Here is a 72089-nt window from a genome sequence, read left to right as displayed (position 1 = left end):
GCAACACACACCACCCTGGACCCTGTCATACACACCACCCTGGACCCCGCCACACACACCACCCTGGACCCTGCCACACACACCACCCTCGACTCAGCCACACACTCCACCCTGGACCCTGTCATACACACCACCCTGGACCCCGCCACACACACCACCCTGGAATCTTCAACATACACCACCCTGGACCCTGCCACACACACTACCCTGGACCCCAACATACACACACCTCCCTGGTCCCCGCCACACACACACCACCCTGGACCCCGCCACACACACCACCTTGGACCCTGCCACACACACCACCCTGGACCCAGCCACACACATCACCCTGGACCCTGTCATACACACCACCCTGGACCCCGCCACACACACCATCCTTGACCCTGCCACACACACCACCATGGACCCTGTCACACACATCACCCAGGACCCTGCCACACACACACCACCCTGGACCCTGCCGTACACACTTCCCTGGACCCCAACACACACACACCACCCTGGACCCTGCCATACACAAACCAACCTGGACCTTGCCACACACCCGACCCTGGACCCCGACACACTATATAACCACCCAGGACCCTGCCACGTACACCACACTGGACTCTGCCACACACAACACCCAGGACCCTGCCACACACCCTGGATCCTGCCACACACACCACCCTGGACCCTGTCACACACACACACCACCCTGGACTCCGCCACACACACCACACTGGACCCCGCGACAACACACACCACCCTGGACCCTGCCACACACACACCACCCTGGACCCCTCCACACACACACCACTCTATACTACGCCACACACACCACCCTGGACCCCGCCACACACATCACCCTGGAACCCACCACACACACCACCCTGGACCCTGCCACACACACACCACCCTGGACCCTGCACCACACACCACCCTGGACCCTGCCACACACACACCACCCTGGACCCCGCCACACACACCACACTGGACCCCGCCACCACACACACCACCCAGGACCCTGCCACACACACCACATTGGACCCTGCTGCACACACCACCCAGGACCCTGCCACACACACACAACACCCTTGACCCCGCCACACACACACCACCCTAGACCCAGGTACACACACCACAATGGACCCCGCCACACACACCACCCTGGACCCTGCCACACACACCACCCTGGACCCTGCCACACACACACCACCCTGGACCCCGCCACACACACCACCCTGGACCCTGCCACACACACCACCCTGGACCCCGCCACACACACCACCCTGGACCCCGTTTCACACACCACCCTGGACCCTGCCACACACACCACCCTGGACCCGGCCACACACACACCACCCTGGACCCTGCCACACACACACCACCCTGGACCCCACCTCACACACCACCCTGGACTCCGTTTCACACACCACCCTGGACCATGCCACACACACCAATCTGGACCCTGCCACACACGCTACCCTGGACCCTGCCACACACACCACCCTGGACCCCGCCACACACACCACCCTGGACCCCGCCACACACACCAAACTGGACCCTGCCACACACACCATCCTGGACCATGTCACACACACCACCCTGGACCCCGCCACACACACCACCCTGGACCATGCCACACACACCACCCTGGACCCTGTCACACACACCACCCTGGACCCCGCCACACACATCACCCTGGATCCCCGCCACACATCCCACCTTGGACCCTGCCACACACACACCACCCTGGACCCTGCCACACACACTACTCTGAACCCCGCCACACACACCACCCTGGACCATGCCACACACACATCACCCTGGGTCCCAGCACACACACACCACCCTGGACCCTGCTACATACCCTGACCCTGGACACCGCCACACACACCACCTAGGACCCTGCCACACACACCACACTGGACTCTGCCACACACACCATCCAGGAACCGGCCACATACACCACGCTGGACCCTGCCACACACACACACCACCCTGGACCATGCCACACACACCACCCTGGACCCTGCCATACACACCACCCTGGACCCTGCCATACACACCACCCTGGACCCTGCCATAAACACCATCCTGGACCCCGCCACACACACCACCCTGGACCCTGCCACACACACCACCCTGGCCCGGCCACACACACACCACCTGGGACCCTGCCACACACACCACCTTGGTCACTGTCAAACACACTACCCTGGACCATGCCACACACACCAATCTGGACCCTGCCACACACACTACCCTGGACCCTGCCACACACACCACCCTGGACCCCGCCACACACACCACCCTGGACCCCGCCACACATACCACCCTGGACCCAGCCACACACACCATCCTGGACCATGTCACACACACCACCCTGGACCCCGCCACACACACCACCCTGGGCCATGCCACACACACCACCCTGGACCCTGTCACACACACCACCCTGGACCCCGCCACACACATCACCCTGGATCCCCGCCACACATCCCACCTTGGACCCTGCCACACACACACCACCCTGGACCCTGCCACACACACTACTCTGAACCCCGCCACACACACCACCCTGGACCATGCCACACACACATCACCCTGGGTCCCAGCACACACACACCACCCTGGACCCTGCTACATACCCTGACCCTGGACACCGCCACACACACCACCCAGGACCCTGCCACACACACCACACTGGACTCTGCCACACACACCATCCAGGACTCGGCCACATACACCACCCTGGACCCTGTCACACACACACACCACCCTGGACCATGCCACACACACGACCCTGGACCCTGCCACACACACACAACCCTGGACCCTGCCACACACACCACCCTGGACCCTGTCATAAACACCATCCTGGACCCCGCCACACACACCACCCTGGACCCTGCCACACACACCACCCTAGACCCAGCCACAAACACCGCCCTGGACCCTATCATACACACCACCCTGGACCCCGCCACACTCACCACCTTGGACCCTGCCACACACACCACCCTGGACCCCGCCAAACACACCACCCTGGACCCTCTCATACATACCATCCTGGACCCCGTCACACACATCACCCTGGACCCTGCCACACACACCACCCTGGACCCAGACACACACGCCACCCTGGACCCTGTCATACACACCTCCCTGGATCCCGCCACACACACCACTCTGGAAACTGCCACACACACAACCCTGGACCCTGCCACACACACCACCATGGACCCTGCCAGACACACTACCCTGGACCCCAACACACACACACCATCCTTGACACTAACACACACACACACCACTCTGGACCCCAACACACACACACCACCCTAGACCCAGCCACACACACACCTCCCAGGACCCTTCCGCACACACGACCATGGCCCCGCGACACACACCACCCTGGACTCTGCCACACACACCACCCTGGACCCCAACACACACACACACACCACCCTGGACCCTGCCACACACACACCACCCTGGACCCTGCAACACACACCACCCTGGACCCTGTCACACTCACCACCCTGGACCCCGCCACACACACCACCCTGGAACCCCGTCACACATACCACCTTCGACCCTACCACACACACACCACCCTGGACCCTGCCTCACACACCACCCTGGACCTTGCCAAACAGACGCCACCCTGGATCCCACCACACACACACCACCCTGGACACTGCCACACACCCAACCCTGGAACCCGACACACACACACCACCCAGGACCCTGCCACACACATCACACTGGACTCTGCCACACACACCACCCTGGACCCTGCAACACACACCACCGTGGACCCTGCCACACACACCACCCTGGACCCTGTCATACACACCACCCTGGACCCCGCCACACACACCACCCTGGACCCGGCCACACACACCACCCTCGACCCAGCCACACACTCCACCCTGGACCCTGTCATACACACCACCCTGGACACCGCCACAAACGCCACCCTGGAAACTTCAACATAAACCTCCCTGGACCCTTCCACACACACTACCCTTGACCCCAACACACACACACCTCCCTGGTCCCCGCCACACACACCACCCTGGACCCCGCCACACACACCACCTTGGACCCTGCCACACACACCACCCTGGACCCAGCCACACACATCACCCTGGACCCTGTCATACACACCACCCTGGACCCCGCCACACACACCATCCTTGACCCTGCCACACACACCACCATGGACCCTGTCACACACATCACCCTGGACCCTGCCACACACACACCACCCTGGACCCTGCCATACACACTTCCCAGGACCCAAACACACACACACCACCCTGGACCCTGCCATACACACCACCCTGGACCCTGCCATAAACACCATCCTGGACCCCGCCACACACACCACCCTGGACCCTGCCACACACACCACCCTGGCCAGGCCACACACACACCACCTGGGACCCTGCCACACACACCACCTTGGTCACTGTCAAACACACTACCCTGGACCATGCCACACACACCAATCTGGACCCTGCCACACACACTACCCTGGACCCTGCCACACACACCACCCTGGACCCCGCCACACACACCACCCTGGACCCCGCCACACATACCACCCTGGACCCAGCCACACACACCATCCTGGACCATGTCACACACACCACCCTGGACCCCGCCACACACACCACCCTGGGCCATGCCACACACACCACCCTGGACCCTGTCACACACACCACCCTGGACCCCGCCACACACATCACCCTGGATCCCCGCCACACATCCCACCTTGGACCCTGCCACACACACACCACCCTGGACCCTGCCACACACACTACTCTGAACCCCGCCACACACACCACCCTGGACCATGCCACACACACATCACCCTGGGTCCCAGCACACACACACCACCCTGGACTCTGCTACATACCCTGACCCTGGACACCGCCACACACACCACCCAGGACCCTGCCACACACACCACACTGGACTCTGCCACACACACCATCCAGGACTCGGCCACATACACCACCCTGGACCCTGTCACACACACACACCACCCTGGACCATGCCACACACACGACCCTGGACCCTGCCACACACACACCACCCTGGACCCTGCCACACACACCACCCTGGACCCTGTCATAAACACCATCCTGGACCCCGCCACACACACCACCCTGGACCCTGCCACACACACCACCCTAGACCCAGCCACAAACACCGCCCTGGACCCTATCATACACACCTCCCTGGACCCCGCCACACTCACCACCTTGGACCCTGCCACACACACCACCCTGGACCCCGCCAAACACACCACCCTGGACCCTCTCATACATACCATCCTGGACCCCGTCACACACATCACCCTGGACCCTGCCACACACACCACCCTGGACCCAGACACACACGCCACCCTGGACCCTGTCATACACACCTCCCTGGACCCCGCCACACACACCACTCTGGAAACTGCCACACACACAACCCTGGACCCTGCCACACACACCACCATGGACCCTGCCAGACACACTACCCTGGACCCCAACACACACACACCATCCTTGACACTAACACACACACACACCACTCTGGACCCCAACACACACACACCACCCTAGACCCAGCCACACACACACCTCCCAGGACCCTTCCGCACACACGACCATGGCCCCGCGACACACACCACCCTGGACTCTGCCACACACACCACCCTGGACCCCAACACACACACACACACCACCCTGGACCCTGCCACACACACACCACCCTGGACCCTGCAACACACACCACCCTGGACCCTGTCACACTCACCACCCTGGACCCCGCCACACACACCACCCTGGAACCCCGTCACACATACCACCTTCGACCCTACCACACACACACCACCCTGGACCCTGCCTCACACACCACCCTGGACCTTGCCAAACAGACACCACCCTGGATCCCACCACACACACACCACCCTGGACACTGCCACACACCCAACCCTGGAACCCGACACACACACACCACCCAGGACCCTGCCACACACATCACACTGGACTCTGCCACACACACCACCCTGGACCCTGCAACACACACCACCGTGGACCCTGCCACACACACCACCCTGGACCCTGTCATACACACCACCCTGGACCCCGCCACACACACCACCCTGGACCCGGCCACACACACCACCCTCGACCCAGCCACACACTCCACCCTGGACCCTGTCATACACACCACCCTGGACACCGCCACACACACCACCCTGGAAACTTCAACATAAACCTCCCTGGACCCTTCCACACACACTACCCTTGACCCCAACACACACACACCTCCCTGGTCCCCGCCACACACACCACCCTGGACCCCGCCACACACACCACCTTGGACCCTGCCACACACACCACCCTGGACCCAGCCACACACATCACCCTGGACCCTGTCATACACACCACCCTGGACCCCGCCACACACACCATCCTTGACCCTGCCACACACACCACCATGGACCCTGTCACACACATCACCCAGGACCCTGCCACACACACACCACCCTGGACCCTGCCATACACACTTCCCTGGACCCAAACACACACACACCACCCTGGACCCTGCCATACACACACCAACCTGGACCTTGCCACACACCCGACCCTGGACCCCGACACACTATATAACCACCCAGGACCCTGCCACGTACACCACACTGGACTCTGCCACACACACCACCCAGGACCCTGCCACACACCCTGGATCCTGCTACACACACCACCCTGGACCCTGTCACACACACACCACCCTGGACTCCGCCACACACACCACACTGGACCCCGCGACAACACACACCACCCTGGACCCTGCCACACACACCACATTGGACCATGCTGCACACACCACCCAGGACCCTGCCACACACACACAACACCCTTGACCCCGCCACACACACACCACCCTAGACCCCGCTACACACACCACCCTGGACCCCGCCACACACACCACCCTGGACCCTGCCACACACACCACCCTGGACCCTGCCACACACACACCACCCTGGACCCCGCCACACACACCACCCTGGACCCTGCTACACACACCACCCTGGACCCCGCCACACACACCACCCTGGACCCCGTTTCACACACCACCCTGGACCCTGCCACACACACCACCCTGGACCCGGCCACACACACACACCACCCTGGACCCTGCCACACACACACCACCCTGGACCCCACCTCACACACCACCCTGGAATCCGTTTCACACACCACCCTGGACCCTGCCACACACACCACCCTGGGCCCGGCCACACACACACCACCTTGGACCCTGCCACACACACCACCTTGGTCACTGTCAAACACACCACCCTGGACCATGCCACACACACCAATCTGGACCCTGCCACACACACTACCCTGGACCCTGCCACACACACCACCCTGGACCCTGTCACACACACCATCCTGGACCATGTCACACTCACCACCCTGGACCCCGCCACACACACCACCCTGGACCCTGCCACACACACCATCCTGGACCATGTCACACACACCACCCTGGACCCCGCCACACACACCACCCTGGACCATGCCACACACACCACCCTGGACCCTGTCACACACACCACCCTGGACCCCGCCACACACATCACCCTGGATCCCCGCCACACATCCCACCTTGGACCCTGCCACACACACACCACCCTGGACCCTGCCACACACACTACTCTGAACCCCGCCACACACACCACCCTGGACCATGCCACACACACATCACCCTGGGTCCCAGCACACACACACCACCCTGGACCCTGCTACAAACCCTGACCCTGGACACCGCCACACACACCACCCAGGACCCTGCCACACACACCACACTGGACTCTGCCACACACACCATCCAGGACCCGGCCACATACACCACCCTGGACCCTGCCACACACACACACCACCCTGGACCATGCCACACACACCACCCTGGACCCTGCCACACACACCACCCTGGACCCTGCCACACACACCACCCTGGACCCTGTCATAAACACCATCCTGGACCCCGCCACACACACCACCCAGGACCCTGCCACACACACCACCCTAGACCCAGCCACACACACCGCCCTGGACCCTGTCATACACACCACCCTGGACCCCGCCACACACACCACCTTGGACCCTGCCACACACACCACCCCTGGACCCAGCCACACACATCACCCTGGACCCTGTCACACACATTACCCTGGACCCCAACACACACACACCACCCTGGACCCCGCCACACACACACAACACCCTGGACCCCGCCACACACACCAACGTGGACCCTGCCACACACACCACCATGGACCCTGCCACACACACCTCCCTGGACCCTGCCACACACACCACTCTGAACCCCACCACACACACCACCATGGACCCTGCCAGACACACTACCCTGGACCCCAACACACACACACCACCCTAGACCCTAACACACACACAGCTCCCAGGACCCTTCCACACACACCACCATGGCCCCGCGACACACACTACCCTGGACTCTGCCACACACACCACCCTGGACCCCAACACACACACACCACCCTGGACCCTGTCACACACACTTCCCTGAACCCCGCCACACACATCACCCTGGAACCCCGCCACACATCCCACCTTGGACCCTGCCACACACACACCACCCTGGACCCTGCCACACACACTACTCTGGACCCCGCCACACACACCACCCTGGACCATGCGACACACACATCACCCTGGATCCCAGCACACACACACCACCCTGGACCCTGCTACATACCCGACCCTGGACACCGCCACACACACCACCCAGGACCCTGCCACACACTCCACACTGGACTCTGCCACTCACACCACCCAGGACCCGGCTACATACACCACCCTGGACCGTCCCACACAGACACCACCCTGGGCCATGCCACACACACCACCCTGGACCCTGTCATACACACCATCCTGGACCCCGCCACACACACCACCCAGGACCCTGCCACACACACCACCCTGGACGCAGCCACACACACCGCCCTGGACCCTGTCATACACACTACCCTGGATCCCGCTACACACACCACCCTGGAAACTGCCACAAACACCACCCTGGACCCTGCCACACACATTACCCTGGACCCCAACACACACACACCACCCTGGACCCCGCCACACACACACAACACCCTGGACCCCGGCACACACACCACCTTGGACCCTGCCACACACAACACCCTGGACCCACCCACACACATCACCCTGGACCCTGCCACACACATTACCCTGGACCACAACACACACACACCATCCTGGACCCCGCCACACACACACAACACCCTGGACCCCGCCACACACACCACCCTGGACCCTGCCACACACACCACCATGGACCCTGTCACACACACCAACCAGGACCCTGCCACACACACCTCCCTGGACCCTGCCAGACACACTTCCTTGGACCCCAACACACACACACCACCCTAGACCCTAACACACACACACACCACTCTCGACCCCAACACACACACACCACCCAGGACCCTTCCACACACACCACCATGGCCCCGCGACACACACAACCCTGGACTCTGCCACACACACCTCCCTGGACCCCAACACACACACACCACCCTGGACCCTGCCACACACACACCACACTGGACCCTGCAACACACACAACCCTGGACCCTGTCACATTCACCACCCTGGACCCCGGTACACACACCACCCTGGAACCCTGCCACACATACCACCTTGGACCCTGCCACACACACACCTCCCTAGGCGCTGCCTCACACACCACCCTGGACCTCGCCACACACACCACCCTGGACCCCGCCACACACACCACCCTGGACCCCGTCACACACACCACCCTGGACCATGCCACACACACCACCCTGGACCCCGCTACACACACTACCCTGGACCCTGCCACACACACTACATTGGACGCTGCTGCACACACCACCCAGGACCCTGCCACACACACACAACACCCTTTTTCCCCGCTACACACACCACCCTAGACCCCGCTACACATACCACCCTGGACCCCGCCACACACACCACCCTGGACCCTGCCACACACACCACCCTGGACCCTTCCACACACACACCACCCTGGACCCCGCCACACACACCACCCTGGACCCCACCACACACACCACCCTGGACCCGGCCACACACACACCACCCTGGACCCTGCCACACACACACCACCCTGGACCCTGCAACACACACCACCTTGGTCACTGTCAAACACACCACCCTGGACCATGCCACACACACCACTCTGGACCCTGCCACACACACCACCTTGGACCCTGCCGCACACACCACCCTAGACCCTGCCACACACAACCCTTGACCCTGCCACAAACACACCACCATGGACCCCGCGACACACCACCCTGGACCCGCCACACACACCACCCAGGACCCCGCCACACACACCTCCCTGGACCCTGCCACACACACCACCCTGGACCCCGCCACACACACTACCCTGGACCCTGCCACACACACCAACCTGGACCCCGCCACACACACCACCCTGGACCCCGCCACACACACCACCCTGGACCCTGCCACACACACCACCCTGGACCCCGCCACACCCACCACCCTGGACCCCGCCACATACACTACCCTGGACCCTGCCACACACACCTCTCTGGACCCCGCCACACACACCACCCTGGACCCCGCCACACACACCACCCTGGACCCTGCCACACACACCACCCTGGACCCCGCCACACACACCACCCTGGACCCCGCCACACACACCACCCTGGACCCTGCCACACACACACCACCCTGGACCCCGCCACACACACTACCTTGGACCCTGCCACACACACTACCCTGGACCCTGCCACACACACCACCCTGGACCCCGCCACACACACCACCCTGGACCCCGCCACACTTACCACCCTTGACCCTGCCACACACACCACCCTGGACCCCGCCACACACACTAACCTGGACCCTGCCACACACACCACCCTGGACCCAGGCACAATCACCACCCTGGACCCCGCCACACACATCCCCCTGGAACCCCGCCACACATCCCACCTTGGACCCTGCCACACACACCTCCCTGGACCCTGCCACACACACCACTCTGAACCCCACCACACACACCACCATGGACCCTGCCAGACACACTACCCTGGACCCCAACACACACACACCACCCTAGACCCTAACACACACACACCTCCCAGGACCCTTCCACACACACCACCATGGCCCCGCGACACACACCACCCTGGACTCTCCCACACACACCACCCTGGACCCCAACACACACACACCACCCTGGACCCTGTCACACACACTTCCCTGGACCCCGCCACACACATCACCCTGGAACCCCGCCACACATCCCACCTTGGACCCTGCCACACACATACCACCCTGGACCCTGCCACACACACTACTCTGGACCCCGCCACACACACCACCCTGGACCATGCGACACACACATCACCCTGGATCCCAGCACACACACACCACCCTGGACCCTGCTACATACCCGACCCTGGACACCGCCACACACACCACCCAGGACCCTGCCACACACTCCACACTGGACTCTGCCACTCACACCACCCAGGACCCGGCTACATACACCACCCTGGACCGTCCCACACACACACCACCCTGGGCCATGCCACACACACCACCCTGGTCCCTGTCATACACACCATCCTGGACCCCGCCACACACACCACCCTGGACCCTGCCACACACACCACCTTGGACGCAGCCACACACACCGCCCTGGACCCTGTCATACACACTACCCTGGATCCCGCTACACACACCACCCTGGAAACTGCCACAAACACCACCCTGGACCCTGCCACACACATTACCCTGGACCCCAACACACACACACCACCCTGGACCCCGCCACACACACACAACACCCTGGACCCCGGCACACACACCACCTTGGACCCTGCCACACACAACACCCTGGACCCACCCACACACATCACCCTGGACCCTGCCACACACATTACCCTGGACCCCAACACTCACACACCATCCTGGATCCCGCCACACACACACAACACCCTGGACCCCGCCACACACACCACCCTGGACCCTGCCACACACACCACCATGGACCCTGTCACACACACCACCCAGGACCCTGCCACACACACCTCCCTGGACCCTGCCAGACACACTTCCCTGGACCCCAACACACACACACCACCCTAGACCCTAACACACACACACACCACTCTCGACCCCAACACACACACACCACCCAGGACCCTTCCACACACACCACCATGGCCCCGCGACACACACAACCCTGGACTCTGCCACACACACCTCCCTGGACCCCAACACACACACACCACCCTGGACCCTGCCACACACACACCACACTGGACCCTGCAACACACACAACCCTGGACCCTGTCACATTCACCACCCTGGACCCCGGTACACACACCACCCTGGAACCCCGCCACACATACCACCTTGGACCCTGCCACACACACACCTCCCTAGGCGCTGCCTCACACATCACCCTGGACCTCGCCACACACACCACCCTGGACCCCGCCACACACACCACCCTGGACCCCGCCACACACACCACCCTGGACCCCGCCACACACACCACCCTGGACCATGCCACACACACCACCCTGGACCCCGCTACACACACTACCCTGGACCCTGCCACACACACTACATTGGACGCTGCTGCACACACCACCCAGGACCCTGCCACACACACACAACACCCTTTTTCCCAGCTACACACACCACCCTAGACCCCGCTACACATACCACCCTGGACCCCGCCACACACACCACCCTGGACCCTGCCACACACACCACCCTGGACCCTTCCACACACACACCACCCTGGACCCCGCCACACACACCACCCTGGACCCCACCACACACACCACCCTGGACCCGGCCACACACACACCACCCTGGACCCTGCCACACACACACCACCCTGGACCCTGCAACACACACCACCTTGGTCACTGTCAAACACACCACCCTGGACCATGCCACACACACCACTCTGGACCCTGCCACACACACCACCTTGGACCCTGCCGCACACACCACCCTAGACCCTGCCACACACAACCCTTGACCCTGCCACAAACACACCACCATGGACCCCGCGACACACCACCCTGGACCCGCCACACACACCACCCAGGACCCCGCCACACACACCTCCCTGAACCCTGCCACACACGCCACCCTGGACCCCGCCACACACACTACCCTGGACCCTGCCACACACACCAACCTGGACCCCGCCACACACACCACCCTGGACCCCGCCACACACACCACCCTGGACCCTGCCACACACACCACCCTGGACCCCGCCACACACACCACCCTGGACCCCGCCACATACACTACCCTGGACCCTGCCACACACACCTCTCTGGACCCCGCCACACACACCACCCTGGACCCCGCCACACACACCACCCTGGACCCTGCCACACACACCACTCTGGACCCCGCCACACACACCACCCTGGACCCCGCCACACACACCACCCTGGACCCTGCCACACACACCACCCTGGACCCCGCCACACACACCACCTTGGACCCTGCCACACACACTACCCTGGACCCTGCCACACACACCACCCTGGACCCCGCCACACACACCACCCTGGACCCCGCCACACTTACCACCCTTGACCCTGCCACACACACCACCCTGGACCCCGCCACACACACTAACCTGGACCCTGCCACACACACCACCCTGGACCCAGGCACAATCACCACCCTGGACCCCGCCACACACATCCCCCTGGAACCCCGCCACACATCCCACCTTGGACCCTGCCACACACACACCACCCTGGACCCTGCCACACACACTACTCTGAACCCCGCCACATACACCACCCTGGACCATGCCACACTCCCATCTCCCTGGATCCTAGCACACACACACCACCTTGGACCCTCCTACATACCCGACCCTGGACACCGCCACACACACCACCCAGGACCCTGCCACATATACCACACTGGACATTGCCACACACACCACCCAGGACCCGGCCACATACACCACCCTGGGCCCTGCCACACACACCACCCAGGACCCCGCCACACACACCACCCTGGACCCCAACACACACACACCACCCTGGACCCCGCCACACACACACAACACCCTGGACCCCGCCACATACACCACCCTGGACCCTGCCACACACACTACCCTGGACCCTGCCACACGCACCACCCTGGACCCCGCCACACACACACCACCCTGGACCCCGTTTCACACACCACCCTGGACCCTGCCACACACACCACCCTGGACCCGTCCACACACACACCACCCTGGACCCTGCCACACACACACCACCCTGGACCCTGCCACACACACCACCTTGGTCACTGTCAAACACAACACCCTGGACCATGCCACACACACCACTCTGGACCCTGCCAATTACACCACCTTGGACCCTGCCGCACACACCACCCTAGACCCTGCAACACACAACCCTGGACCCTGCCACAAACACACCACCATGGACCCCGTGACACACCACCCTGGACCCGCCACACACACCACCCTGGACCCCACCACACACACACCACCCTGGCCCCCGCCACACACACCACCCTGGACCCCGCCACACACACCACCCTGGACCCTGCCACACACACCACCCTGGACCCCGCCACACACACTACCCAGGACCCTGTCACACACACCACCCTGGACCCTGCCACACACACCACCCTGGACCCCGCCACACACACTACCCTGGACCATGCCACACACACCACCAGGGGTGGTGTGTGTGGTGGCGGGATCCAGGGTGGTGTGTGTATGGCGGGATCCAGGGTGGTGTGTGTGGTGGCGGGGTCAGAGGTGGTGTGTGTGGCGGGGTCCAGGGTGGTGTGTGTGGCGGGGTCCAGGGTGATGTGTGTGTGGCGGGGTCCAGGGTGGTGTGTGTGGCGGGATCCAGGGTGGTGTGTGTGTGGCGGGATCCAGGGAGGTGTGTGTGGCGGGGTCTAGGGTTGTGTGTGCATAAGGGTCAAAGGTGGTGTGTGTGGCGGGGTCCAGGGTGGTGTGTGTGTGGCAGGGTCAAGGGTGGTGTGTGCAGCAGGGTCCAAGGTGGTGTGTGTGGCAGGGTCCAGGGAGATGTGTTTGTGGCAGGGTCCAGTGTGGTGTGTGTGTGCCAGGGTCCAGGGTGGTGTGTATGGCGGCGTCCAGGGTGGTGTGTGTGGCGGGGTCCTGGGTGGTGTGTGTGTGGGGGGGTTCAGGGTGGTGTGTGTGGCAGGGTCAAGGATGGTGTGTGCAGCAGGGTCCAAGGTGGTGTGTGTGGCAGGGTCCAAGGTGGTGTGTGTGTGGCAGGGTCCAGGGTGGTGTGTGTGTGGCACGGTCCAGTATGGTGTGTGTGTGCCAGGGTCCAGGGTGGTGTGTGTATAGCGGGGTTAAGGGTGGTGTATGTGGCGGGGTCCAGGGTGGTGTGTGTGGCGGGGTCCAGGGTGGTGTTTGTGGCAGGGTCCAGGGTGGTGTGTGTGGCGGGTTCCAGGGTGGTGTGTGTGTGGCAGGGTCCAGGGTGGTGTGTGTGTGGTGGGGTCCAGGGTGGTGTGTGTGTGGTGGGGTCCAGGGTGGTGTGTGTTGCGGGTCCAGGGTGGTGTGTCGCGGGGTCCATGGTGGTGTGTTTGTGGCAGGGTCCAGGGTGGTGTGTGGCATGGTCCAGGGTGGTGTGTTTGACAGTGACCAAGGTGGTGTGTGTGGCGGGGTCCAGGGTGGTGTGTGTGGCAGGGGTCCAGGGTGGTGTGTGTGGTAGGGTTCAGGGTGGTGTGTGTGGCGGGGTCCAGGGTGGTGTGTGTGGCAGGGTCCAGGGTGGTGTGTGTGGCGGGTTCCAGGGTGGTGTGTGTGGCGGGGTCCAGGGTGGTGTGTGTGGCAGGGGTCCAGGGTGGTGTGTGTGGTAGGGTTCAGGGTGGTGTGTGTGGCGGGGTCCAGGGTGGTGTGTGTGGCAGGGTCCAGGGTGGTGTGTGTGGCGGGTTCCAGGGTGGTGTGTGTGGCGGGGTCAAGGGTGTTGTGTGTAGTAGTGTAAAAGGAGACACATGGGGAATTGATTTTCAGAAACGGTTGGGCACTTCCATGCCGACTCGACCCCGTCGGGCCGGATCGTGAAAAAACTTATTTAGGTGGTTAGGTTAGGGCACAGTCAGCGCGCACCTGGCTGGCTGGCGGCGGTGTGGTGGTCCATTCCCCCCAGGGGTACCCAGGGCCCACCACCCAGGGTGTACCTGAGGAACTGGTGCCCTATCCTAACCTGTTTTCTTGTACGATTTGTTGCTTGCTTTTAAGACGACTCTAAGGCCTCAAGAAGGGGGTCTCTACTTATAGGAGGTACCGAGGATGAATGTTCAATAGATGAAAACCAAAAAATACACTGGTGAAAGGCATATAAACGTTTTTTGGAGTATTTTAATGGCACTAGTATATGTGTGCATGTGTTTTTTTTATGTAAATACAATATATCTGTTTTTTTTAATTCCTGCTGAGAAGTTTATCTGAAATATAGGGTTTGTCCTTACATTTGGTAAGGTTTAAATAATCAGGTAAAAAATAAAATGAGAAAGACTCGAGTTATATTTTTTCATCAGTTACCCCAGATATATGTCCCCATTTTCTCTAGATTCCGTTTCTCAGAAAACATCTTCACAGGCGGGCCAGTCCCGTTTTCGTCGAGGGGGAAACTAAGATAATTGACAGAAAAAAAATATATGCAAGTTCCATTTTTATTTCCAAACACTGGTTAGTTTAATTATTAAGATCAGGAGTTTGCTTATTATTAAGATCTGGAAACAACAACGTATTATTATTTCATGTTTTTTTTTCATCCAAACATATGGAAACAAGTATTTATGTTTTAATTTCAGAGGAAAGAACATTATCAAATATTTGTTTTGTTTTTCATAGGAAAGAGCAAACATCAGAAAAGACATAATTCATTCATTCATTCATTCATTCATTCAGTTTTATAGATATCCCCCCCACCGGTAAATTAAAAACATTATTTATTTTCATCGTTAGTTCTTTTTTATTTAACAAATAAAAACTACAACAAATACATAACATTACAATACACATAACTGCAATAATATATGACACTGCAATACATTCAATTTAATTAAGTTTTCGCATGACGCCCGAGGACAATAAAGCTGCTTCGTGCATGGTCGGCATGCCCAAGTCCATGGTTGGAGTGGGCTCTACATAGTCTGGCTCATAGAATTTTTTCTGTCCACACTCGAAGAGGTCCGAGACCTCATCATCGAATCCCTCCACTGGCTCGAACTGCGTTGTGAACATGTCAATCGTAACCAGGCCCAACTCTTCCATGGCTAACGACTGATTTTCACTAAACAGTTCCACCGCGGCGTTTAAGATCTGCGAAGACAATATGTCCTCCGCGTTCAGCTCTTGTGTCTTAGGTGCCATAGGGGATATGCGGCACACCGTCGCTAATTTCTGGGGGGTCTGTCGGACATCCTCGTCTTCACTCTCGCTAATGTGGGTAACTGCCTCCCGCTGGCGGGTCGCTGGGGGAGGCGGGTTGGGGCGTCTTGTTGGAGGTACATATCCCGAGGTAGATGGCTGGGGGGAAGCCTCGCGGTTGCTCGACTTCTTATCATATGGGGTCGTCGTCGTCGTCGTCCTCTTGCGTCGGCCTCGCGTAGATAGCCTAGCCCGACAGGGCCCTGGTGCGGGCCCCTGTGCAGGCCGTTCCCAGGTTATTTTACATTCTTCCGCAGGGCGACTTGTTGGCTTTGCAATGTCCTTCATCAAAGGCCCTGTCGAAGCTTTCGTTTTTAGAGCTATCTCTCCACTCTTCGCCGCCTTCTTAGCTTTGGGCTCTGTTGTTGTTGTTGTTGCTTTTGCTTTTACAGCCATCTCTCCACTCTTCGCCGTCTTCTTAGCTTTGGGCTCTGTTGTTGTTGTTGTTGTTGTTGCTTTCGTTTTTAGAGCCATCTCTCCACTCTTCACCGCCTTCTTAGCTTTGGGCTCTGTTGTTGTTGTTGTTGTTGTTGCTGCCGTTGTAGTTGTTGTTGTTGTTGCCGTTATTGGGAATGGTCCTGGCCCCTCCGGGGTCGGCACCGCAGTCATTGCTACCACCCGTGAATCCATAGAGCCAACAACAAGGCGGGCCGCGGGGCGGGACTCTGGCGCCGGCCGCGTCTCAGGCAGGGGCATGGGCACCGTCTGCTTGGGGTGCATAGTGGCCACAACGACATCTGGCACTGGCCCCGGCATCTCCGTAGTCTCAGGCGAGGTCGTAGGCGAAATTGATGAAGTTTTGGGGGCTTGATGTAACGGGGGGTGGGGGAAATAGCTCTATTTTGTCCATTATTCCACCCCCCCAGTTAACTAACGAGGCCGGGGAAACAGCTCTCTCTAGTCCGTTATCCCGTCCTCAGTTAGCTAACTATTCTAGAGCACTCCCAGAGTTCCTAAGGCAACTTCTCTCGTTCAACTCCTTGTAACCTAGGTATTTGACTACCTAGGTGCTAAGACTACAAGGCGCCGTAACTGGATCAGCTACCCGAAACTCTAGAGAGAACTCTAGAATACATTTCACTTTGCCACAAACGTATAAGAGAAAACGAGAGGAAAGAAATGAATAGTGAAGTAATTAGTGAGGGTTTGGGGTGAGAGAGGTAGAGGGGTGGGAGGGGCGAGGAGGGTCATTAGTTGAAAGTGAGAGTTTAGAGAGGGGTGGAGGGAGAGGTGTAGATAGGTAGAAGTAGAAGAGTAGATAGTAGTAGAAGAGTAGATAGTAGAAGACGAAATGCTGCCACCATCCATTCATGATCATTACATACAAGACAAGGAATGGAACTTGTCTGTATCACAAAATTCTCAAATGATGTTATCAAGGTCATTATTAGTATGTCCCATCTTTTATGTACTCATTAAATCATGAAACCACAGAGGCTTTCTCATCTCAACTCAACACTCTAGGGGACACAAAGGCAATGTAAATAATAAATTCAATTATATTTCACATTCTAAGTATTATAATTTAAGCAATGTTCAAGATCTATATATGTAAAGTGAGTCATCCTCCAAGAATCTGATAACACTACAACTGACTGCCCCTGATCATCACACAACACTTGTAAAACTCGACCAAGTCACCTTAATGTTCAACTCACCAAGTGCCTGCCTATAGCTGGATAGAGAGGGGGGGGAGTCTGCAGCTGTCAGGCAGCTTCACCCCGTCCGACCGACAGCCTGTCTCGGCTGTTGCCTCCTGCTCTGCTGCCTGGTCTTCTGTCTTGTAAATGCTCTCGAATCGATCTCCGAGTATATATTGGGAAACCTAGTAGCTAACTCCGCCCACAAGTAGATAGCCTCCGGCTCTCTACCAAGCCACTCCTTAAACGTCGGCATGTTTGAAGGCTACCAGGCTCCAATTATAAGATTAGTAGAAGTAAGGTGAAATTCGCATGATCTGACCTCAGGTCACTTGGGGTCATTAACTCTTAGAGGTGTGACTTTCCGGTGGAAAAATTGGCGCCTTCTCAAATTCTTGTCTCTGACTCATATTCTATATATATTTTAAATAAACTAAACCAAACACTTTATAGTGTTACATCTCCCCTTCTCCCCGAAATAAAGTTTTTGCAACACTGCTAAAGCAAGCTAGCTGTGTGCAACAACTTTATTAACGAAGAAAAAAAAATTACATCCTAGCTAAACAAATATACATCATCCTACTCTAAAAATGAAATATGTAGACAGACGTCCATTGTCTCATGCTGGGCGACGTCACTGCTTGGTCTTGTAGATAATCCTGTACCACATTTCTTCAACACAACTGCCTCCGTCGCTTCTCCGTCGTTAACGCACAACAACCCTTGGTCAACCAGGAAGCCGTTACTACTTGAACTGTGCACAGGACCGTGGAATTCGGTTGTCCCAGCTGATCTGTAATTGGCCCTACGTCAGTCACCATGAGAGACGTATATTGGGGTTCTTCACAGCTATGGGGACTACAAGGTTCGAGACCTTCATATAGTTGCCAACAGTAGAAATCCCATCCTACTCTTCTCCCTCCCTGTTGCTCCAGCACGCCTCCTTCAGAGAGCTACTTCTGACAGACACATCAGGTCCGCATGACACAGGAAGAATCACTCAACAGAGCAACATGCTTGCAGGAGGGGCGGCCAGTTAAGGTAAACGATCCTGTCTTGCAATTACGCTCCATGCAATGATACTGACACCAGCAAGGGACACTAGGCATCGTGTCTCACTCAGCTTGTCTTATCTTCTCCTCTTCTTTCTTCTCTCTTCTTTCTTCTCTCTTCTTTCTTCTTTCTTCTCTCTTCCTCCTCCCATGGGACTTTGACAAGCGACCTGCGGAACATTGGGGTCCGTCCGTCCTGGGGTCCATCCTGGGTAGACCGATGTTGGTGGGATAGACTGGAGTCGTTGTTGTTCCTCTTCCATCTTTACTATGTCGTCTGGGGTCGTCTGCAGAACGACCTGGGGTCCACTGGGGGTCCGTCCGTCTTGGGGTCCACTGGGGTCCGTCCGTCTTGGGGTCCGTCCGTCCTGGGGTCCACTGGGTAGACCAATGTTGACCGACCAAGAGGGCTGCATCTTGGGGTCCCCGGGGTGGTGGTGGTGGTGGTGGCCCTGACATCCAGGTAGGGGGCTGGTCGTGGTGGTGGTGAGGAACGCCCCTGAGTATGGTACACAGCAGCCGTCTCTCTTCTATATATGCGTCGCGCCTCTCCTCTGGCTTCCACCTGTGAATGAACAGAAAGGCGACAATACCGTGCTCCCAAAATGTTGTGTGACCCTGTAGTTTGTAAAGGGTCTCCACAGACAAATCATAACGCTCTCCTCCTGGCAACGACTACACTTAAATTTTAAAAATCCAATTAACTCTGAATGATATTGACTTGGTGGAACATAAAACAGTAACAGAGTAAAGTTTAGAGAAGAGAGAATAAGGTCATCACTACTTTTAACTTGTCACAAAAAAAAATCAACACTAATAGACAAAATACTAGCCTAACTTAACTGTACCGTTCTTAATCTTAAGTACTTAATTATCCGTTACTCCCACCCTTAACCTACAGCCACCTACGTGACCCAGAGTGTTTCCCTAGCTTCTCCGCCGGTCAATAACTCCAAAACTTTTGCCACCCCCTGTGACCAGACTATCTAACGTCGAGCGTCCCCAACGTGAAGTCTACTGACATACTAAGCCTCCCCCTAGCATGCTGTACAATACCAGTACACCTCGGGTTATTGCGTTCAAATGGAGTAAAACAGTCGATCGCAATAATCTGAGCAGAACCACCACTTAAAACTACTTAAGAACTACACCTGCCACTCCCCAACTGACCTGGAGACCAGCGGTGGCTGGGTGTCCCCGTGGGACATGCAAGGTCACCTGTCACACTCAGGTGAGCTCCACTACCAACACCGCTTAGTTCCCAACTCACCAAATCTTATCACTAACATAAATCACTACACTCGCAAGTTCTGGTGAACATTCCCTGAATACCACAAAACTCACAAAATCACTAAAACACATCGCCAGAGAATCACTATCTCCTAAACTGAAAAAAAAAACTCGCTAAAACGCGAATATTAAACAGCTGTCAAGATCTCCCTGATAGCGCCTGAGCGGCAAAAGGACACGTGGGACTGAACAATGTTAAATGAACACTACCATAAACATTGTTCAACACCGCTGCCAACATTGTAACGGGGGGGTGGGGGAAATAGCTCTAACTTGTCCATTATTCCACCCCCCAGTTAACTAACGAGGCCGGGGGAAACAGCTCTCTCTAGTCCATTATCCCGTCCTCAGTTAGCTAACTATTCTAGAGCACTCCCAGAGTTCCTAAGGCAACCTCTCTCGTTCAACACCTTGTAACCTAGGTATTTAACTACCTAGGTGCTAAGACTACAAGGCGCCGTAACTGGATCAGCTACCCGAAACTCTAGAGAGAACTCTAGAATACATTTCACTTTGCCACAAACGTATAAGAGAAAACGAGAGGAAAGAAATGAATAGTGAAGTAATTAGTGAGGGTTTGGGGTGAGAGAGGTAGAGGGGTGGGAGGGGCGAGGAGGGTCATTAGTTGAAAGTGAGAGTTTAGAGAGGGGTGGAGGGAGAGGTGTAGATAGGTAGAAGTAGAAGAGTAGATAGTAGTAGAAGAGTAGATAGTAGAAGACGAAATGCTGCCACCATCCATTCATGATCATTACATACAAGACAAGGAATGGAACTTGTCTGTATCACAAAATTCTCAAATGATGTTATCAAGGTCATTATTAGTATGTCCCATCTTTCATGTACTCATTAAATCATGAAACCACAGAGGCTTTCTCATCTCACCTCAACACTCTAGGGGACACAAAGGCAATGTAAATAATAAATTCAATTATATTTCACATACTAAGTATTATAATTTAAGCAATGTTCAAGATCTATATATGTAAAGTGAGTCATCCTCCAAGAATCTGAGAACACTACAACTGACTGCCCCTGATCATCACACAACACTTGTAAAACACGACCAAGTCACCTTAATGTTCAACTCACCAAGTGCCTGCCTATAGCTGGATAGAGAGGGGGGGGAGTCTGCAACTGTCAGGCAGCTTCACCCCCGTCCGACCGACAGCCTGTCTCGGCTGTTGCCTCCTGCTCTGCTGCCTGGTCTTCTGTCTTGTTAATGCTCTCGAATCGATCTCCGAGTATATATTGGGAAACCTAGTAGCTAACTCCGCCCACAAGTAGATAGCCTCCGGCTCTCTACCAAGCCACTCCTTAAACGTCGGCATGTTTGAAGGCTACCAGGCTCCAATTATAAGATTAGTACAAGTAAGGTGAAATTCGTATGATCTGACCTCAGGTCACTTGGGATCATTAACTCTTAGAGGTGTGACTTTCCGGTGGACAAACTGGCGCCTTCTCAAATTCTTGTCTCTGACTCATATTCTATATATATTTTAAATAAACTAAACCAAACACTTTACAGTGTTACATTGACACATCGGCCGAACATTGGCAACACCACTACTCTTCAATATATCCGCTACATCATGGGGCGTCACCCCAGCTGGCAGGATGAGAGCAGTCCCAAAGTTGAAATTGATCCCGCCAGTAAAAAAAAAAAAAAAAAACATTAATAAAATTTTATATTCACCAACAAGAAACATAAACACACACACACACACACACACACACACACTGCCTGGTCTTCTGTCTTGTTAATGCTCTCGAATCGATCTCCGAGTATATATTGGGAAACCTAGTAGCTAACTCCGCCCTAAAGAGGTAAAACACGCCCTAACTAAAGAGGTTTATGACGAAAGATGAGCAAACAGCCCACAAAAATAGATGGCAACAACGACACCGAAATAGTCTCTCAGGCAGTCTCACCTCCCAGGTCACATCCCAGGTCACCTCCCAGGGCACCTCCCAGGTCACCTCCCAGGTCGCATCCTCCCCAACTCAGCCCTCCTATACATCCCCCCTGCCTCAGCCTCCCACAACCCCCCTGTCCCTTCCACATTTGCACCTCCACAACGATTCCCCTGCCCCTGCTACATCACACTTGTCAGCGACCCCAGTGGGTCAAGCCATGCCCTCCCCAAACCCACCTTCCCATCCCCCCTCCCCAAATACCCCTTCCCACTCCCCTGCCCCTTCTACCCCATTGACTTCAATTCCATCTACTCCATCCCAGCTTCCACTGCACCCCTCTTCCACTCACCCCCAAACCCCACCCAACCCTCACCCCTCCTATGCACCTCCAGCCCACATTTAACCCCCTCACCTTGTGACCCCCTAACACCTTCCCCCATCTCCCTCTTCCCCTCTTCTACCCCAAAACCCCCACCTACCCCCGATTCCCCCCTAACTAATATACCCTCTCTTCCACTCCCAGCACCCATGCTCCATTCTCATCTCAGCTCTCCGCCCTCAGTATCCCTCTTCCCCCCAACCTCTCAACCTCTATCTGACTCTCAGTCTCACTCTATTTCTCAACCCCCCAATGCTATTCAGACCCCTAAATTTCAGACCCATTATGCCCTTCCTACCCCCCTAGATGCCCAGACCCCATTCGCCTACCAGGCACTCCCAGGCACCCCCCTAGCACTCCCCCACTCACCCCCACAGCCCCCACTTGCCCCCCAGACACCCCCCAGTTCCCCCCAGACCCCTGGTGAAAGGGGGAACTCTGACACCCGAGTTTCCAAGAAGAGTCTCAAGGTTTGGTACACCAATGCTGATGGGGTAGCCAATAAAGCAGAAGAGATAAAAGAAAGAGTTAGTGAGGCAGACCCAGACATAGTGGCAATAGTGGAAACTAAAATAAATGGCATGATCTCGGATGCAATCTTTCCAGAGGGGTACCAGGTGATAAGAAAAGAAAGGACACAGAGACAGGGAGGAGGAGTGGCACTACTAATAAAGCGAAAATGGAAGTTTGATGAGCTGGAAAATCCGGGTACGAATGAAAGCACAAGCTTCATACATGGAACTCTGACAGTGGATGGGAAGAAGATTGTAATCTTGATACTCTACAATCCCCCACCAAACAGTAGAAGGCCCAGGCAGGAGTACGAGGACAGCAACAAGACATGTATGGATGAACTGCAGAGGGCAGCAACTTTAGCGCATAGAATGAGAGCGAAGCTGCTGGTCATGGGGGACCTAAATCACGGAGAGATAAATTGGGAAACGAGGAATCCGCATGGCGGGGAGGAGACCTGGGGAGCGAAGCTGGTAGACGTTATTGACAGAAATTTCCTAACACAGCATGTGAAAGAAGATACTAGGGAAAGAGGAGGGGATACGCCCAGCCTATTAGATCTCATTATCACTCAGAATGTAGAAGACATCGAGCAGTTGGAACATGAAATACCACTAGGAGCTAGTGACCATTGTGTCCTAGTCTTTGACTACATGATGGAGCTTAAAATTGTGACCAAAGGACAAGAGGTCCGGGAAAGGAGACTTGATTACAGAAAAGGGGACTACAGAAGGATAAGGGACTACCTGGGAGAAGTGCAGTGGGAGGAAGAACTTAGAGGAAAAACAGTGCAAGGTATGATGAACCAAGTCATATTGAAATGCAAGGAGGCTGAAGATAGATTTATTCCAACAATAAAGGAAAAAAGCAGGAGGGAATATAATAACCCATGGTTTAATAGTCAGTGTCAGGAAGCAAAGGTGAGAAGCAGGAGGGAGTGGAGGAAGTACAGAAGACAAAGGACAGAGGACAACAGGATTAGATGTAACAGAGCTAGGAATGATTACATTAACATAAGACGAGTGTCGGAAAGAAATTATGAGAACGATATTGCAGTCAAAGCGAAAAAGCAACCAAAATTACTACATAGCCATATAAGAAGGAAGATGTCGGTAAATGACCAAGTGACAAGACTGAGGAAAACAGAAGGGGCATATACAGAAAGCGACAAGGAAATCTGCGAGGTACTGAATGCAAAATTCCATGGAGTGTTCACAACCGAGCCTGAGCAGCTCCCATTGTTAGAAGAGACTACCCAAGATGAAAGACTATCGGATATAGAGGTGACAGCAGAGGATGTAATGAAACAGTTGACAACACTGGATGCAAATAAAGCTGTTGGACCAGACAAAGTATCACCGTGGATACTCAAAGAGGCAGCGCAGGCTCTCAGCGTGCCTCTGGCAATGATCTTTAAGGAGTCACTTATGTCGGGAGAATTGCCCAGTTGCTGGAAGGAGGCAAATGTCGTACCGATTTTCAAAAAGGGTGATAGGGAGGAGGCACTTAACTACAGACCCGTATCACTGACAAGCATCCCCTGCAAAATACTTGAAAGAATAATTAGGCTAAGACTTGTTGAGCACCTGGAGAGCATTGGGTTTGTAAACAAGCACCAACATGGGTTCTGGACAGGGAAATCATGCCTAACAAACCTTTTAGAATTCTATGATAAAGTAACAAGGATAAGGCAGGACAGAGAAGGCTGGGCAGACTGCATATTTCTTGACTGCCAAAAGGCCTTTGATACGGTACCGCACATGAGACTGCTATACAAACTTGAGAGGCAGGCAGGAGTAAGCGGAAAGGCCCTAGTATGGGTGAAGAACTACCTAACAGGAAGGAGCCAGAGGGTAATGGTAAGGGGCGAAAAGTCGGACTGGCGAACAGTAACAAGTGGAGTACCTCAAGGATCGGTGCTGGGACCAATCCTCTTTCTAATTTACGTAAATGATATGTTTACAGGAGTGGAATCATACATGTCAATGTTTGCAGATGACGCAAAATTAATGAGAAGAGTTGTGACAGACGAGGATTGTAGGATCCTCCAAGAGGACTTAAACAGGCTGCAGAGATGGTCAGGGAAATGGCTACTGGAGTTTAACACCAGTAAATGTAAAGTTATGGAAATGGGATCAGGTGACAAGAGACCAAAGGGACAGTACACAATGAAGGGGAACAGCCTACCTGTAACGATTCGAGAAAGAGACCTGGGAGTGGATGTGACACCTAATCTAACTCCTGAGGCACATATAAATAGGATAACGACAGCAGCGTACTCTACACTGGCGAAAATTAGAACTTCATTCAGAAACCTAAATGAGGAAGCTTTTAGGGCGCTTTACACTGCCTACGTGAGACCCGTCTTAGAGTATGCCGCGCCATCATGGAGCCCCCACCTGAAGAAACACATAAAGAAACTGGAGAAGGTTCAGAGGTTTGCGACGAGGCTTGTCCCAGAGCTACGAGGGATGGGATATGAAGAGCGGCTGAAGGAACTGAACCTTACGACACTAGAGAAAAGAAGGGAGAGAGGAGATATGATAGGGACATATAAAATACTCAGGGGAATTGACAAAGTGGAAATAGATGAAATGTTCACACGTAATAATAACAGAACGAGGGGACATGGGTGGAAACTGGAAACTCAGATGAGTCACAGAGATGTTAGGAAGTTTTCTTTTAGCGTGAGAGTAGTAGAAAAATGGAATGCACTTGGGGAACAGGTTGTGGAAGCAAATACTATTCATACTTTTAAAACTAGGTATGATAGGGAAATGGGACAGGAGTCATTGCTGTAAACAACCGATAGCTAGAAAGGCGGGATCCAAGAGTCAATGCTCGATCCTGCAAGCACATATAGGTGAGTACATATAGGTGAGTACACACACACACACACACGTTTTCACCTATATCAGAGTTATGTTAAAAAAAAAAAAAATAAATAAAATAAAAAAAAAAAAAACTCACCAAGGGCAAATTCCATTTTAAAAAAACTTCGCTTGTGGGCTTCTAATGATGACCAGGACCAAGGGCGTTCGTCGGTGGGCAAGTTAAGTCAATGGGCCTCAATGGGCCTTAGGACTGGGCTTATATATATACCCCTAAAAACCTCTACCCCCCCCCCCTCCCTCATCCACCCCCCCTCCCTCATCCAACCCCTCCCCCCCCCTCCCCTCAGGCAAGCTAGGTCCCCTGCTCACACAGGTTATTGCACGCATCCTGGGAATCATCTCCCAGGCAGAATGTTGTTTGACAGAGCGGCATATTCAGGTTATCATACGTAAATTTCACAACCAAAGCGTCATTTTTGCTGTGTTGTTCATATTTAAAATCCTGCGCAAATTTCCGAAGCGCTTTTCCCACCCCTAGATGGGATAAATAGTAGGTGAAGTATAACGCATAGTTCCCGCAGAAATAAGTTTCCAACTGCTGTATTCTGTCATTGAATATGTGCAAATCATATTTTTCAAAGCTATTCAATATAACCTTAAAATATTTTGAATACGTTTCAATTCTCGGGTTTCCAAAACTATCCAGAATGACAATTTCTGTCTTAGTCATTGCTTTGGCTATACAAAATGTAACCCAATGACCCATTGTATCTACAGATTCTGCATCTAGTGTATTAATTATAAATACCACAGGATGGTTATAGATCTTTTTCAAAATTTTTCTTGCATCATTGGCGAGATAACATCCCAGATATTGCACCTCCCGACCCAACTCCCCGTTCAGCGCTTCGTTAATTTCAAGACAATTCATAGCTTTACGCTCTCGTATCACAAACTGTTCTACGTTCCGCATTAATTTTCAGGATGCCAGTGGTGCCACCATAAAGCAACATGACTTTATTTCCCACCACAGGTATTTTAAATTCTAGAATAATTCTCAGGTTGCCAGACACTTCCAGGGGCATTGCGTCCTTTATAGTTTCGGGCTGTAAATTGAAAGCCAGTATAGTGCCACCGTTAACAAATGCGTCATAGGATAGCGTGTGGGCATTATCGAAACCTAAAGCTTGTAGCGTCGTATAATATAATTTTGCGCAGTTGTGTGGAAAAGCACAAGCAATATTAAATAAAGTAGTGCTATTCAGAGTTATAAATACACTCGTGAGTTGACAATTCTCAAAATATAATGGGTTCTGGGCATAGCCTCCTGACATTGCCTCCATATCTACGATAATCATGTATAAACGCTTAGGAACTACAGTTCCCCAGGGCTGATCCATTGTAATTGTCCGCTGTCCTGTGCCCAGTATATAAGTCTTTAATAGGGTTTTGTTAAACGTATATGTTATCGGGGTGTTATTTTGTTTCAATGCCTTATTAATGGCCGTTAAGCCGGCCGGGTATGGCATTATGCGAACTATCCACAACCTCGCCATCTTAATATGGTATTTAAAGTTAGCATTATCCCTTTCGCTATGAATAATCCATTTATCCGGGTTCAGTTCGAGGCGAATGCGCACATCCACATTATCCAGAACGTATTCGCTAATTGTAGTAACATCCGCCAATAATTTAAAGCATGTGTGCACACCCGTAGTTTTCATCTCAGTCATTTGCTGCTCCCTTTCCTCAGTCATTGCAGCAAAATATTCGTCAGAAAATCTGCTGGGGTCATTACCTTTAAAGAAATGCGCTAGTTTCCGATATCTCTCAGCTTCGCACCCCGAAATAGTAGTCAGCAGCTTTATATAACTCCAGTATGAGAATAGAGAGTTAGTTTCGACCACAGTCTCATTGAAATACACTACTATAGATTTGAATAAAGTCTGTGATAGACCATTACTAATTGTTACATTTTCTGTATCCCCTATCGCACTAGCTCCATCTTCGCCCATTACTGCTAGCGATAGTTCCAAAGCCAATGACGGCATATCTAGAAAGTGGCCATTCACGCCTTTAATGTTAAATTCAAGATACGTATCTCTAAATTTATTGCCCCCAGTATTTACTGGCAAAACATCAATAGTTTGACGTGAGGCTATAGTAGCCTCTACCATCCTAGCGGAGAACGGCTTGGGAAAGGCGTCAGTTATTGCAGCGGCATAATTCCCCAGTGGTACTTGTAGCCCCTCCATGCTATCTTGTCAATAGTTGTTTCGAGAGTGATTCAATTTTTAAGCAAACACATCATTATATTTCCCTCCGTCGATTTTCCTGAACAAATTTCTTGTTTTGCTTTTTTTTTTTGTCTTAATTCTTCTGTTCCTTTTTTTTCTTAACGACCCTCCCGCCCGCAATTTGCTTCCCAACATGTTTTAATGTTTCTAGGCCTCTATGTTTGAGCGACTGTTTCAATGTGCGTTCGCCGCTGTTTATGTCTTGCATGACATCCTGGCCCATACTCAATGCAGCAGGGGCCAAGGTTATCATCAAGAATGGTGCCGCTCGCTTCGCTAGTCCAGTTATGAAACTAAAAATCCCACCCCCTCGCACATGACGCCTAGTACTGTTAAAAATGCGGACGTCCCCTAAACCGCCACCTCTCCCGGAAACAGGGGGCGTTAGGAGTATTAATAACTCCTCCACCGACGGCGGGGTAAAATCGACGCCCATTTTGCAACTAGATGCGAGGTAATGAAGATTATAGGCTTCAACGCTCAATTATATAACCCCCAAAGTCGGCCTTATATGCAAAACTGCAATCGTGCAGCCTCGCGCATCGAAATAAACAGGATTGCCTTCTTGATCGGTCATTGTAATGCTCACACTGTCGACAATTGAAGTGTTCAGAGGTTTATATAACTTCTTATTGCCACCGTCACTCCCATTTAAAGAGACAACGTCCAGTATATTGACCAACTGATCACCATAACTCGTAGGCATAATTTTGTCACAATAAATACACAAATTATCCATCATTCCTCTCGGCTGTGGTGGGTAGACACATAAATCAGTTTCCTTGCCTGTCTCATATTTTATACCCCTGATTAAATATATGACATAATCCTCACCTGTCTCGGCGCCTATTACCTTCCCGATCGCACGCCCGAACGATAGCGAAATTCGGCAAACCATATTATATACCTCTTCACCTGGTCTTTGGAACTGCGACATTATGGCGTCGCTGTATACGGCACTAAATTTATTGCGATTATAGCTTGAATCGTATTTTATATACGTTGTTCCGTATTTTGGATACAACTTTTTATAAGCTTTATCTATAAAGCTCAATTCCTTGCTTGACAATATATTGGCTATTTCATTGTTAATTGCATTATTAATTTCCTTTATGCTTCCTGCCAAAATGTTGTTTTTCAGTAAAAACTTCGAATAGGTGTGTTTAAAGCCCGTCATTTGTACATTGGTGCATATTAAACCAACCCTCACATAACTCTCTAGATCGTCTTTCATAATCACGTAATGAGATGTGGGGAGCAATAATTTCTGTAAACACATTTCATAGGCGCGCTTGGGATTCAAATTTAATTCCTTATACAAGCGATTTTAAAAAGAGCTGGGAATGTTATCAGGATACAGATCTGCATTGGCAAGGTTGGTCGCTTATATGATGTGAGTGTCCATTCTGGCGACAGTACCAGGTCACGGGCGGGCAATGAATAAATGCTCAAATCGCCGTAATTTGTTTTTTAATATGCCAACCACGAGGGGGCGACCCGATCCCCGCGACCACCGACCTTGACCCGCTTAGGAGGGAGGTCAGAGGCCGAACCAGACACGCCCCGTCTCCTGTTAATTCCCTCATCATTAACCTGTCTGCGAGCCGCGGTGTTTCTAAATAGATCCATAGGGATTGAAGCCACATTAAAAAATAATTTTGCTAGAGGTAGTTTAGTAGGGGCAAATAAAGCATTGTGGACCGTCATCCCATATATAATATCATTAATTAAATGCAAACCAGCCACAGGACTCATTATATTGCCATTAACGTCCCATTTAACAAGGCCACTCTCGTCGAAATATTTTAAAAGTGCCCTTGCATATTCGTGATGTATCGCTTTTAATCTCAGATTTATCAGATGTGCTACAGTAGGATTAGATCTTTCGGGCTGGGCGTTCTCAGTCGTCTGTTGCGGGGGCGTTGGCATCGGTATCTCTGGCACTGTCGGCAAAGGGGACGGCACTCGCTCGTCTATTATTTTCCGCGGAACTAAATAATACTCTCTCATTTGGTAAATAAACGCGACAACAGATTAACGGCAATGGGAAGGAGAATAGATAGGATATTACCACCCCGTTTGCTAGTTAATATTTTTTTTTAATTGCCGTGGAAGGATTTTTGCAAGCTACCACACGAATTAATGAACTATATTTTTTCAGTTTTTTTAAAACTTTGTTAGGCACGGGCAATTTATTTCTTAAAAGATTTTTAAATATTTCCGATAGGCAATTTATGTGTGGCTTTTTGAATTTTTCAATTAATTTCTTTCTGCTAGAGTACTTAAGACCGGCTAATAGTCTTATCAGATCCCAGTATTTCTGAACTAAAGGCTCCTTCATAGTTTCAGTACGTCATCGGCGTCGACCCATTGGTCGAATGATTGATCATAACCCTCGTATCTGACTTTATATTGCAACCGACCGTCGACTTCTCTCTTGCTCGAAACCTTTTCAATATTGAAGGCGGCGGGCAAATGGGTGAGGGTTAGTTCTTGTCTATAAAACCCCCCGTCAATATTGCCACCGTTCAAATCTTTCAAATAGTATAAAGGGACCCTCTGGCTATTGTCCACTCGCGCGATTGTGAAGATTTCTCGCGTATTCTGCTACTGTTTCGCCAACCTTCAGCTGTGGAATGATGCCCCGCGATGTTTTGCCTGGGTTTTTATACATTAAGTTAAATAGATTGACAATCTCTCTCTTGGTTTTGTTAAGCATGCACCTCTCTGGGGGTTCTGCCCCCCAACCTTCAGTGAGGCGAGACATTATATGTTTTTACAACGTCAGGCAGCACCCCTATATATTTCAATGTGTTGTGCGAAGTCATATACTTGTAAAGCTTAGTTTTCAAAGTACGTATGAATCTTTCGGCTATGGATGCTTTTGTTTCCTGAGAAAATACACAATACAGCACAATATTCTTAGAGGCCAACATCTTTTTCACACGCGCGTTGTAAAATTCACCCCCGCAATCTGAATTAATTTTCCGCACCCCGCGCGAGTGAGGTGTCTCTAGTATAGATTTTAGTGCCCTACACACAATGTTCGCGTCTTTACTAGTTAGCGGCACTACTTGAGCAAACCTGGAGTATATGTCCACACAAACAAGCAGATATTTGATGCCATTATTCATCCCTGCCAACTTCCCCATTTCTGCTAGATCAACAGACACATAAACCCGTGGTTTAGGACTCAAAACTCGTCGACGCGCGAATTTTTTAGGTTGTAAATAATGCAGCGTATATGCGTCTGAGGATTTTAAGTAATCTTTCACATCGGCCAATGTTATGTCAGAATTAAGTAATTTAGCTGCTTTATATAATCTCTGCACGCCTCCAAATCCCCCAGTGGAAGTAGGATCATTATAAACTCGATCGAGTATTTGCTGTTTCTTGCTCACCATTGATAAACTATTTCAAATGGTTTCTCTTCGACAATATTCCCGTGCAAAGTTATGCTGGCGGGTGTGCTTGACCCCAGATCTACAAATAAATAACCATAGGGTTTGGCTATGACCTTTTTATATATTTCTAGAAATTTCTTTGAATCCTGTTTCCCAAATATTTGACATCCCAAAGTCTCAATTTGAGAAAGATCTCTTGATTTGACTAATAAGAAATGCGAGGCATTTAGGCTTATGTTCCTAGAATATTTTCCAGGGAAAAATATATTTTGCGTGATCAATATGGAAGAGATGTCATGATGACGCCCCCTGGTGAAAATATCAGAAACAATTTTTGAATTTGCGCTTTCAGTAAAGAGATCGTCGATTATTATCAGCATTGGGGAATTATCCATTTGCTCATCCAAAGGATCAATAATGCTCGAATGAGCAACAATTTTTCTATTTATTTGTGGATTGTTCATCAACTCAGAATATCCCTCACCACATATAATTATTCGAGCGAATGTTTCATGGTACTTGTGCACGAGTTTGTTGCATAAAAATGATTTCCCTGCATTTGAATAACCCGCTATTATCATCCGACATGGTTCCCTGAAGATGTTAAGATGGGCTTGAGATATTATCTCATCAGGTCTTTCCATGTTTGGGGCAGAGTCTCTACTGTTTAATATGCGCACTGTGGAATGTTATATATATATATATATATATATATATATATATATATATATATATATATATATATATATATATATATATATATATATATATATATATATATATATATATATATATATATATATATATATATATATATATATATATATATATATATATATCTATATATATATATATATATATATATCTATATATATATATATATATATATATATATATATATATATATATATATATATATATATATATATATATAGATATATCTATATATATATAGATATATAGATATATCTATATATATATAGATATATATATATATATATATATATATATATATATATATATATATATATATCTGTCTGTATATATATATATATATATATATATATATATATATATATATATATATATATATATATATATATATATATATATATATATATATATATATATAATATATATATATATATAATATATATATATATATATATATATATATATATAAACATATATAAACATATATATATATATATATATATATATATATATATATATATATATATATATATATATATATATATATATATATATATATATATATATATATATATATTATTAAATATGACCGAAAAAGTAAGATTAATAATTCTAACACGAATTTTCTCAATCTTTCGTACATTACGCTTCACTGTTGGAGGTAAATCAAAAATCACTTCTCCAAAATTCATTTTTATTTCTAGTCTGACGCGACACGGGCGCGTTTCGTAAAACTTATTACATTTTCAAAGACTTCACAAATACACAACTGATTAGAACTTACGTCTCTCTGATATTATATCTACATTTGAGTGAGGTGGGAAGGGTGATGTGGCATTAACACAAGACAGAACAGGAGGGGATATTAATAGGGTATTAAAAGTATCAACACAAGACAGAACAGAAACAATGGGTATTGAATAGAAGTGTTTGTAGAAAGCCTATTGGTCCATATTTCTTGATGCTTCTATATTGGAGCGGAGTCTTGAGGTGGGTAGAATATAGTTGTGCAATAATTGGCTGTTGATTGCTGGTGTTGACTTCTTGATGTGTAGTGCCTCGCAAACGTCAAGCCGCCTGCTATCGCTGAATCTATCGATGATTTCTGTGTTGTTTACTAGGATTTCTCTGGCGATGGTTTGGTTATGGGAAGAGATTATATGTTCCTTAATGGAGCCCTGTTGCTTATGCATCGTTAAACGCCTAGAAAGAGATGTTGTTGTCTTGCCTATATACTGGGTTTTTTGGAGCTTACAGTCCCCAAGTGGGCATTTGAAGGCATAGACGACGTTAGTCTCTTTTAAAGCGTTCTGTTTTGTGTCTGGAGAGTTTCTCATGAGTAGGCTGGCCGTTTTTCTGGTTTTATAGTAAATCGTCAGTTGTATCCTCTGATTTTTGTCTGTAGGGATAACGTTTCTATTAACAATATCTTTCAGGACCCTTTCCTCCGTTTTATGAGCTGTGGAAAAGAAGTTCCTGTAAAATAGTCTAATAGGGGGTATAGGTGTTGTGTTAGTTGTCTCTTCAGAGGTTGCATGGCTTTTCACTTTCCTTCTTATGATGTCTTCGATGAAACCATTGGAGAAGCCGTTATTGACTAGGACCTGCCTTACCCTACAGAGTTCTTCGTCGACTTGCTTCCATTCTGAGCTGTGGCTGAGAGCACGGTCGACGTATGCGTTAACAACACTCCTCTTGTACCTGTCGGGGCAGTCGCTGTTGGCATTTAGGCACATTCCTATGTTTGTTTCCTTAGTGTAGACTGCAGTGTGGAAACCTCCGCCCTTTTCCATGACTGTTACATCTAGAAAAGGCAGCTTCCCATCCTTTTCCGTCTCGTAAGTGAAACGCAGCACGGAACTCTGCTCAAATGCCTCCTTCAGCTCCTGCAGATGTCTGACATCAGGTACCTGTGTAAAAATGTCGTCAACATACCTGCAGTATATGGCCGGTTTCAAGTTCATGTCGACTAAGACTTTTTGCTCGATGGTACCCATGTAGAAGTTTGCAAACAGGACACCTAGGGGAGAACCCATGGCGACCCCATCTACTTGCTTATACATGTGCCCATCCGGGCTCAAGAAGGGTGCCTCTTTAGTACAAGCTTGGAGTAGTTTCCTCAGAATACTTTCTGGCATGTCAAGAGGAGTACAGGCTGGATCACGATACACTCTGTCGGCTATCATTCCGATTGTCTCGTCCACAGGTACGTTGGTAAACAGCGATTCTACGTCCAACGAGGCTCTTATCCCTGTGGCCCGTGTGCCCCGCAGTAAGTCCACAAATTCCTTTGGAGACTTCAGGCTGAAGGCGCAAGGAACATAAGGAGTCAGCAGGCCGTTGAGTCGCTTCGCCAGTCTGTACGTGGGTGTGGGTATCTGGCTAATGATTGGCCGAAGTGGGTTTCCAGGCTTGTGCGTCTTGACATTTCCATACGCATATCCAGGTTTATATTCCCCAATGATCTTTGGCAGGTGGAGTCCGGATTTCTTGGCGTTCACAGTTTCGATCAGTTTGTTGACCTTTGCTTTTAATTCGGCTGTAGTGTCCTTCGTTACCCTTTGGAACTTAGTTTGGTCAGAGAGTATGATGTTCATTTTCGCCAGATATTCGTCTTTTTTAAGAATGACATATATTGGCGACTTGTCACCTCTCCTGACAACTATCTCCTTGTTCTCACGAAGGCTTTTAGCTGCCGCTTTAAGCTCGGGGGACAGGCTCCCCCGAGCTTTAAGCTCGAAGGAGCTTTAAGCTCGGGGGATGCATAAGCAACAGGGCTCCATTAAGGAACATATAATCTCTTCCCATAACCAAACCATCGCCAGAGAAATCCTAGTAAACAACACAGAAATCATCGATAGATACAGCGATAGCAGGCGGCTTGACGTTTGCGAGGCACTACACATCAAGAAGTCAACACCAGCAATCAACAGCCAATTATTGCACAACTATATTCTACCCACCTCAAGACTCCGCTCCAATATAGAAGCATCAAGAAATATGGACCAATAGGCTTTCTACAAACACTTCTATTCAATACCCATTGTTTCTGTTCTGTCTTGTGTTGATACTTTTAATACCCTATTAATATCCCCTCCTGTTCTGTCTTGTGTTAATGCCACATCACCCTTCCCACCTCACTCAAATGTAGATATAATATCAGAGAGACGTAAGTTCTAATCAGTTGTGTATTTGTGAAGTCTTTGAAAATGTAATAAGTTTTACGAAACGCGCCCGTGTCGCGTCAGACTAGAAATAAAAATGAATTTTGGAGAAGTGATTTTTGATTTACCTCCAACAGTGAAGCGTAATGTACGAAAGATTGAGAAAATTCGTGTTAGAATTATTAATCTTACTTTTTCGGTCATATTTAATAATATATGTCTACAGGAAAGACTGCTACCAAAATATACTAATATTAAAGTGCACGACCCAGCAGCAAGGAATCAAGCCTTCACGATAAAATATCGCCAGGATCTGATTCGTGATCAGATATACAAGGCAGAGAATGAAATCAAAGACAACAAAACGCAACTACTTCATGCTACAAACGAGTGGAGAAATAGCAACATCAACCATAGTATCCGTACCCGCATTGAACAACACCTCGACATCCTCACAGACCAACATCACCTCAGCACTGAAACAAGGATTATCAAGAAACTAACAACATTATATGGAGGATCTATGGCAATTCCACGACCAAGAGATGGCTTCCTGAACCTTGCAGGAATTAACCTCACTGAGGACCAAGTCACTCTCCTAAATCTGGGCATAAACTGTCATGTTATGTCCAGACCGAGTGAAATGGCCCGGAAAGTAGAGTTGGAAATTCTGTTGGACGACATATTCGACCTCGAGACACAAAAGAAGGTCACTACCAAAGATACCTTACAAGCAGAACTTATTGCAGAAGGAGGAAAGAATCGAGGCAACTACAGAAGCACCATACTGTCCCCCGAGCTTAAAGCGGCAGCTAAAAGCCTTCGTGAGAACAAGGAGATAGTTGTCAGGAGAGGTGACAAGTCGCCAATATATGTCATTCTTAAAAAAGACGAATATCTGGCGAAAATGAACATCATACTCTCTGACCAAACTAAGTTCCAAAGGGTAACGAAGGACACTACAGCCGAATTAAAAGCAAAGGTCAACAAACTGATCGAAACTGTGAACGCCAAGAAATCCGGACTCCACCTGCCAAAGATCATTGGGGAATATAAACCTGGATATGCGTATGGAAATGTCAAGACGCACAAGCCTGGAAACCCACTTCGGCCAATCATTAGCCAGATACCCACACCCACGTACAGACTGGCGAAGCGACTCAACGGCCTGCTGACTCCTTATGTTCCTTGCGCCTTCAGCCTGAAGTCTCCAAAGGAATTTGTGGACTTACTGCGGGGCACACGGGCCACAGGGATAAGAGCCTCGTTGGACGTAGAATCGCTGTTTACCAACGTACCTGTGGACGAGACAATCGGAATGATAGCCGACAGAGTGTATCGTGATCCAGCCTGTACTCCTCTTGACATGCCAGAAAGTATTCTGAGGAAACTACTCCAAGCTTGTACTAAAGAGGCACCCTTCTTGAGCCCGGATGGGCACATGTATAAGCAAGTAGATGGGGTCGCCATGGGTTCTCCCCTAGGTGTCCTGTTTGCAAACTTCTACATGGGTACCATTGAGCAAAAAGTCTTAGTCGACATGAACTTGAAACCGGCCATATACTGCAGGTATGTTGACGACATTTTTACACAGGTACCTGATGTCAGACATCTGCAGGAGCTGAAGGAGGCATTTGAGCAGAGTTCCGTGCTGCGTTTCACTTACGAGACGGAAAAGGATGGGAAGCTGCCTTTTCTAGATGTAACAGTCATGGAAAAGGGCGGAGGTTTCCACACTGCAGTCTACACTAAGGAAACAAACATAGGAATGTGCCTAAATGCCAACAGCGACCGCCCCGACAGGTACAAGAGGAGTGTTGTTAACGCATACGTCGACCGTGCTCTCAGCCACAGCTCAGAATGGAAGCAAGTCGACGAAGAACTCTGTAGGGTAAGGCAGGTCCTAGTCAATAACGGCTTCTCCAATGGTTTCATCGAAGACATCATAAGAAGGAAAGTGAAAAGCCATGCAACCTCTGAAGAGACAACTAACACAACACCTATACCCCCTATTAGACTATTTTACAGGAACTTCTTTTCCACAGCTCATAAAACGGAGGAAAGGGTCCTGAAAGATATTGTTAATAGAAACGTTATCCCTACAGACAAAAATCAGAGGATACAACTGACGATTTACTATAAAACCAGAAAAACGGCCAGCCTACTCATGAGAAACTCTCCAGACACAAAACAGAACGCTTTAAAAGAGACTAACGTCGTCTATGCCTTCAAATGCCCACTTGGGGACTGTAAGCTCCAAAAAACCCAGTATATAGGCAAGACAACAACATCTCTTTCTAGGCGTTTAACGATGCATAAGCAACAGGGCTCCATTAAGGAACATATAACCTCTTCCCATAACCAAACCATCGCCAGAGAAATCCTAGTAAACAACACAGAAATCATCGATAGATACAGCGATAGCAGGCGGCTTGACGTTTGTGAGGCACTACACATCAAGAAGTCAACACCAGCAATCAACAGCCAATTATTGCACAACTATATTCTACCCACCTCAAGACTCCGCTCCAATATAGAAGCATCAAGAAATATGGACCAATAGGCTTTCTACAAACACTTCTATTCAATACCCATTGTTTCTGTTCTGTCTTGTGTTGATACTTTTAATACCCTATTAATATCCCCTCCTGTTCTGTCTTGTGTTAATGCCACATCACCCTTCCCACCTCACTCAAATGTAGATATAATATCAGAGAGACGTAAGTTCTAATCAGTTGTGTATTTGTGAAGTCTTTGAAAATGTAATAAGTTTTACGAAACGCGCCCGTGTCGCGTCAGACTAGAAATAAAAATGAATTTTGGAGAAGTGATTTTTGATTTACCTCCAACAGTGAAGCGTAATGTACGAAAGATTGAGAAAATTCGTGTTAGAATTATTAATCTTACTTTTTCGGTCATATTTAATAATATATGTCTACAGGAAAGACTGCTACCAAAATATACTAATATATATATATATATATATATATATATATATATATATATATATATATATATATATATATATATATATATATCATTCGCGGGGCATCATTCCACTGCTGAAGGTTGGCGAAACAGTAGCAGAATACGCGAGAAATCTTCACAATCGCGCGAGTTATATATATATATATGTTATATATATATATATATATATATATAAATATTTATATATATATATATATATATATAAATATTTATATATATATATATATATATATAAATATTTATATATATATATATATATATATATATATATATAATATATATATATATATATATATATATATATATATATACATATATATATATATATATATATATATATATATATATATATATATATATATATATATATATATATATATATATATATATATATATATATATATATATATATATATATATATATATATATATATATATATATATATATATATATATATATATATATATATATATATATATATATATATATATATATATATATATATATATATATATATATATATATATATATATATATATATATATATATATATATATATATATATATATATATATATATATATATATATATATATATATATATATATATATATATATATATATATATATATATATATATATATATATATATATATATATATATATATATATATATATATATATATATATATATATATATATATATATATATATATATATATATATATATATATATATATATATATATATATATAATATATATATATATATATATATATATATATATATATATATATATATATATATATATATATATATATATATATATATATATATATATATATATATATATATATATATATATATATATATATATATATATATATATATATATATATATATATATATATATATATATATATATATATATATATATATATATATATATATATATATATATATATATATATATATATATATATATATATATATATATATATATATATATATATATATATATATATATATATATATATATATATATATATATATATATATATATATATATATATATATATATCATTCGCGGGGCATCATTCCACTGCTGAAGGTTGGCGAAACAGTAGCAGAATACGCGAGAAATCTTCACAATCGCGCGAGTGGACAATAGCCAGAGGGTCCCTTTATGCTATTTGAAAGATTTGAACGGTGGCAATATTGACGGGGGGTTTTATAGACAAGAACTAACCCTCACCCATTTGTCCGCCGCCTTCAATATTGAAAAGGTTTTGAGCAAGAGAGAAGTCGACGGTCGGTTGCAATATAAAATCAGATACGAGGGTTATGATCAATCATTCGACCAATGGGTCGACGCCGATGACGTACTGAAACTATGAAGGAGCCTTTAGTTCAGAAATACTGGGATCTGATAAGACTATTAGCCGGTCTTAAGTACTCTAGCAGAAAGAAATTAATTGAAAAATTCAAAAAGCCACACATAAATTGCCAATCGGAAATATTTAAAAATCTTTTAAGAAATAAATTGCCCGTGCCTAACAAGGTTTTAAAAAAACTGAAAAAATAGAGTTCATTAATTCGTGTGGTAGCTTGCAAAAAACCTTCCACGGCAATTAAAAAAAAAATATTAACTAGCAAACGGGGTGGTAATATCCTATCTATTCTCCTTCCCATTGCCGTTAATCTGTTGTCGCGTTTATTTACCAAATGAGAGAGTATTATTTAGTTCCGCGGAAAATAATGGACGAGCGAGTGCCGTCCCCTTTGCCGACAGTGCCAGAGATACCGATGCCAACGCCCCAGCAACAGACGACTGAGAACGCCCAGCCCAAAAGATCTAATCCTACTGTAGCACATCTGATAAATCTGAGATTAAAAGCGCTACATCACGAATATGCAAGGGCCCTTTTAAAATATTTCGACGAGAGTGGGCTTGTTAAATGGGACGTTAATGGCAATATAATGAGTCCTGTGGCTGGTTTGCATATAATTAATGATATTATATATGGGATGACGGTCCACAATGCTTTATTTGCCCCTACTAAACTACCTCTAGCAAAATTATTTTTTAATGTGGCTTCAATCCCTATGGATCTATTTAGAAACACCGCGGCTCGCAGACAGGTTAACGATGAGGGAATTAACAGGAGACGGGGCGTGTCTGGTTCGGCCTCTGACCTCCCTCCTAAGCGGGTCAAGGTCGGTGGTCGCGGGGATCGGGTCGCCCCCTCGTGGTTGGCATATTAAAAAACAAATTACGGCGATTTGAGCATTTATTCATTGCCCGCCCGTGACCTGGTACTGTCGCCAGAATGGACACTCACATCATATACGCGACCAACGTTGCCAATGCAGATCTGTATCCTGATAACAATCCCAGCTCTTTTTCAAATCACTTGTATTAGGAATTAAATTTGAATCCCAAGCGCGCGTATGAAATGTGTTTACAGAAATTATTGCTCCCCACATCTCATTACATGATTATGAAAGACGATCTAGAGAGTTATGTGAGGGTTGGTTTAACATGCACCAATGTACAAATGACGGGCTTTAAACACACCTATTCGAAGTTTTTACTGAAAAACAACATTTTGGCAGGAATCATAAAGGAAATTAATAATGCAATTAACAATGAAATAGCCAATATATTGTCAAGCAAGGAATTGAGCTTTATAGATAAAGCTTATAAAAAGCTCTATCCAAAATACGGAACAACGTATATAAAATACGATTCAAGCTATAATCGCAATAAATTTAGTGCCGTATACAACGACGCCATAATGTCGCAGTTCCAAAGACCAGGTGAAGAGGTATATAATATGGTTTGCCGAATTTCGCTATCGTTCGGGCGTGCGATCGGAAAGGTAATAGGCGCCGAGACAGGTGAGGATTATGTCATATATTTAATCAGGGGTATAAAATATGAGACAGGCAAAGAAACTGATTTATGTGTCTACCCACCACAGCCGAGAGGAATGATGGATAATTTGTGTATTTATTGTGACAAAATTATGCCTACGAGTTATGGTGATCAGTTGGTCATTATACTGGACGTTGTCTCTTTAAATGGGAGTGACGGTGGCAATAAGAAGTTATATAAACCTCTGAACACTTCAATTGTCGACAGTGTGAGCATTACAATGACCGATCAAGAAGGCAATCCTGTTTATTTCGATGCGCGAGGCTGCACGATTGCAGTTTTGCATATAAGGCCGACTTTGGGGGTTATATAATTGAGCGTTGAAGCCTATAATCTTCATTACCTCGCATCTAGTTGCAAAATAGGCGTCGATTTTACCCCGCCGTCGGTGGAGGAGTTATTAAAACTCCTAACGCCCCCTGTTTCCGGGAGAGGGGGCGGTTTAGGGGACGTCTGCATTTTTAACAGTACTAGGCATCATGTGCGAGGGGGTGGGATTTTTAGTTTCATAACTGGACTAGCGAAGCGAGCGGCACCATTCTTGATGAGAACCTTGGCCCCTGCTGCATTGAGTATGGGCCAGGATGTCATGCAAGACATAAACAGCGGCGAACGCACATTGAAACAGTCGCTCAAACATAGAGGCCTAGAAACATAAAAACATGTTGGGAAGCAAATTGCGGGCGGGCGGGTCGTTAAGAAAAAAAAAGGAACAGAAGAATTAAGACAAAAAAACAAAAAAAAAAACAAAGCAAAACCAGAAATTTGTTCAGGAAAATCGACGGAGGGAAATATAATGATGTGTTTGCTTAAAAATTGAATCACTCTCGAAACAACTATTGACAAGATAGCATGGAGGGGCTACAAGTACCACTGGGGAATTATGCCGCTGCAATAACTGACGCCTTTCCCAAGCCGTTCTCCGCTAGGATGGTAGAGGCTACTATAGCCTCGCGTCAAACTATTGATGTTTTGCCAGTAAATACTGGGGGCAATAAATTTAGAGATACGTATCTTGAATTTAACATTAAAGGCGTGAATGGCCACTTTCTAGATATGCCGTCATTGGCTTTGGAACTATCGCTAGCAGTAATGGGCGAAGATGGAGCTAGTGCGATAGGGGATAAAGAAAATGTAACAATTAGTAATGGTCTATCACAGACTTTATTCAAATCTATAGTAGTGTATTTCAATGAGACTGTGGTCGAAACTAACTCTCTATTCTCATACTGGAGTTATATAAAGCTGCTGACTACTATTTCGGTGTGCGAAGCTGAGAGATATCGGAAACTAGCGCATTTCTTTAAAGGTAATGACCCCAGCAGATTTTCCGACGAATATTTTGCTGCAATGACTGAGGAAAGGGAGCAGCAAATGACTGAGATGAAAACTACGGGTGTGCACACATGCTTTAAATTATTGGCGGATGTTACTACAATTAGCGAATACGTTCTGGATAATGTGGATGTGCGCATTCGCCTCGAACTGAACCCGGATAAATGGATTATTCATAGCGAAAGGGATAATGCAAACTTTAAATACCATATTAAGATGGCGAGGTTGTGGATAGATCGCATAATGCCATACCCGGCCGGCTTAACGGCCATTAATAAGGCATTGAAACAAAATAACACCCCGATAACATATACGTTTAACAAAACCCTATTAAAGACTTATATACTGGGCACAGGACAGCGGACAATTACAATGGATCAGCCCTGGGGAACTGTAGTTCCTGAGCGTTTATACATGATTATCGTAGATATGGAGGCAATGTCAGGAGGCTATGCCCAGAACCCATTATATTTTGAGAATTGTCAACTCACGAGTGTATTTATAACTCTGAATAGCACAACTTTATTAATTATTGCTTGCGCTTTTCCACACAACTGCGCAAAATTATATTATACGATGCTACAAGCTTTAGGTTTCGATAATGCCCACACGCTATCCTATGACGAATTTGTTAACGGTGGCACTATACTGGCTCTCAATTTACAGCCCGAAACTATAAAGGACGCAATGCCCCTGGAAGTGTCTGGCAACCTGAGAATTATTCTAGAATTTAAAATACCTGTGGTGGGAAATAAAGTCATGTTGCTTTATGGTGGCACCACTGGCATCCTGAAAATTAATGCGGAACGTAGAACAGTTTGTGATACGAGAGCGTAAAGCTATGAATTGTCTTGAAATTAACGAAGCGCTGAACGGGGAGTTGGGTCGGGAGGTGCAATATCTGGGATGTTATCTCGCCAATGATGCAAGAAAAATTTTGAAAAAGATCTATAACCATCCTTATAAAATATATATATATAAAAGGGGCCTCGTAGCCTGGTGGATAGCGCGCAGGACTCGTAATTCTGTGGTGCGGGTTCGATTCCCGCACGAGGCAGAAACAAATGGGCAAAGTTTCTTTCACCCTGAATGCCCCTGTTACCTAGCAGTAAATAGGTACCTTGGAGTTAGTCAGCTGTCACGGGCTGCTTCCTGGGGGTGGAGGCCTGGTCGAGGACCGGGCCGCGGGGACACTAAAGCCCCGAAATCATCTCAAGATAACCTCAAGATCCTGTGGTATTTATAATTAATACACTAGATGCAGAATCTGCAGATACAATGGGTCATTGGGTTACATTTTGTATAGCCAAAGCAATGACTAAGACAGAAATTGTCATTCTGGATAGTTTTGGAAACCCGAGAATTGAAACGTATTCGAAATATTTTAAGGTTATATTGAATAGCTTTGAAAAATATGATTTGCACATATTCAATGACAGAATACAGCAGTTGGAAACTTATTTCTGTGGGAACTATGCGTTATACTTCACCTACTATTTATCCCATCTAGGGGTGGGAAAAGCGCTTCGAAAATTTGCGCAGGATTTTAAATATGAACAACACAGCAAAAATGACGCTTTGGTTGTGAAATTTACGTATGATAACCTGAATATGCAGCTCTGTCAAACAACATTTTGCCTGGGAGATGATTCCCAGGAGGCGTGCAATAACCTGTGTGAGCAGGGGACCTAGCTTGCCTGAGGGGAGGGGGGGGGGGTTGGATGAGGGAGGGGGGGTGGATGAGGGAGGGGGGGGGTAGAGGTTTTTAGGGGTATATATATAAGCCCAGTCCTAAGGCCCATTGAGGCCCATTAACTTAACTTGCCCACCGACGAACGCCCTTGGTCCTGGTCATCATTAGAAGCCCACAAGCGAAGTTTTTTTAAAATGGAATTTCCCGTGGTGAGTTTTATTTTTTTTTTATTTTTTTTTTTTATATTTTTTTAACATAACTCTGATATAGGTGAGAACGTGTGTGTGTGTGTGTGTGTGTGTGTGTGTGTGTGTGTGTGTGTGTGTGTGTATGTTTCTTGTTGGTGAATATAAAATTTTATTAATTTTTTTTTTTTTTTTGACTGGCGGGATCAATTTCAACTTTGGGACTGCTCTCATCCTGCCAGCTGGGGTGACGCCCCATGATGTAGCGGATATATTGAAGAGTAGTGGTGTTGCCAATGTTCGGCCGATGTGTCAATGTAACACTGTAAAGTGTTTGGTTTAGTTTATTTAAAATATATATAGAATATGAGTCAGAGACAAGAATTTGAGAAGGCGCCAGTTTGTCCACCGGAAAGTCACACCTCTAAGAGTTAATGATCCCAAGTGACCTAAGGTCAGATCATACGAATTTCACCTTACTTGTACTAATCTTATAATTGGAGCCTGGTAGCCTTCAAACATGCCGACGTTTAAGGAGTGGCTTGGTAGAGAGCCGGAGGCTATCTACTTGTGGGCGGAGTTAGCTACTAGGTTTCCCAATATATACTCGGAGATCGATTCGAGAGCATTAACAAGACAGAAGACCAGGCAGCAGAGCAGGAGGCAACAGCCGAGACAGGCTGTCGGTCGGACGGGGGTGAAGCTGCCTGACAGCTGCAGACTCCCCCCCCCCTCTCTATCCAGCTATAGGCAGGCACTTGGTGAGTTGAACATTAAGGTGACTTGGTCGTGTTTTACAAGTGTTGTGTGATGATCAGGGGCAGTCAGTTGTAGTGTTCTCAGATTCTTGGAGGATGACTCACTTTACATATATAGATCTTGAACATTGCTTAAATTATAATACTTAGTATGTGAAATATAATTGAATATATTATTTACATTGCCTTTGTGTCCCCTAGAGTGTTGAGGTGAGATGAGAAAGCCTCTGTGGTTTCATGATTTAATGAGTACATGAAAGATGGGACATACTAATAATGACCTTGATAACATCATTTGAGAATTTTGTGATACAGACAAGTTCCATTCCTTGTCTTGTATGTAATGATCATGAATGGATGGTGGCAGCGTTTCGTCTTCTACTATCTACTCTTCTACTACTATCTACTCTTCTACTTCTACCTATCTACACCTCTCCCTCCACCCCTCTCTAAACTCTCACTTTCAACTAATGACCCTCCTCGCCCCTCCCACCCCTCTACCTCTCTCACCCCAAACCCTCACTAATTACTTCACTATTCATTTCTTTCCTCTCGTTTTCTCTTATACGTTTGTGGCAAAGTGAAATGTATTCTAGAGTTCTCTCTAGAGTTTCGGGTAGCTGATCCAGTTACGGCGCTTTTAGTCTTAGCACCTAGGTAGTTAAATACCTAGGTTACAAGGTGTTGAACGAGAGAGGTTGCCTTAGGAACTCTGGGAGTGCTCTAGAATAGTTAGCTAACTGAGGACGGGATAACGGACTAGAGAGAGCTGTTTCCCCCGGCCTCGTTAGTTAACTGGGGGGTGGAATAATGGACAAGATAGAGCTATTTCCCCCACCCCCCATTACAATGTTGGCAGCTGTGTTGAACAATGTTTATGGTAGTGTTCATTTAACATTGTTCAGTCCCACGTGTCCTTTTGCCGCTCAGGCGCTATCAGGGAGATCTTGACAGGTGTTTAATATTCGCGTTTTAGCAAGTTTTTTTTTCAGTTTAGGAGATAGTGATTCTCTGGCGATGTGTTTTAGTGATTTTGTGAGTTTTGTGGTGTTCAGGGAATGTTCACCAGAACTTGCGAGTGTAGTGATTTATGTTAGTGATAAGATTTGGTGAGTTGGGAACTAAGCGGTGTTGGTAGTGGAGCTCACCTGAGTGTGACAGGTGACCTCGCATGTCCCACGGGGACACCCAGCCACCGCTGGTCTCCAGGTCAGTTGGGGAGTGGCAGGTGTAGTTCTTAAGTAGTTTTAAGTGGTGGTTCTGCTCAGATTATTGCGATCGACTGTTTTACTCCATTTGAACACAATAACCCGAGGTGTACTGGTATTGTACAGCATGCTAGGGGGAGGCTTAGTATGTCAGTAGACTTCACGTTGGGGACGCTCGACGTTAGATAGTCTGGTCACAGGGGGTGGCAAAAGTTTTGGAGTTGTTGACCGGCGGAGAAGCTAGGGAAACACTCTGGGTCACGTAGGTGGCTGTAGGTTAAGGGTGGGAGTAACGGATAATTAAGTACTTAAGATTAGGAACGGTACAGATAAGTTAGGCTAGTATTTTGTCAATTAGTGTTGATTTCTTTTTGTGACAAGTTAAAAGTAGTGATGACCTTATTCTCTCTTCTCTAAACTTTACTCTGTTACTGTTTTATGTTCCACCAAGTCAATATCATTCAGAGTTAATTGGATTTTTAAAATTTAAGTGTAGTCGTTGCCAGGAGGAGAGCGTTATGATTTGACTGTGGAGACCCTATACAAACTACAGGGTCACACAACATTTTGGGAGCACGGTATTGTCGCCTTTCTGTTCATTCACAGGTGGAAGCCAGAGGAGAGGCGCGACGCATATACAGAAGAGAGACGGCTGCTGTGTACCATACTCAGGGGCGTTCCTCACCACCACCACGACCAGCCCCCTACCTGGATGTCAGGGCCACCACCACCACCACCACCTCGGGGACCCCAAGATGCAGCTCTCTCGGTCGGTCAACATTGGTCTACCCAGTGGACCCCAGGACGGACGGACCCCAAGACAGACGGACCCCAGTGGACCCCAAGACGGACGGCCCCCAGTGGACCCCAGGTCGTTCTGCAGACGACCCCAGACGACATAGTAAAGATGGAAGAGGAACAACAACGACTCCAGTCTATCCCACCAACATCGGTCTACCCAGGATGGACCCCAGAACGGACGGACCCCAATGTTCCCCAGGTCGCTTGTCAAAGTCCCATGGGAGGAGGAAGAGAGAAGAAAGAAGAAAGAAGAGAGAAGAAAGAAGAGAGAAGAAAGAAGAGGAGAAAATAAGACAAGCTGAGTGAGACACGATGCCTAGTGTCCCTTGCTGGTGTCAGTATCATTGCATGGAGCGTAATTGCAAGACAGGATCGTTTGCCTTAACTGGCCGCCCCTCCTGCAAGCATGTTGCTCTGTTGAGTGATTCTTCCTGTGTCATGCGGACCTGATGTGTCTGTCAGAAGTAGCTCTCTGAAGGAGGCGTGCTGGAGCAACAGGGAGGGAGAAGAGTAGGATGGGATTTCTACTGTTGGCAACTATATGAAGGTCTCGAACCTTGTAGTCCCCATAGCTGTGAAGAACCCCAATATACGTCTCTCATGGTGACTGACGTAGGGCCAATTACAGATCAGCTGGGACAACTGAATTCCACGGTCCTGTGCGCAGTTCAAGTAGTAACGGCTTCCTGGTTGACCAAGGGTTGTTGTGCGTCAACGACGGAGAAGCGACGGAGGCAGTTGTGTTGAAGAAATGTGGTACAGGATTATCTACAAGACCAAGCAGTGACGTCGCCCAGCCAGAGACAATGGACGTCTGTCTACATATTTCATTTTTAGAGAAGGATGATGTATATTTGTTTAGCTAGGATGTAATTTTTTTTTTCTTCGTTAATAAAGTTGTTGCACACAGCTAGCTTGCTTTAGCAGTGTTGCAAAAACTTTATTTCGGGGAGAAGGGGAGATGTAACACTGTAAAGTGTTTGGTTTAGTTTATTTAAAATATATATAGAATATGAGTCAAAGACAAGAATTTGAGAAGGCGCCAATTTTTCCACCGGAAAGTCACACCTCTAAGAGGAGTTAATGACCCCAAGTGACCTGAGGTCAGATCATGCGAATTTCACCTTACTTCTACTAATCTTATAATTGGAGCCTGGTAGCCTTCAAACATGCCGACGTTTAAGGAGTGGCTTGGTAGAGAGCCGGAGGCTATCTACTTGTGGGCGGAGTTAGCTACTAGGTTTCTCAATATATACTCGGAGATCGATTCGAGAGCATTAACAAGACAGAAGACCAGGCAGCAGAGCAGGAGGCAACAGCCGAGACAGGCTGTCGGTCGGACGGGGTGAAGCTGCCTGACAGCTGCAGACTCCCACCCCCTCTCTATCCAGCCATAGGCAGGCACTTGGTGAGTTGAACATTAAGGTGACTTGGTCGTGCTTTACAAGTGTTGTGTGATGATCAGGGGCAGTCAGTTGTAGTGTTATCAGATTCTTGGAGGATGACTCACTTTACATATATAGATCTTGAACATTGCTTAAATTATAATACTTAGTATGTGAAATATAATTGAATTTATATTTTACATTGCCTTTGTGTCCCCTAGAGTGTTGAGTTGAGATGAGAAAGCCTCTGTGGTTTCATGATTTAATGAGTACATGAAAGATGGGACATACTAATAATGACCTTGATAACATCATTTGAGAATTTTGTGATACAGACAAGTTCCATTCCTTGTCTTGTATGTAATGATCATGAATGGATGGTGGCAGCATTTCGTCTTCTACTATCTACTCTTCTACTACTATCTACTCTTCTACTTCTACCTATCTACACCTCTCCCTCCACCCCTCTCTAAACTCTCACTTTCAACTAATGACCCTCCTCGCCCCTCCCACCCCTCTACCTCTCTCACCCCAAACCCTCACTAATTACTTCACTATTCATTTCTTTCCTCTCGTTTTCTCTTATACGTTTGTGGCAAAGTGAAATGTATTCTAGAGTTCTCTCAAGAGTTTCGGGTAGCGCATCCAGTTACGGCGCCTTGTAGTCTTAGCACCTAGGTAGTCAAATACCTAGGTTACAAGGTGTTGAACGAGAGAGGTTGCCTTAGGAACTCTGGGAGTGCTCTAGAATAGTTAGCTAACTGAGGACGGGATAACGGACTAGAGAGAGCTGTTTCCCCCGGCCTCGTTAGTTAACTGGGGGTGGAATAATGGACAAAATAGAGCTATTTTCCCCACCCCCTGTTACATCAAGCCCCCAAAACTTCATCAATTTCGCCTACGACCTCGCCTGAGACTACGGAGATGCCGGGGCCAGTGCCAGATGTCGTTGTGGCCACTATGCACCCCAAGCAGACGGTGCCCATGCCCCTGCCTGAGACGCGGCCGGCGCCAGAGTTCCGCCCCGCGGCCCGCCTTGTTGTTGGCTCTATGGATTCACGGGTGGTAGCAATGACTGCGGTGCCGACCCCGGCGGGGCCAGGACCATTCCCAATAACGGCAACAACAACAACAACTACAACAGCAGCAACAACAACAACAACAGAGCCCAAAGCTAAGAAGGCGGTGAAGAGTGGAGAGATGGCTCTAAAAACGAAAGCAACAACAACAACAACAACAGAGCCCAAAGCTAAGAAGGCGGCGAAGAGTGGAGAGATGGCTGTAAAAACGAAAGCTTCGACAGGGCCTTTGATGAAGGACATTGCAAAGCAACAAGTCGCCCTGCGGAAGAATGTATAATAACCTGGGAACGGCCTGCACAGGGGCCCGCACCAGGGCCCTGTCGGGCTAGGCTATCTACGCGAGGCCGACGCAAGAGGACGACGACGACCCCATATGATAAGAAGTCGAGCAACCGCGAGGCTTCCCCCCAGCCATCTACCTCGGGATATGTACCTCCAACAAGACGCCCCAACCCGCCTCCCCCAGCGACCTGCCAGCGGGAGGCAGTTACCCACATTAGCGAGAGTGAAGACGAGGATGTCCGACAGACCCCCCCAGAAATTAGCGGCGGTGTGCCGCATATCCCCTATGGCACCTAAGACACAAGAGCTGAACGCGGAGGACATATTGTCTTGGCAGACCTTAAACGCCGCGGTGGAACTGTTTAGTGAAAATCAATCGTTAGCCATGGAAGAGTTGGGCCTGATTACGATTGACATGTTCACAACGCAGTTCGAGCCAGTGGAGGGATTCGATGATGAGGTCTCGGACCTCTTCGAGTGTGGACAGAAAAAATTCTATGAGCCAGACTATGTAGAGCCCACTCCAACCATGGACTTGTGCATGCCGACCATGCACGAAGCAGCTTTATTGTCCTCGGGCGTCATGCGAAAACTTAATTAAATTGAATGTATTGCAGTGTCATATATTATTGCAGTTATGTGTATTGTAATGTTATGTATTTGTTGTAGTTTTTATTTGTTAAATAAAAAAGAACTAACGATGAAAATAAATAATGTTTTTAATTTACCGGTGGGGGGGATATCTATAAAACTGAATGAATGAATGAATGAATGAATGAATTATGTCTTTTCTGATGTTTGCTCTTTCCTATGAAAAACAAAACAAATATTTGATAATGTTCTTTCCTCTGAAATTAAAACATAAATACTTGTTTCCATATGTTTGGATGAAAAAAAAACATGAAATAACAATACGTTGTTGTTTCCAGATCTTAATAATAAGCAAACTCCTGATCTTAATAATTAAACTAACCAGTGTTTGGAAATAAAAATGGAACTTGCATATATTTTTTTTCTGTCAATTATCTTAGTTTCCCCCTCGACGAAAACGGGACTGGCCCGCCTTTGAAGAAGTTTCTGAGAAACGGAATCTAGAGAAAATGGGGACATATATCTGGGGTAACTGATGAAAAAATATAACTCGAGTCTTTCTCATTTTATTTTTTACCTGATTATTTAAACCTTACCAAATGTAAAGACAAACCCTTTATTTCAGATAAACTTCTCAGCAGGAATTAAAAAAAAACAGATATATTGTATTTACATAAAAAAAACACATGCACACATATACTAGTGCCATTAAAATACTCCAAAAAACGTTTATATGCCTTTCACCAGTGTATTTTTTGGTTTTCATCTATTGAACATTCATCCTCGGTACCTCCTATAAGTAGAGACCCCCTTCTTGAGGCCTTAGACTCGTCTTAAAAGCAAGCAACAAATCGTACAAGAAAACAGGTTAGGATAGGGCACCAGTTCCTCAGGTACACCCTGGGTGGTGGGCCCTGGGTACCCCTGGGGGGAATGGACCACCAAACCGCCGCCAGCCAGCCAGGTGCGCGCTGACTGTGCCCTAACCTAACCACCTAAATAAGTTTTTTCATGATCCGGCCTGACGGGGTCGAGTCGGCATGGAAATGCCCAACCGTTTCTGAAAATCAATTCCCCTTGTGTCTCCTTTTACACTACTACACACAACACCCTTGACCCAGCCACACACACCACCCTGGAACCCGCCACACACACCACCCTGGACCCTGCCACACACACCACCCTGGACCCCGCCACACACACCACCCTGGACCATACCACACACACCACCCTGGACCCCTGCCACACACACCACCCTGGACCCCGCCACACACACCACCTTGGTCACTGTCAAACACACCACCCTGGACCATGCCACACACACCACCCTGGACCCTGCCACAAACACACCACCATGGACCCCGCGACACACCACCCTGGACACGCAACACACACACCACCCTGGACCCTGCCACATACACCACCTTGGACCCTGCCACACACACCACCTTGGACCCTGCTGCACACACCACCCTTGACCCTGCCACACACACCACCCTGGACCCCGCCACACACACACCACCCTGGACCCCGCCACACACATCACCCTGGACCCCGCCACATAAACCACCCTGGACCCCGCCATACACACCACCCTGGACCCTGGCACACACACCACACTGGACCCTGCCACAAACACACCTCCCTGGACCCTGCCACACACACCACCCTTGACCCTGCCACACACAACACCCTGAACCCCGCCACACACACACCACCCTGGACACCGCCACACACACCACCCTGGACCTCGCCACACACACCACCTTGGGCACTGTCACACACACCACCCTGGACCCTGCCACACACACCACCCTGGACCCTGGCACACTCACACCACACTGGACCGTGCCACACACACACCACCCTGGACCCTGCCACACACACCACCCTTGACCCTGCCACACACACCACCCTGGACCCCGCCACACACACACCACCCTGGACCCCGCCACACACACCACCCTGGACCTCGCCACACACACCACCTTGGACCCTGCCACACACACCACCCTTGACCCTGCCACACACACCACCCTGGACCTCGCCACACATACCACTCTGGACCCTGCCACACACACACCACCCTGGACCCGCCACACAGACACCACCCTGGACTTCTCCACACACACACCACTCTAGACTACGCCACACACATCACCCTGGACACCGCCACACACATCACCCTGGACCCCACCACACACACCCCCTTTGACCCTGCCACACACACACCACCCTGGACTCTGCCACACACACCACCCTCGACCCTGCCACACACACACTATCCTGGACTCCGCCACACTCACCACCCAGGACCCTGCCACACACACCACATTGGACCCTGCTGCACACACACCACCCTGGACCCCGTCAAACACACCACCTTTAATACTGTTACAAACACCACCCTGGACCCTGCCGCACACTCCACCCTAGACCCTGCCACACACAATTATGGACCCCACCACACACACACCACCCTGGACCCCGCCACACACACACCACCCTGGACCCGCCACACACACCAACCTTGACCCCGCCACACATGCCACCTTGGACCCTGCCACACACACCACCCTGGACTCTGCCACACACACATCACCCTGGACCCCGCCACACACATCACCTTGGACCCTGCAACACACACCATCCTGGAACCTGCCACACACACACCATCCTGGACTCTGCCACACACACCACCCTGGACCCTGCCACTCATACCACGCTGGACCCTGCCACTCATACCACCCTGGCCCACACCACACACACACCACCCTGGACCCCGCCATACACACCACACTAGACCATGTCACAAACACACCTGCCTGGACCCTGCCACACACACACCACACTGGACCCTGCCACACACACCACCTTTGACCCTGCTGCACACACAAACCTGGACCCTGCCACACACACCACCCTGGATCCCGCCACACACACCACCCTGGACCCCGCTATATACACCACCCTGGACCCCGCCATACACACACCACCCTGGACCCTGGCACACACACCACCCTGGACTCCGCCACACACACCACACTGGACCCAGCCACCACACACACCACCCTGGACCCTGCCACACACACCACCTTGGACTCTGCTGCACACACCACCCTGGACCCTGCCACACACACCACCTTGGACTCTGCTGCACACACCACCCAGGACCCTGCCACACACACACCACCCTGGACACCGCCACACAGACACCACCCTGGACCTCTCCACACACACACCGCCCTGGACTCCGCCACACACACCACCTTGGACACTGTCACACACACCACCCTGGACACTGCCACACACACCACCCTGGACCCGGTCACACACACCACCTTGGACCCTGCCACACACACCACCCTGGTCCCACCCACACACACCACCTTGGACCCTGCCACACACACCACCCTGGTCCCACCCACACACACCACCCTGGACCCACCCACACACACCACCCTGGACCCTGTCATTCACACCACCCTGATCCCCGCCACACACAGTCTTGGTCAGCTTTGATCGTGAGCAGACGTGTAGGGTCAGCGGTCCGCGTTAACCGAGGGAACAATAGGGTTCAAGGGAGCGGGTGTACTGTGCAGTGAGAATCGGGACAGTGTAAATTGAACAGTGGCGTTGTAATGCAACACATTGATCACATCTCGTGGTGAATTATCTTAGTGAATTTAGAGAAGATAGCTAGTGAATATCGACTTCTTGAGGAAGCATCAGTCGCATCAGCCGGGACCACGTGGAGATCTGAAGACCTCACAGGATTACCGACGTCACGCCGTGTATTCACCTAGAGTGCTTGTGGGGGGCGGACTGGTAAGTGTCTCTCATAAGTCTCCAACAGTGTACAAGGTTTATATATCATATCATAGACACCATTGCATTCCATTCAATAATACAATCGTAATAATACAATCGTGGTAGACAGGTAACAGGGACAGCAACTGTGAGCTCACTGGGAACCCAGATAAGCCGCTAATCCTCCCCCACCCACAGTAATCTGAAGACTACACCTTACCCATCTCTTAACCCACCATCTCACTCTCCCAACACACTCCCCCCCCCCCCACCACCACTCCCACTCTCCCAAAACACTCCCCCCCCCCACCACACCCACTCACACTAGGACTATTCTTGCTCTCTCTCTCTTGCTCTTTCTCTCTTGACAAGGGCAACATGGCAGGTGGACGCAACAGGGACACAGGGAACAGCCAAATTGATCAAACGAGGGACATGTTAACCCAAGTTCTGGAGGGATTCAGGAAGGAGATGCAGGAAATGAGGATTACAATTAACAACCTGCAAAGTGAGCTGACCGAGACCGAACATCAGATTATCATCCAAAGGGAAGGTGGGAATGTTACATTGGAAGGAAATGCCTCTGTACCTGAAACATTTGCAGACATACTGAAAAAGAGCTCAGAAGCAATGGACACAGTGAGGGAGGTAGCGATGCAAGCAGCCACCTCACAGGAAGCAGCAAGGTGCACCACTCAGCTGCTGGAGAGAAAAAGATCAGTGGTAGTTGTAGGCATAAAAGAACAGGATGGATCCAACAGGCAAGAATGGAATAGCAAGGATACAGAGGCAGTACAGGGGCTACTGAAGGGGTTAGATGGAAGATGATGGAAGGGTCTGAAAGAAACATTGAGAAGGTTTTCAGGTTGGGCTGGTACAACAAAGACAGAAACCGACTTGTAAAGGTGGTGTTTACAAACGAAACCACGAAGGAGGATATTCTCGAAAGGAAGAGTCGACTGCAGCATGTGGAGGGATACAAGAAAGTATTCCTGCAGAGGGACAGGACGAAGGAGGAGAGAGCCAGGGCAGCAGAGGCAAGGAGGAGCGCAGGGAGGGAGAAGCAAACCAGGAAATCTCAGTCCCCAACACAACAGTCCTAGAGACAAGAGGCGAACCCAAAACCAGCATCCCAGCAACACCAGAGGGGAGGGCAACCCCACCACCCCCCTCTGCATAGAAACCCTCCCTTCCCCTCACCCTACCTGCCCCCACCCAACCCTCCCTCCCCCCCCACCCCATTCTTACCCTGTCATCCCTTCCCTATTTCCATCATGTTCCCCCTCCCACCTTTCCCCCATGTCCCCCCTCCCCCTTCATCCCATACCCTCCCTATCCCTCCTCCCCCCTCACCCCGTATCCTCCATGTCCCCCCTATCTCCTTAACCCACACCCTACCTGTCCCCCCTTCCATGAAACCCCCACCCCTCACCCCAAACTCCCCTGAAACCCTGCAAACCACCTCACAGATCATCTCACCCACTGAAAAACTTCCCACACCAGCAGAATGCTCGCCAAGAAAGGGACAAGAAAATGAACTGAAGAAAGTGAGCTTCAAGGCAATGTACACTAACATAGATGGAATTACTAATAAAACAAGTGAACTCAGAGAATGGGCACTAGAAGAAAACCCAGACATAATAGCAATCACAGAAACAAAGCTAACAAACACCATAACAAACGCAGTGTTTCCACAGGGCTACTATGTAGTGAGGAAAGAGAGAGAAGGGAGAGGAGGAGGTGGTGTAGCTTTGCTACTAAGAGAAGGTTGGAGTTTCGAAGAGATGGTAATTCAGAACTGTGAAGGTTTCAGCGACTACATATCAGGCACCATAGCAACTGGGGGACAGAAAATTATAGTAGTAGTCATATATAACCCCCCACCGAATGTCAGAAGACCGAGACAGGAATATGATAGAATCAACTTGGCCACCATCAATATAATAGAGAGAGCAGCTTCTGTGGCTAGCAGGAACGGATCCAGGCTACTAATCATGGGAGACTTCAACCATGGAAAGATAGATTGGGGGAACAGAGACCCACATGGAGGCCCAGACACATGGAGAGCTAAGCTGCTGGATGTGGCAACAAGAAACTTTCTAAGTCAACACGTCAAGGGACCGACAAGAACGAGAGGAGGGGATGAACCAGCCTTGCTTGATCTGATATTTACCCTAAATGAGTCGGATATAAGGGAAGTTAAGTTGGAAGCCCCCTTGGGAATGAGTGATCATTGTGTATTGAGCTTTGAGTACCTGGTTGAGCTAGGAATTATCACCCCCAAAAAAGAACTGGGAAACAAAGGGCTGGCGTACCGAAAGGGAAACTATGAGGAGATGAATAAATTCCTATGGGATATACATTGGGACACAGAACTCGGAACCAAGTCTGTACAAGACATGATGGACTATGTCACCCAAAAATGTCAGGAGGCTGTAAGCAGGTTTGTCCCAGCCCAACAGGAAAAAACAGAGAAGCAAAGGAAGAATCCGTGGTTTAATAGGGAATGTATGAAAGCAAAGGAGCTGAACAAAAAGGCATGGAGGAACTTCCGTAATAACAGAACACCAGAAAGTAGAGAGAGATACCAGAGAACCAGGAACGAGTATGTTAGTGTGAGAAGAGCAGCTGAGAAAAGGTATGAAAATGATATAGCTAAAAAAGCCAAGACCGAACCAAAGCTACTACACAGTCACATCAGGAGGAAGACAACAGTGAAGGAACAGGTGATGAAACTTAGGGTGGGCGAGGACAGGTACACAGAGAATGACAAAGAGGTGTGTGAAGAACTCAACAAAAGGTTCCAGAGGTCTTTACAATAGAACAGGGAGAAGTCACGGTGCTAGGAGAGGTGGCAGCAAACCAGGTGACCATGGCAAGGTTCGAAATTACAAGAGATGAGGTCAAGAAGCACCTATTGGAGCTGGATGTGAGAAAAGCTGTTGGGCCGGATGGAATCTCACCATGGGTATTGAAAGAGTGTGCAGGAGCACTTAGCTTGCCACTCTCCATAGTGTCAACCTGGGGGTTGATATCACGCCAGACCTGTCCCCTGAAGCTCATATCAAGAGGATAACATCAGCAGCATATGCCAGGTTGTCTAACATAAGAACGGCCTTTAGAAACTTGTGTAAGGAATCTTTCAGAACATTATGTACCACATATGTCAAACCAATCCTGGAGTATGCGGCTACAGCATGGAGTCCATATCTAGTCAAGCATAAGACTAAACTGGAAAAGGTTCAAAGGTTTGCCACCAGACTAGTACCCGAGCTGAGAGGTATGAGCTACGAGGAGAGACTACGGGAATTGAACCTCACTTCGTTGGAAGACAGAAGAGTTAGGGGGGACATGATCACCACATTCAAGATTCTCAAGGGAATCGACAGGGTTGATAAAGATAGGTTATTTAACACAAGGGGCACACGCACTAGGGGACACAGGTGGAAACTGAGTGCCCAAATGAGCCACAGAGATATTAGAAAGAACTTTTTTAGTGTGAGAGTGGTTGACAAATGGAATGCATTAGGAAGCAATGTGGTGGAGGCTGACTCCATACACAGTTTCAAGTGTAGATATGATAGAGCCCAATAGGCTCAGGAACCTGTTCACCTGTTGATTGACGGTTGAGAGGCGGGACCAAAGAGCCAGAGCTCAACACCCGCAAGCACAACTAGGTGAGTACAACTAGGTGAGTACACACCTCCCTGGACCCCGCCACATACACCACCCTGGACCCCGCCATACACACACCACCCTGGACCCGGGCACATGCACAACACACTAGACCGTGCCACACACACACCACCTTGGACCCTGCCACACACACCACCTTGGACCCTGCTGCACACACCACCCTTGACCCTGCCACACACACCACCCTGGACCCCGCCACACACACACCACCCTGGACCCTGCCACACACACCACCCTGGACCCCGCCACACACACACCACCCTTGACCCTGCCACACACACAACCTTGGACCCCGCCACACACACACCACCCTGGTCCCGCCACACACACCACCCTGGAACCCGCCACACACAAACCACCCTTGACCCTGACACACACACCACCCTGGACCCCGCCACACACACACCACCCTGGTCCCCGCCACACACACCACCCTGGAACAAACCACACACACACCACCCTGGACCCCGCCACTCACACACACCACCCTGGACCCCACCTCACACACCACCTTGGACACAGTCACACACACCACCCTGGACCCTGCCACAAACACACCACCCTGGACCCTGCCACACACACCACCCTGGACCTCGCCACACACACACCACCCTGGACCCTGTCACACACACTACCTTGGACCCTGTCACACACACCACCCTGGACCTTTCCTCACTCACACAACCCTGGACCCTGCCACACAGACACCACCCTGGACCCCACCACACACTCCACCCTGGACCCTGCCACACACACCACCCTGGACCCTGCCACACACACACCACCCTGGACTCTGCCACACACACCACACTGGACCCAGCCACCACACACACCACCCTGGACCCTGCCACACACACCACCTTGGACTCTGCTGCACACACCACTCTGAACCCCGCCACACACACACCACCCTGGACCCCGCCAAACACACCACCTTTAATACTGTTACACACACCACCCTGGACCCTGCCGCACACTCCACCCTAGACCCTGCCACACACAATTATGGACCCCACCACACACACACCACCCTGCACCCCGCCACACACACACCACCCTGGACCCGCCACACACAGCAACCTGGACCCCGCCACACATGCCACCTTGGACCCTGCCACACACACCACCCTGGACTCTGCCACACACACATCATCCTGGACTCTGCCACACACATATCACCCTGGACCCCGCCACACACATCACCTTGGACCCTGCAACACACACCACCCTGGAACCTGCCACACACACACCACCCTGGACCCCGCCATACACACCACACTGGACCATGCCACAAACACACCTTCCTGGACCCTGCCACACACACACCACACGACCCTGCCACACACACCACCTTTGACCCTGCTGCACAAACAAACCTGGACCCTGCCACACACACCACCCTGGATCCCGCCACACACACCACCCTGGACCCCGCTATATACACCACCCTGGACCCCGCCATACACACACCACCCTGGACCCCGCCACCACACACACCACCCTGGACCCTGCCACACACACACCACCCTGGACCCTGCCACACACACAACACACTTGACTCCGCCACACACACACCACCATGGACCCCGCCACCACACACACCACCCTGGACCCTGCCACACACACCACCCTGGACCTCGCCACACACACACCACCCTGGACCCTGTCACACACACTACCTTGGACCCTGCCACACACACCACCCTGGACCCTGCCACACACACACCACCCTGGACTCCGCCACACACACCACACTGGACCCAGCCACCACACACACCACCCTGGACCCTGCCACACACACCACCTTGGACTCTGCTGCACACACCACCCAGGACCCTGCCACACACACACCACCCTGGACCCCGCCACACACACACCACCCTGGACCCCTCCACACACACACCACCCTGGACTCCGCCACACACACCACCTTGGACACTGTCACACACTCCACCCTGGACACTGCCACACACACCACCCTGGACCCGGTCACACACACCACCTTGGACCTTGTCACACACACCACCCTGGACCCTGCCACACACATACCACCCTGCACCCCGACACACACACACCACCCTGGACCCCTCCACACACACCACTCTGGACTACACCACACACACCACCCTGGACCCCGCCACACACACCACCCTGGACCCCGACACACACACCACTCTGGACCCCGCCACACACACACACACCCTGGACCCCCCCACTCACCTCATCCTGGACCCTACCACAAACACACCACACTGGACCACGACACACACACCACCCTCTACCCTGCCACACACACCACCATAGGCCCTGCCACACACACCACCCTGGACCCTGCCACACTCACACCACTCTGGACCAAGCCACACCCCCACTAGCATCGATCCCGCCACACACACCACCTTGGACCCTGCCACACACATCACCCTGGACCCTGCCACACACACACCACCCTGCACCCCGCCACACACACACCAGAATGGACCCCGCCACCACACACACCACCCTGGACCCTGCCACACACCCCACCTTGGACACTGCTGCACACACCACCCTGGACCCTGCCACACACACACACAACACCCTGGACCCTGCCACACACACACCACCCTGGATCCCGCCACACTCGCACCACCATGGACCCCGCCACACACCACTCTGGACCCTGCCACACACACTCCACCCTGGACCCCGCCATACACACCACCCTGGACCCCGCCACACACACCACCTTGGACCCTGCCACACACACCACCCTGGACCCTGCCACAGGCACACACCACCCTGGACCCCGCCACATTCGCACCACAATGGAACCCGCAACACACACCACCCTGGACCCCGCCACACACACCTCCCTGGAACCCGCCACACACACACCACCCTGGACCCCGCCACATTCGCACCACCATGGACCCTGCCACACACACACACCACCCTGGACCCTGCCACACACACAACCCTGGACTCCGCCGCACACACACCACCCTGGACCCTGCCACACATACAACACTGGACCCCGCCACACACACCACCCTGGACCCCGCTACACACACCACCCTGGACCCTGCCACACACACCACCCTGTACCCCACCACACACACCACCCTGGATTCTGCCACTCACATCACCCTGAACCCTACCACACACACCACCCTGGACCCCGCCACACACACCATCCTGGACCCTGCCACTCACACCACCCTGGACCCCACCACACACACCACCCTGGATCCCGCCACCACACACACCACCCTGGATCCCGCCACACACGCACCACCCTGGATCCCGCCACCACACACACCACCCTGGACCCCGCCACACACACCACCTTTGACCCCGCCACCACACACACCACCCTGGACCCTGCCACACACACCACCTTTGACCCTTATGCACACACAACCCTGGACCCTGCCACACACACCACCCTGGATCTCGCCACACACACACCACCCTTGATCCCGCCACACACCACCCTGGACCACGCCACATACACCACCCTGGACCCCGCCATACACACACACCTCCCTGGACCCTGGCACACACACACCACACTGGACCGTGCCACACACTCACCACCCTGGATCCTGCCACACACACCACCTTGGACCCTGCCACACACACCACCTTGGACCCTGCTGCACACACCACCCTTGACCCTGCCACACACATCACCCTGGACCCCGCCACACACACACCACCCTGGACCCCGCCACACACACCACCCTGGACCCCGCCACATAAACCACCCTGGACCCCGCCATACACACCACCCTGGACCCTGGCACACACACACCACACTGGACCCTGCCACAAACACACACCACTCTGGACCCTGCTATACACGCACCACCCTGGACCCCGCCACCACACACACCACTCTGGAACCTGCCACACACACCAACTTGGACCCTGCTGCACACACCACCCTTAACCCTGCCACACACACCACCCTGGACCCCGCCACACACACACCACCCTGGACCCTGCCACACACACCACACTGGTCCCCGCCACACACACACCACCCTGGTCCCCGCCACACACACCTCCCTGGAACAAACCACACACACACCACCCTGGACCCCGCCACTCACACACACCACCCTGGACCCCGCCACACACACACCACCCTTGACCCTGCCACACACACCACCCTGGACCCCGCCACACACATACCACCCTGGTCCCCGCACACACACCACCCTGGACCCTGCCACACACACACCACCCTGGACCCCGCCACTCACACACACCACCCTGGACCCCACCACACACACCACCTTGGACACAGTCACACACACCACCCAGGACCCTGCCGCACACACCACCCTGGACCCTGACACACACACACCACACTGGACCCTGCCACAAACACACCTCCCTGGACGCTGCCTCACACACACACCACACTGGACCCTGCCACACACACACCACCCTGGACCCTGCTACACACACCACACTGGACCGTGCCACACACACACCACCCTGGATCCTGCCACACACACCACCTTGGACCCTGCCACACACACCACCTTGCACCCTGCTGCACACACCACCCTTGACCCTGCCACACACATCACCCTGGACCCCGCCACACACACACCACCCTGGACCCCGCCACACACACCACCCTGGACCCCGCCACATAAACCACCCTGGACCCCGCCATACACACCACCCTGGACCCTGGCACACACACACCACACTGGACCCTGCCACAAACACACCTCCCTGGACCCTGCCACACACAAACCACACTGGACCCTGCCACACACACACACCACCCTGGACCCTGCTATACACGCACCACCCTGGACCCCGCCACCACACACACCACTCTGGAACCTGCCACACACACCAACTTGGACCCTGCTGCAAACACCACCCTTAACCCTGCCACACACACCACCCTGGACCCCGCCACACACACACCACCCTGGACCCTGCCACACACACCACACTGAACCCCGCCACACACACACCACCCTGGTCCCCGCCACACACACCTCCCTGGAACAAACCACACACACACCACCCTGGACCCCGCCACTCACACACACCACCTTGGACCCCGCCACACACACACCACCCTTGACCCTGCCACACACACCACCCTGGACCCCGCCACACACATACCACCCTGGTCCCCGCCACACACACTACCCTGGACCCAGCCACACACACACCACCCTGGACCCCGCCACTCACACACACCACCCTGGACCCCACCACACACACCACCTTGGACATAGTCACACACACCACCCTGGACCCTGCCGCACACACCACCCTGGACCCTGACACACACACACCACACTGGTCCCTGCCACAAACACACCTCCCTGGACGCTGCCACACACACACCACACTGGACCCTGCCACACACACCACCCTGGACCCTGCCACTCATACCACGCTGGACCCTGCCACTCATACCACCCTGGCCCACACGACACACACACCACCCTGGACCCGGCCATACACACCACACTGGACCATGACACAAACACACCTTCCTGGACCCTACCACACACACACCACACTGGACCCTGCCACACACACCACCTTTGACCCTGCTGCACACACAACCCTGGACCCTGCCACACACACCACCCTGGATCCCGCCACACACACCTCCCTGGACCCCGCTAAATACACCAACCTGGACCCCGCCATACACACACCACCCTGGACCCTGGCACACACACACCACACTGGAGCCTGCCACACACACACCACCCTGCACCCCGCCACACACACACCACCCTGCACCCCGCCACACACACAACCCTGGAACCCGTCACACACATCACCCTGGACCCTGCCACACACACACTACCCTGGACCCTGCCACACACACACCACTCTGGACCCCGCCACCATACACACCACCCTGGACCCTGCCACACACCCCACCTTGGACACTGCTGCACACACCACCCTGGACCCTGCCACACACACACACACCACCCTGGACCCTGCCACACACACACCACCCTGGACTTCGCCACACACACTCCATCCTGGACCCCGCCATACACACCACCCTGGACCCCGCCACACACACCACCTTGGACCCTGCTACACACACATCCCTGGACCCTGCCACACACACACCACCCTTGATCCCGCCACACTCGCACCACCATGGACCCCGCCACACACACCACCTTGGACCCTGCCACACACACCACCCTAGACCCTACCACACACACACACCACCCTGGACCCTGCCACACACACACCACCCTGGACCCTGCCACACACACTCCACCCTGGACCCCGCCATACACACCACCCTGGACCCCGCTACACACACACCACCTTGGACCCTGCCACACACACCACTCTGGACCCTGCCACACACACACACACCACCCTGGACCCTGCCACACACACACACACCACCCTGGACCCCGCCACATTCGCACCACCATGTACCCCGCCACACACACCACCCTGGACCCCGCCACACACACCACCCTGGACCGCGCCACACACACCACCCTGGACCCCGCCCCACACACACCTCTCTGGAACCCGCCACACACACACCACCCTGGACCCCGCCACATTCGCACCACCATGGACCCTGCCACACACACACACCACCCTGGACCCTGCCACACACACTACCCATTACACCGCCACACACACACCACCCTGGACCCTGCCACACATACAACACTGGACCCCGCCACACACACCACCCTGGACCCCGCTACACACACCACCCTGGATCCTGCCACACACACCACCCTGTACCCCACCACACACACCACCCTGGATCCTGCCACTCACATCACCCTGGACCCCACCACACAAACCACCCTGGACCCCGCCACACACACCATCCTGGACCCTGCCACTCACACCACCCTGGACCCCACCACACACACCACCCTGGATCCCGCCACCACACACACCACCCTGGATCCCGCCACACACACACCACCCTGGATCCCGCCACCACACACACCACCCTGGACCCCGCCACACACACACCACGTTTGACCCCGCCACCACACACACCACCCTGGACCCTGCCACACACACCATCTTTGACCCTTATGCACACACAACCCTGGACCCTGCCACACACACCACCCTGGATCCCGCCACACACACACCACCCTGGACCCTGGCACACACACACCACACTGGACCGTGCCACACACACACCACCCTGGACCCTGCCACACACACCACCTTGGACCCTGCCACACACACCACCTTGGACCCTGCTGCACACACCACCCTTGACCCTGCCACACACACCACCCTGGACCCCGCCACACACACACCACCCTGGACCCCGCCACACACACCACCCTGGACCCCGCCACATAAACCACCCTAGACCCCGCCATACACACCACCCTGGACCCTGGCACACACACACCACACTGGACCCTGCCACAAACACACCTCCCTGGACCCTGCCACACACACACCACACTGGACCCTGCCACACACACACACCACCCTGGACCCTGCTATACACGCACCACCCTGGACCCCGCCACCACACACACAACTCTGGACCCTGCCACACACACACCACCCTGGACACCGCCACACACACACCACCCTGGACCCTGGCACACACACCACCCTGGACCCCGCCACACACACACCACCCTGGTCCCCGCCACACACACCTCCCTGGAACAAACCCCACACACACCACCCTGGACCCCGCCACTCACACACACCACCCTGGACCCCGCCACACACACACCACCCTTGACCCTGCCACACACACCACCCTGGACCCCGCCACACACACACCACCCTGGTCCTCGCAACACACACCACCCTGGACCCCGCCACACACACACCAACCTTGACCCTACCACACACACCACCCTGGACCCCGCCACACACACACACCACCCTGGTCCCCGCCACACACACCACCCTGGAACAAACCACACACACACCACCCTGGACCCCGCCACTCACACACACCACCCTGGACCCCGCCACACACACCACCCTGGAACAAACCACACACACACCACCCTGGACCCCACCACGCACACCACCTTGGACACAGTCACACACACCACACTGGACCCTGCCGCACACACCACCCTGGACCCTGGCACACACACACCACACTGGACCCTGCCACAAACACACCTCCCTGGACGCTGCCACACACACACCACACTGGACCCTGCCACACACACACCACCCTGGACCCTGCTACACACACACCACCCTGGACCCTGCCACACACACCACCCTGGATCCCGCCACACACACACCACCCTGGACCCCGCCACACACACCACCCTGGACCCCGCCACACACACCACCCTGGACCCCGCCACATACACCACCCTGGACCCCGCCATACACACACCACCCTGGACCCCGCCACACACACCGCCTTGGACCCTGCCACACACAACACCCTGAACCCCGCCATACACACCACACTGGACCATGCCACAAACACACCTTCCTGGACCCTGCCACACACACACCACACTGGACCCTGCCACACACACCACCTTTGACCCTGCTGCACACACACCCCTGGACCCTGCCACACACACCACCCTGGATCCCGCCACACACACCACCCTGGACCCCGCTATATACACCACCCTGGACCCCGCCATACACACACCACCCTGGACCCTGGCACACACACACCACACTGGACCCTGCCACACACACACCACTCTGGACCCTGCCACACACACACCACTCTGGACCCCGCCACAACACACACCACCCTGGACCCTGCCACACACCCCACCTTGGACACTGCTGCACACACCACCCTGGACCCTGCCACACACACACACACCACCCTGGACCCCGCCATACACACCACCCTGGACCCCGCCACACACACCACCCTGGACCCTGCCACACACACATCCCTGGACCCTGCCACACACACATCCCTGGACCCTGCCACACACACACCACCCTGGACCCCGCCACACTCGCACCACAATGGACCCCGCCACACACACCACCTTGGACCCTGCCACACACACCACGCTAGACCCTGCCACACACACACTCCACCCTGGACCCTGCCACACACACACCACCCTAGACCCTGCCACACACACTCCACCCTGGACCCCGCCATACACACCACCCTGGACCCCGCCACACACACCACCTTGGACCCTGCCACACACACCACCCTGGACCCTGCCACACACACACACCACCCTGGACCCCGCCACATTCGCACCACCATGGACCCCGCCACACACACCACCCTGGACCCCGCCACACACACCACCCTGGACCCCGCCACACACACCTCCCTGGAACCCGCCACACACACACCACCCTGGACCTCGCCACATTCGCACCACCATGGACCCTGCCACACACACACACCACCCTGGACCCTGCCACACACACTACCCTGGACTCCGCCACACACACACCACCCTGGACCCTGCCACACATACAACACTGGACCCCGCCACACACACCACCCTGGACCCCGCTACACACACCACCCTGGACCCTGCCACACACACCACCCTGTACCCCACCACACACACCACCCTGCATCCTGCCACTCACATCACCCTGGACCCCACTACACACACCACCCAGGACCCTGCCACTCACACCACCCTGGACCCTGCCACCACACCCACCACCCTGGACCCCGCCACCACACACACCACCCTGGACCCTGCCACTCACATCACCCTGGATCCCGCCACCACACCCACCACCCTGGACCCGCCACCACACACACCACCCTGGACCCTGCCACACACACCACCTTTGACCCTTATGCACACACAACCCTGGACCCTGCCACACACACCACCCTGGATCCCGCCACACACACACCACCCTTGATCCCGCCACACACACTACCCTGGACCCCGCCACATACACCACCCTGGACCCCGCCATACACACACACCACACTGGACGGTGCCACACACACACCACCCTGGACCCTGCCACACACACCACCTTGGACCCTGCCACACACACCACCTTGGACCCTGCTGCACACACCATCCTTGACCCTGCCACACACACCACCCTGGACCCCGCCACACGCACACCACGCTGGACCCTGCCACACACACCACCCTGGACCCCGCCACATAAACCACCCTGGACCCCGCCATACACACCACCCTGGACCCTGGCACACACACACCACACTGGACCCTGCCACAAACACACCACACTGGACCCTGCCACACACACACACCACCCTGGACCCTGCTATACACGCACCACCCTGGACCCCGCCACCACACACACAACTCTGGACCCTGCCACACACACACCACCTTGGACCCTGCTGCACACACCACCCTTGACCCTGCCACACACAACACCCTGAACCTCGCCACACACACTCCACCCTGGACACCGCCACACACACCACCCTGGACCTCGCCACACATACCACCTTGGGCACTGTCACACACACCACACTGGACTCCGTCACATACACCACCCTGGACCCTGCCATACACACACCACACTGGAACGTGCCACACACACACCACCCTGGACCCTGCCACACACACCACCTTGGACCCTGCCAGACACACCACCTTGGACCCTGCTGCACACACCACGCTTGAACCTGCCACACACACCACCCTTGACCCTGCCACACACACCTCCCTGGACCTCGCCACACACACCACCTTGGACATTGTCACACACACCACCCTGGACCCTCCCATACACACCACCCTGGACCCTGCCACACACACACCACCCTGGACCCCGCCACACAGACACCACCCTGGACCCCTCAACACACACACCACTCTAGACTACGCCACACACATCACCCTGGACCCCGCCACACACATCACCCTGGACCCCACCACACACACCCCCCTTGACCCTGCCACACACACACCACCCTGGACTCTGCCACACACACCACCCTGGACCCTGCCACACTCACACCATCCTGGACTCCGCCACACTCACCACCCAGGACCCTGCCACACACACACCAAACTGGAACAAACCACACACACACCACCCTGAACCCCGCCACACACACACACCACCCCTGGACCCCGCCAAACACACCACCTTGGATACTGTTACACACTCCACCCTGGACCCTGCCGCACACTCCACCCTAGACCCTGCCACACACAATTATGGACCCCACCACACACACACCACCCTGGACCCCGCCACACACACACCACCCTGGACCCGCCACACACACCAACCTGGACCCCGCCACACACATCACCTTGGACCCTGCAACACACACCATTCTGGAACCTGCCACACACACACCACCCTGGACTCTGCCACGCACACCACCCTGGACCCTGCCACTCATACCACGCTGGACCCTGCCACTCATACCACCCTGGCCCACACCACACACACACACCACCCTGGACCCCGCCACACACACACCACCCTGGACCCCTCCACACACACCACCTTGGGCACTGTCACACACACCACCCTGGACACTGACACACACACCACCCTAGACCCAGTCACACACACCACCTTGGACCCTGCCACACACACACCACCCTGGACACTGCCACACACACCACCCTGGACCCGGTCACACACACCACCTTGGACACTGTCACACACACCTCCCTGGAACAAACCCCACACACACCACCCTGGACCCCGCCACTCACACACACCACCCTGGACCCCGCCACACACACACCACCCTTGACCCTGCCACACACACCACCCTGGACCCCGCCACACACACACCACCCTGGTCCTCGCAACACACACCACCCTGGACCCCGCCACACACACACCAACCTTGACCCTACCACACACACCACCCTGGACCCCGCCACACACACACACACCACCCTGGTCCCCGCCACACACACCACCCTGGAACAAACCACACACACACCACCCTGGACCCCGCCACTCACACACACCACCCTGGACCCCGCCACACACACCACCCTGGAACAAACCACACACACACCACCCTGGACCCCACCACGCACACCACCTTGGACACAGTCACACACACCACACTGGACCCTGCCGCACACACCACCCTGGACCCTGGCACACACACACCACACTGGACCCTGCCACAAACACACCTCCCTGGACGCTGCCACACACACACCACACTGGACCCTGCCACACACACACCACCCTGGACCCTGCTACACACACACCACCCTGGACCCTGCCACACACACCACCCTGGATCCCGCCACACACACACCACCCTGGACCCCGCCACACACACCACCCTGGACCCCGCCACACACACCACCCTGGACCCCGCCACATACACCACCCTGGACCCCGCCATACACACACCACCCTGGACCCCGCCACACACACCGCCTTGGACCCTGCCACACACAACACCCTGAACCCCGCCATACACACCACACTGGACCATGCCACAAACACACCTTCCTGGACCCTGCCACACACACACCACACTGGACCCTGCCACACACACCACCTTTGACCCTGCTGCACACACACCCCTGGACCCTGCCACACACACCACCCTGGATCCCGCCAC

At 51.6% G+C, this 72089-nt stretch overlaps 2 protein-coding genes across 2 annotated transcripts; both read right to left on the bottom strand.

The window, feature by feature from the left end:
• Window positions 1–17223: 17223 nt before the first annotated feature.
• On the bottom strand, window positions 17224–18351 carry LOC138368920 (transcriptional regulatory protein AlgP-like). Its single transcript, XM_069331642.1, has one exon. It carries the CDS (start codon window positions 18349–18351, stop codon window positions 17224–17226), a length of 1128 nt encoding a protein of 375 aa, XP_069187743.1.
• Window positions 18352–28152: 9801 nt separating this feature from the next.
• Window positions 28153–29394, bottom strand: LOC138368919 (uncharacterized). Its single transcript, XM_069331641.1, has one exon. It carries the CDS (start codon window positions 29392–29394, stop codon window positions 28153–28155), a length of 1242 nt encoding a protein of 413 aa, XP_069187742.1.
• Between the last annotated feature and the right edge of the window lie 42695 nt (window positions 29395–72089).

Source organism: Procambarus clarkii, chromosome 26, assembly GCF_040958095.1.
Source record: "Procambarus clarkii isolate CNS0578487 chromosome 26, FALCON_Pclarkii_2.0, whole genome shotgun sequence".
NCBI classification, from domain to species: domain Eukaryota; kingdom Metazoa; phylum Arthropoda; class Malacostraca; order Decapoda; family Cambaridae; genus Procambarus; species Procambarus clarkii.
This window is presented reverse-complemented; position numbering and strand designations above follow the sequence as displayed.

What these genes read in the sequence shown, in the direction of transcription:
- LOC138368920 (XM_069331642.1), bottom strand. Translation starts at nt 18,351, where the DNA reads ATGCCGGGGCCAGTGCCAGATGTCGTTGTGGCCACTATGCACCCCAAG.
- LOC138368919 (XM_069331641.1), bottom strand. Translation starts at nt 29,394, where the DNA reads ATGGTAGAGGCTACTATAGCCTCACGTCAAACTATTGATGTTTTGCCA.